The sequence below is a fragment of the Arachis hypogaea genome, chromosome 12 (genome assembly GCF_003086295.3).
Source record: "Arachis hypogaea cultivar Tifrunner chromosome 12, arahy.Tifrunner.gnm2.J5K5, whole genome shotgun sequence".
Taxonomy (NCBI): Eukaryota; Viridiplantae; Streptophyta; class Magnoliopsida; order Fabales; family Fabaceae; genus Arachis; species Arachis hypogaea.
In genome coordinates, this window is record NC_092047.1 from 7,108,211 (window position 1) to 7,179,863 (window position 71,653).

Sequence of the window (71,653 nt, forward strand, 5' to 3'; positions counted from 1 at the left end):
TCCGGGACGAGGAACTCCTGACAACATCATTATTGCTCAAGAAGTCCTCCACTTTATGAAGAAGACTAAATCAAAGAAAGGCACACTGGCCTTTAAGATTGATCTGGAGAAAGCTTATGATAGAGTTGACTGGAGGTTTTTAGCTCATACCCTTAAGAGCTTTGGTTTTCCTATTCCTACACTTAATTTGATTATGAATTGTGTCACTGCTTCTTCCTTATCTATTCTTTGGAATGGGAGTCGTCTGAATGGCTTTACTCCTAGCCGAGGTCTTAGACAAGGAGACCCTATGTCACCCTATCTTTTTGTGTTGTGTATGGAGCGACTGGCATGCTTTATTAGTCATCAGGTTGATTTGGGCTTGTGGGAGCCGGTTGCTATTTCTAGAGGGGGACCAAGAATATCCCATTTAATGTTTGCGGATGACTTGCTTCTATTCTGTAAAGCTACAAAGAGACAAGTGCAAAATGTGATGTTGGTTTTAGAGAGTTTTTGCAAAGCATCTGGGATGAAGATTAATGTGGAGAAGTCTAAAGCGCTTTGCTCCAAGAATGTCTCTGCAAGAAGGAAAGAGGTTTTCACTGGGGTATCCTCTATCAGATTTGTCCAGGATTTGGGCAAGTATCTTGGAGTTACCCTTAGCCATTCTAGGGTGACTCGTTCAGCTTTCAATGGTGTCCTGGATAAGATTCGGAGTAGGCTAGCAAGCTGGAAAGGGAGTTTACTCAATCGGGCTGGTAGACTCTGCTTGGTTAATTCTGTTGCCGCTGCTATTCCCACGTACCAGATGCAGGTCTCTATTTTTCCCAAAGGAATCATTAGTAAATTGGAGTCTATGATGAGGAATTTTCTTTGGAAAGGACAAGTTGATGGAAGAGGATTGAATCTTGTTAGTTGGAAGGTACTGGTTACTCCAAAAAAATATGGAGGTTTGGGGATTAGAGATCCTTATTGTGTAAATATTGCTCTTCTTGGGAAGCTAGTTTGGACTTTTTTCCAGCAGCCAAACAAGCTATGGGTCCAATTATTGGATGCCAAATACCGATCATCTCTATATGACTGTTTTAGTTATCCTAAGAACAAGGACTCTCCCATTTGGAGGTGTCTTTGCAAGGCTTGGAAAGTGTTGAAGGATGGGTTTGCTTGGTGTATTGGAGATTTGAACCAGAATTTTTGGTTTTCTAGCTGGAGGAGAAAAGGACGGTTATCTAATGAGATGGATTATGTCCACATTTCTGATTCGAATCTCCGGATACAGGATATTTGGTCGGTTGGTAGGTGGCATTTGGATACTCTTTATTCTCCTTTATCTCAAAATCTGAAAGATAATATTCTCTCTTACAATCCAGATGAACAAGCAGGTCCGGAAGTGGGTTGGTATTGGAGTGGGTCTGCTGCCAAAGTCTATGACTCACGCAATGGTTACTTGTGGTTGTGTAAGCAGCTGTTTGGTTGGGAGGAGAGGGAGAATTGGCTTTGGCTTTGGCGTCAGCTTGTTCCGGAAAAGCATAAATTTTTGGCTTGGTTGTGTCTTAAGGAGGCTCTTCCTACTGCAAGTTTTCGCTTTAGAAGAGGGATGTCGTCATCGGATATGTGTCCAAGATGTCTTTCTAGCCAGGAATCGGTTATACATTGTATTCGGGATTGTCCAAAAGCTCAGCTTGTCTGGCAAAGGTTGGATATTCCTTGTCATCCTTTGGATTTGAAGAACTGGTTCTTGTATCATAGCAGAGAGCACCCGTTCAAGTTCTTTTCGGGACTTTGGTGGATATGGCGAGCAAGGAATAACGACATCTTTAATCCCCATGAAACTTGGCCTCCGGAAAAAGTCATTTGTCTGGCATTAACTTCAGAAAAGGAGCTTAGAAATATTTTTGAATTACAACGTATGTCCCTTCCCTCTACTCTAAATGGTTTTTGGAATCCCCCATCCATTGGTACTTTTAAGATTAATTGTGATGCTAGTTATTTTGGTTCGGGTGATAGTGTTGGTTTTGCTTGTGTTATTAGAGATTGTAATGGGAGCTGGCAAAGGGGGTGTTTGGGAATGATTGAGAGTAATAGTATTCTTCAAGGAGAATTGTTTGCTATTTGGAGAGGATATCTCTTAGCTTGGGATGTGGGTCAACGAGATGTTATTTGTGAGACAGATTGTGTGGAAGCATTTAATCTTGTTACTCAAGATGGTTTTGGGTTTATTGATCCACTGGTGCTCAAAATAAGAGATATCATGCATTGGAATTGGCGTGTTGACTTTCGTTTGATTATGAGAGATGCAAACACGGTGGCAGATACTATGGCAAAGATGGCGATGAAGTTACAACTTTCGCATGTGGAGCTTCTTTCACCTTGGGAGGAGTTTAAGAGTAGTCTTAAACGGGACTGTCCCTCTATTTAAGCAGTTCCTTGTTTTATTTTTTTTGTTTTTCTTTGTTTAATTTATTTCAGTCACCAAAAAAAAAAAAAAAACGTCAAGGACTAAATTGAGACTCGAGTGTAACTTCAGGGACCAAACTGAGTATTTTCTCTAAAGTTGCACATGTGAAGGAATGACCCCTTCAATAAAAACTTGTTACAACTTATAAACCAACCAATCTAATATCTAAATTACTTTTGAAGATGTATTCAAATAATATTCATGATTAATACCTAATAGATAAACATAACTCATTAACGTATGTGATGTGAAGTAATGGTGTATGGCATATTTGGCATTGGAAATATAATAAAAATATAAAATAGAAGTCTTGTAATATATGTCATAAAAGTATATTTTAAAAATATTATAAAAAATATTTAACTAAAAATTATTAAAAACTTGTTCTTTCTTTAAATTTATTCTTGACAATAATGTAGTATGAAAAAACGAGTCAAAAAAATATATTTTTCTATTAAACTATAACAATATTTAGATATATCAAACGTGTTAGAAAATGTTTTTTAATTTTTATTAAAACATAATTAAATACAAAAGAAACACACATGGGAGAAACATCAAATAAACATAGTGTATAAAATATGTTCAACACAGATATACAATTGTTGAGTTTGAAAAACTTAAATTAAAAATGATGAATAAACATTATTAAATATGTTTAAGTATTTAAATAATTTTCAATTGTTTGTTTGATACTTTTATTAGTGTGCAGAAAAGAAAAATTAATTTCCTAATGAGCCAGTAAATAGAAGTCTGTTTTTGGTTTCCAAACAAATATAAGCTCATTACATGATTAATTCAAGTGGTTGAAATAAAAACTAAACTGGCCCAAATTCATCCAGGCCCATCATAAATTAAAGAGAGAAGCAATTGACCTAAGTCTTCAAGCATGCTTCGGTTACCTACTCCTATGGACTAATGGATTCCAAATTTCAACTCAATTAAGTTCATGCTTTGATAAATGAAAGAAAAAATTCAAATTGATTTAATTGCATTGAATGTCTTACACGTTACTTTATGCCTTGAGGAATGGAAGTGGGAATTCGATTTGTTTTAATTCCATTTAATGCTTCAACCGAAAGTTTCTTTCTTCTCTTTCCTCTCTCTCTTGTCTCCGTCACTTCAATTCACTTCAATCCATCAAAAAAGATGGAAGAAAAAGTGAAGTTCACAAAGAATAGCCAAAAAATATATTTGCCATTGAAGATATGATTTGAAGAAAGATTTCAAGATTTTCTTTGTCTAGAAAAGAAACAATTTGCCTCGGTAAAGAAGCAAATCTAAGTTGAAAAAAGTTTACTTCTATTTTTGTTCACTAAGAGGAAGAGTGCGTCTGAGCCTCTAGGAGGGTAGAAGCAAATATGGAAACGCTGAAGCTATCTTGGGTCAGAAGCTCATCAAGGGTTCGAATTCAGTCTTGGGGCCAAAGTAAGGATCAAGGGTCCAGACTGAAGAAGCTTGAAGAAAAAGGTTGAGAAAGATGAGGTAAGCTTGCATGCATCAGCTTCGGTTCTCTTATCTCTCTCTATTGAAGCCGCTGCTATTCTGTGGTAGGAGAAGAAGTTGTTGGGTTAGGGTTTTAACCTTAGAAGCTTCCTCTTCTATATTAAGGGTGAACGGCTAAGGGTTGAAATCAAGGAGAGTAAGTGAAAAGCATAGAGTTCTCATAACTTCCCAAGCTATCTGAAATTCTTCTCCTCAATGAATTTCATTTTAGTTTCTTTTTTTTAATATTGTCTGTCTGAATCTCATGGTAAAAGACAAATATAGTGAGGTTTGTAAAAAAAAGCCAGTGAGAGATAAAAAGCAGTGATCAATATTAGAAAAAAAGCCATAGATGTTTCAGAGTTTTTTTGTACATTTGTATATTGTGATTCATGATCCTGTGAAGATTCCCTTGCAAGTTGAGTTAGCACTTTGCGGTTGAAAACTAAGTTTTGAGTCCTAGTTAAATTCAGATTGAGTGTAAAATCTGGATTTGTCCCAGATAGGAATGAGTAGTTCCTAGGAAAAAATTGGTATTTGTAATGTTATGATAATATAGTGAAATTCCATTATTATTGTGATGAAAACTGTATATAAACCACATTACACCTAGTGGCTGAACCAGAATATATCTGGTTTTAATTCTTCTTTTCTACTCCTTTCTCAGTTTCTGTTAATCTGGAGACGAAAACAAAAAATGTCTCTAAATTCGACACGAGACAAAACAAAAGTCTCTCAACTCAACACGACAAAAGCAGAATTATCTCCTGAAGTTTCTTCAAAAGGGCAGAAATTAATATTTAACAAAAAGAAACTAAGATTCAACCCCCTTTTCTTAGCCACTGATTACCATCAACAACTCAATAAAATATCAATGCTTGTAGGTTTTTGTTTTTTTCTTACAAAAAATTGAGACTAATAATTTGAATGGGATGAACTAATGAAAATGATGTTTGGGGTAATAGTAACTTAGAAGGGTAAATTAGAGAAAAGAAAGGCATGCCTAGAGATTCCTTTCTTACAATTCTTACAATGCAAAAATTTTCACCCTATTGCCAGAAAAATTTGGCCAGGACTTACCAAAATTTGATTACAAATTTTTCCTACCTTTCTTTTTTTCTTTTGACTCCACAACAGAGAAATAATTTTTCTTAGGACTATACACTATAATATACTTCCACAACCTAAAAAGTCAAAAAAGAAAAAAGGAAAAGAAAAGTCTAACAAAAGCTTATACTGATATTATAAAGTATGGAGTAACTAGCTATAGTTTTTGTGATCCATAGCATCTCATCTTTGCTGGTGAAAACACAGCAGTGAGCCTAGCATGATCTGAAAGAGAATACTCTTCTGGCCAATGTCCTCTCTCGACTTCTCGAGGGAACAACATCGCTGTCTTCACCTTAAAGCCGATGGTTTCGTGCTCATTCGTCGCATTCACATCCTCCATGCAACCATTGAAGCTTTCCAATACAGGTTCTGGACATGTAGAGTTCCAAATCTTTTGCTGCAAAAGTCAGATATCACAGTTTTATTAACATATGGAATATGTTAGGTTTTGGTATTACTATGTGGATCTTTAAAGTGAAATTAGAGATTGGATGAAGGCATCAACTTCGGCTTAAGGTTGCGGATGAACGAAGACATGCATAACCGAAACAAAGATGAACATAGACACGAGGAAGCGAAACGAGGAGGACCGGATACTATGTAAGAAATAGTGTTCAAGGTGGATATCACAACTATGAAAGTATGTTAACATCCATAGAATCAATCTAACATCAAACTAAATCACATAAATCTCTACAATATTAAACTAAACCAATCAAATATATACTGAACAGGGACGGCAATTTGAGCCGACTGATCTGCACGCCCAGAACGAGGCAGGTTTTTCAACCATTTACTGGATTTTGGAGCATATACCGACAATACCTGACAATAATTGTTTGGATATGGGACAGGTATGGGTAGTGGTCGCCCTGCCCCGTACTCATCCCAAACATATACACAAATGAATGTTTTAGATAGATTATCGGATTTGATAAATTTAAACTTTTTTAACATTGCTTAGAATTTGTAGGGGGATAACTTTAACTATATTTGGAACTTACATGATATTTTTAGTACTGTGTTTCATTTTCATAAATCATAAGTCAGAGATTATATTTCAGACAGGAAAGATCACGTTTGAAGCGAAGCAAAGACAGATATGAGTTTGGATTTGGGGCGATAAAGAAAACACCTGCAGGTAATGGGACATGTAATTAATGTAGATATGTGAAATACCTTGAATTCCTCTAAGTCGATGACCCCATTTCCATCAACATCTGCTTGATTCCATAGATCTTGGAACTGCTGAATGCATAAGCCATTAGGCACATCAACTAATTTTACCTGGAAAACAGTTGCAACATATAAATGATTAAGTTCACTGCCTCATATCTCTGTCATTATCATATATTAGCAGATTGTGAAGTATACCTGCCGCAGTGCCTCATGGAAACTAAGATATGTCACAGCATCGGCACAATTGTCTCCCTTCAGAAATGTAAATGCACTGTCTTCAGACAGCGAAGCTTTTCGTAGCTGGTACTGAAATCAAATCCCCAAAGGAAAAAGGTCATATTCAGAGCCACAAGGATAATGCACATGAGCATATATGGTTTCATTAATTTTTTACAACAATGGGAGTCCTATGAATATGAATCTTTGACAAATCAAAAGGATAATATAATATAAGTCTGTCAGATATGTTGGAGAGGGGTGTTTGTTTCATCTCTAGGAAAAAGTAATTTTTTTATTTCTCACAGTATCCCCGACTCGACAAGCTTAAGGACTAATCTGCCAATGGATTGTTGCATACACAAGGCGGGATTCAAACCCCACACTTGCCTAAGCAGACGAGTGAAGTAGTCACTCAACCAACCCATGTTGGTTCGGAAAAAGTAACTTTTAAACTAAAATCTTCTATATAATTAAAAAGCTGGAAACCAATTTTTCTGAAAAGCTACTACTTTTCAGCTTCTACAAAACAAAAGCTGAGAAATGTTGTTTTGTTCTTTTCAAATCCTAATTGTTCAAAACAATTTATCCAAATATGTGAACATTGATTTTTTGTTTTCAATGAAGTAAGTAATTTCTGACAAGATAAGCCGGAACAAACGCACCGCTTAAGTCTCTAAGTTCATCAGCAAATTTTACAAATCAACCTATAAGCAGCATAGTATTACTCACCTTGAGTATGCTAAAAACAGCTTCAGCCCAACTTGTCTTCAAAGGTTTCCGTGGTTGGTTTGGATTGCAAAGCCAAATGAAGTCGACACCGCAGATATTTCCTCTATGATTTCGGTGACTAACCCACTGCTGGATTAACAAGACAATAAAGAAACATGAAAACGAAAATCTAAAAGAAAGCTTTAGAATTTATGAACTAGTAAGATATTAACCTTGTGGGAATCTGCATAACAGTCATATGATGAAACAAACCCTTGTGACCTAAGAAACTTGTATACATGCCCTTTCTTACTTCCATTCCAGTCACTGCATTAGATTGAACATTGAAGTTCACACTATTAGGAAACCTGATTCTGTTAAGCATACCAACATTGCAGCAAAATCGACAATAAACTCACCCGCAGAGTATAATAGGCATCGGTTTCAGCCTGTTTTCTTTTTGAAACAATTCCACATGCTGCAAAATTTGGTGAACCTACAAAGACAGTGAAAGCTAAGATAATATTGAAAACAAAATTCATATATGAATAAGAAGAAAAACGTGGACATACCTGATGCAATCTCACTATACATAGACTCGAATCGTGAGGAAATAACAGGTGTGTGTTCACAATAAGAAACTCTTGGTAAAGACTTCCCATTTGGTTTTGCGAAACAGGGGCAATAGACTGAACGTGTAACAACTGAGCAACACGATCACCGAAATCATTTAAAAACAACTCCCGATAATTCACAACATGTAAATATTTTGTGTGTATAGCAGTAAGAAGACCTGCATAAAGTATAGTAGATATGAGTTTTCAGCTACAGAGTAACAAATTTACTTGGAGAAACTTATAATTTAGATTATGACAAAAATCGGAAAACCTCGAATGCATAGAACATCGGTACTTAGTACTAACTACTACAATAGCAATCCAAATATCTAAGCAAGATGGAGCATGAATTTCATTTTCACACACACTTACCATCTCCCCGGTTGTTGGTTCGAGCAAGCTTGAAGAGATGGTAACCAGCATCCCCTAGTTTCTCCTCATACATGTGAACAAGTTCTTCATTTCCAACCCAAAATTCCTACAAATGAAACAAGGATCATAAGTCACACACACAACACTCAAGGATATCTAAATTATTGGATTAAGCCTAAAACCACAAAATTGACCAGAAATCACATCTTGACTCAAACATATACTAATACTACTCATACTTAAAATTCCTACACTTTCTACCAAGAAAAGAGAGAAATTGCTACCTGAAGGCACATTATGGAAGATGATTCAGCAAGCAAGGAATTCAGAATACTTTCATTCCTGGACAACCAGGAGTACCTGAACTCACTTTCCCTGAGGCTTTGGTTCTGTTCAAAAACACACGAATTAAGACACAAGTGATTGCATAAATGTTAAAAACTAAGGGAAAATAGCACAAGACCTGACCTTTGGATCAATCCTTTTGTAAATAGGAGCCAAGATATTGAAAGTGGTGAATGAAACACATGAAGGACCCCTTTCCACCTCCACCATTGATGATGAACAACACTCACTGTCACTGTTATTACTAACAATGGAAAGATCTCCATCACTGTTATCACCACCGCTCATAACATTATAAGAAGAACCCTTCCCTTTTCTCAAGTTGAGCTTAGCAACACTAGAACCTGCAGCTACTACCTGAAATTCCAAGCATAAACCAACATCAAAATCCCCTTCTTTTGTTTTCTCCAAATCCATAACAAAACCACCCCAAAATCAAATTTGAGCTGAAAACAAAACTTGTTTAAGTTTTGAACATCAAAACTAAGACCCAAATGAGCAAAAAACCTAACTTTTTTAGGTACAAAAGCGAGAAATCACTTACCATTTTCAAAATCCTAGCCACTGTCCAAAAGGGGTACTAAGAAAAGAAGGTTCTGGAAAAACTAGAAGCAAAGTTTTGTGCTTTCTGTAGGAAGCTGAAATGGGTCACTAATAATAGCAGCGTTTGAATAAATGAAGCTTTGAAAAGCAAATATAATTGAAGCTCCTTTTTAAGGCTTCTTTTGTCGTTAACGTTGTTCCATTCGTTGTATGAGTAGTATATATAGAGAAAGAGAGAGCTTTTGTTCTGGATTCGTTGTTAGATGACTGTTTATGGAAGAGAGAGAGAGAGAGAGAGAGAGAGAGAGAGAGAGAGAGGTGCGATGCTGTTTCTGTGAAATTGGAATCTTATTTTTATTCTTTTTCTTTTATTTTGTTTTCTAATTTTGTTTTCATTTTTTTTTTATTATCATTGAAGGACACTTTATGAAGCAACTAGCATTACTGCATTATCAGCAAGGCAACTGGGCAACACGCCTATGCAAATAGACATTTATTTATTTATTTATTTAATTTTGATCTATGGTATATCTATGACTAATAATTTTGTTATGTCATTCATTATATTGTGCATTATTATATTATGGAGAAATAATTAAATATGTAGTTTTATGAATGGTATTGGTTGACTCAACTAGTGTATCTTTTTTTTTTTTTAATTTACAATAATTCATAGATACCGTAACTCTAAATTAATTAGCCTTCCCACTAAGGTAAGTTTTAGAATAATCATTTAAATTAGTCCCTAAATTTGAATATTTTTAGTTTTTAATAAATTTTTATTTTTTTAGTAGTTTTCAAAAAAAATTATTGGATATATTGGTTTATTTATTATTTTTAATCAATTTTTTAGTATAAATATTAAACAAATAATTTTTAATAAATTTTGTTATAAAATAATTAATTCTAAAAGAATATGCTTTAAGACAAATTAGTCATATTTAAAATTATAAAAATACCAATTAATCCAGCAGGAATAATTTTTTAGAATTTCTAAAGTCTAAAAATTTATTAGGGTCCAAGGTGACAAAAATATTCGATTAAAAATTTTAAAAAATTAATTTGACATTTATTCTAAATTTTAAAAGCTCTTGCTATAACTATTTTCAAAATAATTCATGTAGTGGTAAATTACTAAATTTACCACAGAAATGTATTTAAATTATTGTTTCTATTTTAGAATGGAATAAGCTTTCCCAATTGGTTGAGTTAGGTTAGCAATATTTTAATCTGAATATTTGTTAACATCATCAAATTGTGGGTGAAGTGATGCCCTAGCAGAAAGAAGAATGTGAATGGAATTTATTCCTTTCTTCTTCTCTTTGTTTGCCTTGGAAGTTCAGAGAAATCAATCATCATCTTCGCATGAAAAAGAAAGGAATAAACTAGTAAAATTTTTTAGTCAAAGTAATTTATTGGAATAATCACTATTCTTTGGAAAAGAATTATTGTTATTATTTTTTACTGTTTTATTAATTATTTTGATTAGGATAGAGTATAAAATTGGTCCCTTATGTTTAGGTGTAATTCTGTCTTAATTGTTAAAATTTAAAGTAATTAATAAAATGTCCTAATAGTAGTACAAAAATAAGATCAATAATCTAGAGAATAAGTATAAATTTTCGAGATACAAAATCAACTGTGAATGCATTAATATATTTATTTATAATGTTTTTTAAAATTTAAATAAAGTATTTTTTATAGAACTAAAGAAAATGATAAATAAATATATTGATGTATTCACAGTTAATTTTGTGTCTTTAAAATTCGTATTTGTTCTCTAAATTATCAATCTTATTCTTATACTACTAATATATAAGACATTTCGTTAATTATTTATTTTTAACGTCACAATAAAATTACACTAAAATTAAATAAAATTTTTTTAATATAAAATATTTTAAATTTTAAAAAACAAAATAGAATTACGCCCAAACATAAATAACTAATTTAATACTTTACCATGATAGTTAAAGTTTTCTCCACTGAGTTTATTGGTGTTGCTTATTTTGTACAGCACCCAATTCCCCCAAAATGAAGAATTTTTAGAAAATGAGACTGATGATCCAAGTAACCTTTATAAAAAATAAATTACATATTAAACTTAGTAATCAGTGCCAAACCTAAGGTACGTATATTCAATTTGATACCTTTTTTTGTTTGGTTAATGCCAATAAGGAATCTAAAAATCTTTGCGAAATATTCAAATATCTAATTATTAGTTTAGAATTTTTTATTTTTAATATTAGAATGATAATAGTATTTTTTTAAAATATAGATTATTGGGGTATTATTCTTAAATGTGAAATCGTTTTACTAGAGAAATAAAAATTGGACCGTGATTTATTAGAAGTACAGAAATCGGACCGTCCTCTTATTTCTAGAGGTACACAAATTGGACCATCCGATTTGTGTTAAAATAAATTAAAAATTTTGAAGTACAGAAATCGGACCCTTCGATTTGTATAATTTTCACAATTTTAAAAAACACAAAAAATTACAATGTTAAGGTATATCACCACTTTTACATCCATAACAAAAAAAATTAGCCTTTAGGTTGTTCTTACAAAAATAATAAAATGTTATACACACAAAAAAAATTAACTATTAAATCAATTATTATATTTTCATATAAAATTATATCTATTATATTATATATTTTTAATGTATATATTTATATCATAATATATATTTTATATAAATAATTAATTTAATAACTAATTTTTTGAGTTTACATAACGTAATCTTGAAAAATAATATTTCACTAATCCATGCTTAATAGGATACTGATTTGGACCTATTATAATGTTTGCACTTTTATAATATTATTATTCATCCAAATTTTGGAATAATTTTGAGAAAACAAATTGATCTTTTTTTTTGTACGAAAGGTATTATATTATTATGATTATTATTATTATTAAAATAATACTGTGGTTTTCATAGCAGGCCAGTTACAAAATATAACATTGACATCATATAAAAATCAACCTTCCTAAAAGAGAAAAGTTTCTGCTATTGTTGTGATTGTCTAGTAATACTTTATTCATGATCCAGTTTTCATTTTCTTTTTCTTTAACTTCATTAATATAGTTTTATTCAAGAGAGTCAAATGGTTATTTATACCTCCCTCCTTCCATTCCTTCTTTTCTTTTTTTCCTTTAATTTCTTTTTTTTTTTTTCAAATAATGATTGCTTCATCCCCCTATTTTATTAATATCTAAATGGACACGGAATGCAATTTTTTGTGGTTAACCAAAGTTTAGGAAAGAAATGCAAATTATACATGTCGGTGTCCCTTTTCCTTATGATTTTAAAATCACCTCCATATAAGATAGATAATCAATTTAGTTAGTCGAGTGATCAATTTACTCATCCGTTTAAATAAGTATTAAGAGTTTGAATTTTATTTTGTATATACAATAATTTATTGGCTAGCAGTAAATTTTTAAATGGAGTTTAAATCTGTAACAGATTAATCCTTAGTCTATCAAACTAAAAAATACAATGAATAACCAAAAAATACAAGACAGATACACAATTATACAACATGACAGCATCCACTTGCCTAAAAATAAAACATTAAAACATGACTAATAAATAAGTCATATAGAAAATAAAACAAAAAATGGAATGAGATATATTATATGTGATGGAAGATTAACATTATATATGCATATTAATATCAAGTATAATACACATATAGATTCACTTTTTTTTCATAATAAAAAATTTTATTGAAAGTAAGTCGGCACCTCACTTAATGATACAAAATAGAATAAATATATGAATTAATTTTTAATTAATTAATATTAACCTTTTTTATTATAAAATTGATTTTCTAGTTCTTATTTTTTAGAAGATTTGGGATTAGAAGTTAGGATTTTAAAAATTTATGATTTAAAAATTAAGATAGAAATTATTTTTTAAAAAATTAACTGATATTAACAAGAAAAATTAACTCTCTAATTAAATCTTTAATAATAAATAAGTGATTAATATTATACTTAACGTATATGCTAACATAAGTCTTTTTGGTGGAACAAATTAAATCTAGCTTTTGGTGTTTAAGGAAAGATGACTTTCACTTGGTTTTTGTTTCTGGTCTTTATCTTTTGCTCATTGAGACAGTAATTTCTCACTTCTTTGAATTATGAATTGTGACCATGTTTTATTAAAATTATATTATAAAAGAAGGGAAAAAAAAAAAAAAGATAAGGAACACAAGGTAGACAATGGACCACATTAAAGTGATAAATGATGATAAATTTGGCAGCGTGGGGTATGGTATATGTTAAGGATAAGTATCCAATTCACCTTTTGATTAATGGAAAGGCCAATATCAAAGAAAAGAGGAAACAATTTCATCTGCAACATTTATTTTTCTTCCCAACTGTTCAAAATGACCAAAAGACAATAACGCCTCAACAATCTAAAGTTATTGTCTTAGAATTAGAATTATTTTTTTAATAAATAATTGTTTTCATGCTTCCACTCTTTCATAGTTTCATTCACGATCTCAAAAATAGATAGCATTATAAAAAGAAGAATAAAACCAGATGATAAACTTATTCATAGAAAAACATAATATTAAAAATTAAGAACCAAACAAACCCTAGATATTTTTGAATATATTGGTGAAGCACAATTTGATTGATATTAGAGCGGTTGAACCGTGTGGACCTAACTAAAGACAGATCACAGAAGTTGTATCAAGAGTTTGACAAGATCACAGCTTGTTTCATCCATCATATGGCTAATCTCTTTCCATGGATAAGACCTAATATTAATAACAATTACAATAATATATATAAAAAAGATTATTAAAGTTTGGAACACCTCCCAGAATCATCTTAGAAATTCAAACACTATAAAATAGTAACACTACTACTACTTCTTCTACTACTACTAATAATAATAAATATAATAAATTCAATTCCATAATATTTGAATAACAATTCTTGCTTGTCATTTCTAGGATTGGTATGTTACATTCATATCCCTGATGAAGCCATAAAGTACAGATGGTACAGCTCATTTGGAATCAATTCTCTGACTTAATTTGCCTAAGCTTTTATAAAATTGTAGCACATGAATAAAAGCAATGGTGCTCAAGAAAATCAATATGGTAGAAGCAAACAATTTCCAAGTTAAGAAACTATATTTAAATTGTGAGAACTAACAATGGACATAAGGTCAAAATTGAGCACTGGTATACAGAGATTTGAGGAATTTAGACCCCAAAAGCAAGGGGGGAAATACATGAAAAACCATGCTGACAGATTGCCACAACTTCAAGATAAGCAACAACCATCTTTGTCAGATAAAACCTACTCCAAAAGAAATAACTTCCAAAATGCAACTCTCCATGAACTATAGGAAAAACCTCCTCCGACTTGTATCCATTTCCGGCTAAAAGTGAGGTAAAAGAAGAACAAGGACAGATAGAAAACAGAAACAGAAACAAAAAAACAGCAGTGTTAAGAAGACGGTAGAAATGATTAGCAAAGTCATATAAGGAATTGAAACAGCAATAAGGCTTGGTTAACAAGTAAATTACCTTATGAACCCACTCATATTCTCCTCCCTTGGAGTCAAATGTTCCATGCTGCAGGCTGATCAATTTCAATGTGAAACGAGGGCCACATTCCTGCATTTTCAAAGAATTCATTAGAGACAGGTTTGGAGGCCTCAAACAGTAACAACGCTTGAATGAATAATTAGCTAAAATGCTGAACACTAAGAAGTATAAGAAACATTTGGACCAAAATGAAGGTAAATGCAAAACATCAGAGCCATGTTTAACATAAATACCAAATAGTCAACAAGCAGAGTTTTAGTGGTAAATGAAAAGCAAATAGCAAAGAGCTGACACGAACCTGAAGACGAGCTATTGTTTTGTGATCAGGAACTTTCTCATTTGTCCCCTTTTCGTCCTTTTTACCTTTAGTATCAGTCTTTTTAATTTCTTTGGTTTCAAAGATATACCTTAACAACAGGAAATGAAATCATTAATAGTGTAAAAAGTAGACAATATTAGTAGCTTGTAAGTCAAAGGGATATATACCGATGATGTCGGAAGAATATGAAGTCTCTCTGATTGTGGAACGTAACCACTCGTCGGCCTTTAAATTCTGGTTCTTGTGGGAAAAGTGACTGTATCAATCTATTTAAAAGGAGGAAAAATCATTAAATAAGGAGATTTAAAAAATGGGTAACACAAAGTATTGCTACACAGACAGACAAGGATCTAGAGAAAATATTGATAATTTGGAGAATAGGAAAGGTAGCCTTGTGATTGTTTGCACCCTTTTCAAAATAATTCTTAAAAAAATAACACTCACAAGTACAACATCATTTCAATTATACATACATCTGAATATAACAGAATTTAGAATGAAGCACATCCAGTAACATATAAATGTTAAACAACAAATGAAACATATAAGAAACTAAGCATAAGAGTAAAGACTGACCTTGCAACTCGATGCCCCAAACGCGTTGTGAAGTTATTGAACACAAGCTCAGGCTTGTGACTGGTTGGATTTCCATGATTCTGAAAGGGAAAATATAATAGAATCAACAACAGAAGTTGGATACTTCATTGCCTACTTACCTTTAACATAACATGCCACACTTAATATCAATAGAAATGGATTCATCTACCAATATTTCCTATTAACAAAGGCCGATATATGTATACACTTATGGAACTTAAAAGTAATTGTTTCTTGTATATGAATACAAATACAAAAAGGAACCCAACCAAAATAAGTTAGAATGGCTAACACCTCTTGACTTGAGGCACCGCATCATAAAACATTTTCTTTTTCCACCCACGATTTTGCGGATGAATTTTGTAGTCATACTGAAAAATATGCAGACCAATTCCATAGACCCATACAAATTATCATGTTTATAAAGAACAAACATCATACCTTTATATCCTTGCGCAAAACAAGCTTTGAAAGCTTGAAGTGAGCAGTAGGTCCATCAGGCAATCCAATGATTAAGAGAGCATCTGCAAATCAATGTAGTGAGGAATTAAAATGTTGTATAGACGTCACACTGAAATCTAAAGGAAAAGGCATAAGAGTATCCTACAAATAACATTGTAAAAACATTAAACTTATCTAGGACCTGAACCTACCTGGCTCCCGGCGATTGGTGTGAACAACTATCATAGAAGTGAAGTCCTTTTTCTTTGCATATTCTACAATCTGACATTCACATCAAAATTAGAAAGAAGATTCAAATGGACTCTCCATATTAAACACCTACATAGAGAACAGACGCCCATTACCTTTTTTAAATCATAGGTTCCTCTCTTGAAGTAATGTGCATTTGGTATAACAGAAAGCAATTCTGATATAAAAGCAGGTCCCCTCTGCAGATTAAGTTATTTTCAACCAAAAGATGCAAACATGTAAGAAACAAGGCAAAGGAAGAAAAAAGGCATAATGAACAAAAGCAATACCATGTAGCAGACTTACCGAAGAATTGAAACGGCAAGTGGTGATTAATATCTTTGGAGTTTGTTGCTGGCTCAAAATTTTACTGAACTCATCAGCATCATTTCCTGCAAATAACTGCAAAAAAATACCAAAAAAGAAAATCAAATAAACCATTTTTTAAACAAACAGTTAAAATCATCTCAGTTGCAATTCAACATGCAAAATAAAAAAAGGGAAATTAAAACTAAACATGATTAAAAATTTTGAATCTCATCTGATTAGTAAATCACAATGATGCATATTCCTCTGTAGAAAAAAAGGTGAAATTACCACCAGAAGTAATTCTACCATCAACTTAACTAAAGATATAATACCAATTACCCATATTTATACACATGTTTGAACTTTGAATCAAATCTTACTCTAGAGTCTAAGTACAACAAAAACTAAAACCTTAATTCTAACAAGAACTAACTCAAAATGTACAACTAAGCATGTCAACTAAACAACGACATTGCGTGAGCGGTGTCATAAACCATATCTGTAAAGAAAATATAGGCCAACTTCTTTCTTAACAGCTTTCTATATGCTTTTTCTTATTTTCCCTCCTAGGAGCTAGCAGACTACTCAAAAGCAAAACATGGAAAAGAAAGGTTCAAATTAATTAACTTTGAAGTGAAACAAACGGGATCAAGGGAGACAGTGTAAAAAGAAAAACCTCTTCATCGTCGGGCATGCAAACAGTCTCGTCGAATTCCCTGGTGTTCTCGATGGTGCGTGGAACCTTCTTCTCTGGAGGCTGCACCCGCTCAAAACAAACAATGAAGCAATTCAATTCCGGTGAATTAAGATAAACATTCTAAACATATCACAATCACAAGCTTAGACAAACATTTTAATTTAAAAAAAAAAGGCTAAAATTAGTGATCTTTATTTGTAACTGCAACGAAATCAGGATATTTTAACATAAAAATCACATTTTTTATCCTAATCACCAATCCAAGCATACAACAAATTCCAATAACAAATGCAATTATTCTCTTGAAAAAAAAAACATTAATACAATTGAATCAAAGTAGAACCTCTTCGCCGAGCTCAAGAGCTCTTTTCTCAGCGGCTTGGCGTTCCTTGAGCTTGTTGCGCTTCTCAAGCTTCTTCTGGCGCTTGATCTTGGCATGGATCTCAGATCTCTTCTCCTTGTTCTTTATCATCGAAGGAAGTATCTCCTTCTTCGATTTCTGCTTAATCGAATTGGAATCGGAGGAAGCAGAAGCTCCTTGCTTCTTTGGTGGCGGTGAATCTCTCTCATCATCTTCGTCACTATCGGAACCCTTGCTCCTCTTCTTCCTTTTCGCACCCATTGTAGTTGGTAGCTGAAACTGAAACTGAAACTGAAGCTGGAGCTGAAGTGGAAGAAAATTGAAGGGGGTTTTGGTGGTTAGGGTTTTTGAAAAATGAAAATAGGGCAACCAAGATCAGAATTAGCATAAATTACTGGAACGACGTCGTTAGTATCCTTCACTAATTAATTTTTTTTCGTAATAATTTTTGGGCTCGACTAAATCCGATTTCGTTACAGTGGCCCAAATCGGCCCATTTAAATTTGATGCCCTTTTTCCATATATAAAAAAGCTACGTAACCAAGTTGGGTTGGTCTAGTGGTTAGCTCACTAGTCCGCTTAAGCAAGTGTCAGGGGTTCGAATCCCGCCTTGTGCATGCAGCAACTCATTGACCACCGGCAAACCCTTAAATGGAGCTCAGTACCGCGACGGATTAGTTCTTGACCTGTCGGGTTAAGAGATACCGCGGGAAACCAAAAAAAAAAAAAAAAGCTACGTTTTCTTAATTAGGTTCAATTACTCTGTAGGTCCTTATAGTTTCACCGAATTTTTAATTAGGTTCCTATACTTTTTTTTTCTTTTCAATTGGGTCCCTGCACCTTAATTTTTTTTTCAATTAAATCCCTGCCGTGTGTATAACGTTAAAGATAACAGAATATTCTTAGTAAAAAACGAATATTCTTGTCATTTGGATGGAGTGGCTAGCTGAACAAACATGTATTATTCCAAAATACCCAAAGCACCCCTTGCATTTTATCCCAAGGAAAAAAAGAAACCCTAAGGTTCTTTGTGGAGAACGCGTCAGTCGTCTCCTGCTTCCCTTGTTTCAGGTCGTCATCATCATCCATCGCTGGGGTCATCTCCAAGGAACGCTTGGTGGTCTGCCGTCCGTCACCTCCTTCTCTGTGCGCCGGTCTGGTCTGCTCTGATACATTCGGAGGTGGTCAGCGCGTTTCCCCGTCGTCGTCCATCGCGGTGAAGCCCATCGCCGTCGCTGCGCCGTACCGAGCGGAGCCTCGTAGCGCCTGGCGTACTGTCCCCGCATTGTTTGTCTGCTCCATCTCCCTGCACTCAAACTGTCTCTCTAAACACAGGTTAGGAAAAAAAGCTTCTTTTTTCAGTTTTAAAAATTGATGTGTATGCTAATTTTTTTTTTAATATGACATTAGTTGAATATCTATTCCTTGAATTGATTTCTGGATTGTTTTGATAAAGGTTGATTTAGGATTTACAATATGGATGTTTCTGTACATGAATTTTGTTAATTGGTGAATTGAAATATAAATTAATTTTGTTAATGATAAATTTTGTTTATTCTTGATTGTTGCTGTGATGATGCTACTTTAAATGGATTTTGTTTCTGTGGTTTTTTTTAATGTAGTGATGGGGGATTTGGAATTTACCATAGACATACATCACGGTGGCAAGTTTCATGATATAGGAAATGGGCTAGAATATTTGGGAGGAAGGGTGTTAGAAGATATGCATTTTGAGCTCGATGAATGGAGTTTGCAAGAAATAGTTAGTGAGCTGCAGACAGAAGTTAGGGTACAAAGGGTATGCTAAAATATGGTACTGTGAACCAGGCTGTCAATTGAGCTCGGGTCTTAGAGAGTTGATGAGTGATGGAGATGCAATGAGAATGGGTAGGTTGTTAGTGTCACGGACTGTTAAGCATTGCTCGGTGTATGTTGTTGATGGCTACAGGGAAGGTAATGGTGTTGAGATATGTTCGAATGATAAGGATTATGTTCCAGACGAAGCTGAGTACAGTGGCAGTGGTTTCGTAGAAGTAGAAGTTGAAGGTGAATCAGAAGCATCTAGTGAGGAGGATAGATTTGATGACAGTACTGATGATGGAGACCATGAGGATCATTTTGAGTTTGATGTTGAATATGGAAATGATGGTGGAGTTGGAAATGCTTTTAGGGGGTTTGATGGCCCGTTAAATGAACATGACAATGCTCAAACTGCTGGTGTTGATGCTGCTGTGAATGATGCCACTGTTAGGGATGATATTGAAGTTGGAGAGATTTCTGAGAGTTATGAAACTGAAGATATTGATAGTTATAAGGGAGATTCTGATGATATTATTAAGAAGAGAAGATATCCTAAATACAATGAGGCTGAGATGAGTAGAAAATATGTGTTTAAGGTGGGGCTGGAGTTCAAGTCACTTGGTCAGTTTAAAGATACTATTAGAGAGCATGCTTTGTTGAATGGAAGGGACATTAGGTATATCAAGAATGATAAGGTTAGATGTAGAGTGGGCTATAGAGGAAAGAAAGGAAAGTGTAGGTGGATGGCGTTTGCATCCAAAGGAACAATAGATCTAGTGTGAATATCCGTAGATCTGAGAGAATAAGGCAAACAGGAGTAGGCAAAGGCAGAGGAAGGGGCAGAAGAAGGGGTAGAGGAAGGGGTAGAGCTGCATGTTCACAGCCACTCCCCACCATACCTGCATCTTCACAACAGCTACCCACCACACCTGCTGTTGCTGCCTCTACTCAACCACCTCCCATACTTGCAACTTCAGCTTCTTAGGCTCCAACCACAGCTGCCGATGCAGTGAATTATGAGTCTCCTATTGTAGCACCTTCTGGATCTTCACAACAAGCCTTACCTCTTGAAGAGCCAGCCTCCCAGCCTCTCCTAGATGTGGCAAGTGTAGATTCTCAGCAACCACCTAGAGCATCTTCTCAACCTTTACCAATGACAAAAGTATTTGGTGTGAGGAGAAGTGGGCGGCTAAAGTTAGGAGTGAGGAAGCAAAAAGGGGCACCTAATCTATATATAGACCTAAGTGATGACTGAAGTCTGATTAAATTTATAGTTAGGATTGTTGGGGTTGCTATTAAATAGTATATTTTGTCATGTTTTGTGTCTCTGTGGTCACTGTTTATTATGTGGATATGACCACTATTTTGATGTTTTGGAATTAGGTTGGACCACTTTTAATTGTTACACTTCTTGAATTTTTATTTTGGATTAGGTATGTGGCATATTATATGACCACTTATTTTGTGATATTTTGTATACGTATGGTTTACAGGAACACTTATTTAATGAAAATCCTATATATGTGGCAGATTATATGGCCACTTTTTTCTGCAAGTTATTGTCAATTGTAGAACTTCAAATATTCACATTGATAAAGTTTTTTTCCAACTATCATTTTATTGTTATACACACACAAAATACATCAAAATGCAAAATTTATTCAAACTAAACATAATTAGCTTTAATTAGTTTGAAGCCATAGAATCTCTTACATTACAATTTCAGATAACTCTAAACTCTTGCAAACCACATTCTAATTATTAAGACTAGCAAAAACATAAATAGCATATATTGCATTTTACATTGAATTTTCATATTGTCATCCAATCTACCCACACAAGCATCTATTTCTCTGGCTTCAACAATTAATCTCTTCATCTCCACGTTTAGTCTCTCTATCTTTCTTTCTTGTGCATCCAATTTCCATATTTCACCCTCCAACTTAGCAGAATTTTGTGTTCCAACAACTCCAACAGCAGCAGCAGACACATTACTTCTTGCACCAACTTCATCAACCCACTCAAAAAATTTGCATCTTTTGTTAGGGCAAGAAATAAATCTTCTATTAAGATTCTTTGTTGTTTCTGAAATTTGAAGACTCAGAGTGTCACCACAAAAACAGTGAATCTGCCTTTCCTTTTCCTTTGGCCACCTATTCTTTGCACTGCCATCAACCTCAATCCACCCAAAATCATCAATCCACTAAAAAAAGTTGCATTTTGGTATCTTCCCATAAGTAACATACCTCCTACCATGGTCAGAAACGGCTGAGGAATGGCGGACGGTTACTGCCTCTCCATAGAAACACAGATGTCTTCTTTCCTTCGGGTTGGAGCTCCTGGAAACACATCTTCCCGAAGAGAGAATGAATGAGGTTCCTTGACTTTGAGGCGTAAATTTGGGGAAGATGAAAATTGAAAATGGAAAACGGAGAAGAAGAGAAACCTCAGATAACTCAGACACATAGAGTGTTTATAGAGAGAAGGGGTAAATAAGTCATTTCACAACTCACTAACGTTTTTTTGAACAGTAAACGTTAACAGGGACTTAATTGAAAAAAATATTAAGGTGCAGGGACCCAATTGAAAAAAAATATAGGGACCTAATTGAAAATTCGGTGAAACTATAAAAACCTGCAGAATAATTAAACCTTTTAATTAAAAAACAAAGAAACGTTTGCTTCTATAATAGTACAATGACACAATCTACATACTTTATATTTTACAAATGTTTCTAGTTTGTTAAACCAGTGATTTCAGAGAATGGAAAAATGATTTCATTTTCATCAAGTAATGAATGAGAGAGGTTAGGTTTTATATACAAGTGATTGAGGAGTAAAAAACTAGCATTTGTAACTAACTACTGTAACTAATCTAATTTTACATAATTAATTTGTAAATACAAGTGGGTCTAATATCCCCCTCAAGTTGGAGCATACAAATTGTATGTTCCTAACTTGGACATGAGGAAAAGGAATTGAGGTTTTGAAATGGCTTTGGTGAGGATATCGGCTAATTGATGTTTGGTTGGAATGTGCACTAACTTGATGAACCCGGTTTCAACCTTCTCGCGAATGAAATGACAATCTATCTCAACATGTTTGGATCTTTCATGGAAGGTTGGATTAGAGGCTAATTGAATAGCTGAAAGGTTATCACAAAAAAGCATGACAGATTCAACGGTGATATCCATGAACCTCAGTAAATTGGTCAGCCAAACAACTTCACAAGCAGCATTGGCCATAGCCCTGTACTCAGCCTCGGTTGAGCTTCTTGATACAATAGGTTGCTTCTTGCTTTTTCACGAAATTAAGGAATCCCCCAAGAAAGTGCAGTAGCCGATAGTAGACCTCCTAGTATCGAGGCAGCTCTCCCAATCTGCATCAGTGTAGATTGACAAGTTGAACTTCGAGTTTGAGGAGAAAAGAATACCTTGACCCGGTGCTGCTTTGAGATATCTTAAGATTTGGTGAACTGTATTGAGGTGTGAAACTCTTGAGTCAGACATAAACTGGGCTAGTTTTGTCACTGCAAATGTTATGTTTGGTCTAGAGATTGTGAGATACATGAGTCGTCCAATCAATTTTCGATAGGCTGATGCATCTTCAACCTTGTCACCTTCTTTGGCCCTCAATTTAATGTTTGCTTCCATTGGAATTAAAGCTGGCTTGCAGTGTAGAAAATTAGTGTCTTCGAGTAGAGACAAAGTATACTTCCTCTGTGTAAGTAAAATTCCTTTTCTGAATTTTGCAATCTCTAACCCTAGTAAAAATTTGAGATCTCCCAAGATTTTTAACTTGAAGACTGATTGAAGCCTTTGCTGTATTTGTTGTACTATATCATTGTTTACTCCGGCAATGATTATGTCATCAACATAGACAAGTAAAAAGGTGATTGAGGAGCCTTCTCCTATAGAGAATAAAGAATAATCACTCTTGCATTGACGAAAACCATGTTGTTTGAGAGTATAATAGAATTTATTAAACCACTGCTGGGAAACTTGTCTTAGGCCGTATAGAGATCGAGTAAGTCGGCATACAAGTTCTTGGTTTCGTTTTGGATGCCCCAAAGGAATCTCCATGTAGACCTCTTCATCCAAACTCCCATTTAAAAATGCATTATTTATGTCCAATTGCACGAAATTCCAGTTTTTCACTGCTGCAATGGAGAGTAAAACTCTAACTATCGAGACCTTGGCTACTGGATTGAATGTGTCTTTAAAGTCAATGCCAGCTTGTTGCGTGTAACCTTTGGTAACGAGCCTGGCTTTGTATCTTTCCAAACTACCATCAGTCTTAAGCTTTGCTTTGTAAATTCATCTACAACCGACTGCCTTTTTGTTAGGAGGTAGAGGAACCAACTCCCAAGTGTGATTGGATTCCAGAGCGTCCAGCTCTTCCTTCATTGCCTGCCGCCACTCATAGTGATGTACTGCTTGGTGATAAAATTGAGGTTCAGGTATAGTACTGACTTGATAGATTACTGCATGGTAGATGTGGTTGAGTCTATGGTTGCTTATGTAGTTGGTAATAGGGTAGGGTGTATTAAGGTTGCATACATAGTCATTTAGGTATCTTGGTAATTGAATGGTCCTGGTGGTTCTTCGGGGTGGGTTAGAATTGGTGGAGGGAGCTGTTTGATGTGAGGCATTTTGGTGGGAGCTAGAGGAGTTTGTTGAAAGGCATTGTGTGTTCTCTGTGGTAGGAATATTAGGGAGTGTTAAGTCATCAGTGACTTTTGGGAGTGGAATGTGATCAAACGGGTCAGGGAGTATAAAGGTGTGAGGGCTTTTAGTGAAGGGTAGTGTCTCTTCATGAAAGATGATATCTCTAGAGATGAAGAATTATTTTGTTTTGAGATTGTAAAGCATGTAGCCTTTGTATCCCAAGAAGACCGTTTGGTCTGCTCTAGGATTAAACTTAGGTCTGGAGTCTAATTTTGTAGCAGCATATGCAAGGCAACCAAAAACCCTTAGAGCTTGATAATTTGGTTGTTTTTTAAAGAGTTTCTCAAATGGAGTCTTCATGTTGAGAAGTGGGGTTGGGGTTCTGTTTACTAGAAAAACAGCAGTACAAACACATTCTCCCCAAAAAACAATGGGGACTTGGGATTGGAAATAGAGGGCTCTGGCCACGTTCAACAAGTGTTGATGTTTTCTTTCCACTACTGCATTCTGTTGAGGTTTGTATGGATAAGAAAATTGATGGAGGACTCCCCGTTCCTATAAAAAATCAGTGATTGCTAACTTTTTGGCATTATCAGACTTGAAGCACTTGATCTTGCTGTTAAATTGAGTTTCTATCAATGAGTAAAATTGTTTCATACATGCTGCAGCTTCAGATTTGTTAGTTAGCAAATAAATCCATGTAAAACGAGTAGCATCATCAACCAATGTAAGAAAATATCTCCTGTCATTATAGGTTGGAACATGGTAAGGTCCCCATACATCACAATGTACAAGATCAAAAGGATATAAAGACAAATTATTGTTGGATTCAAAAGGAAGTTGCTTGAATTTTGCTAATGGACAGACATGACAATTAGACTTTTTCGTAAGCAAACTATCTTTATTTGAAAATTCTAAGACCGAAGTAAGAGAGTTCAAAACTTTATTTGAAGCATGACCTAAACGAGAATGCCATAACTGTGAATTATTGCACAAATTTATGCTATGATTATCTTTTTGTATTATCAATTGGTTGGAGGGAATTGAAGCTTTTAGGATATATAAGTCTCCATCAAGCTCACCATTCCCAATCTTCTTCTGTGACTTGTTGTCCTGAATAGTGAAATTACAAGAGTTAATTATTATTATGAGTATAGTGGCTTTAAGGAAGGAAGACACTGAGAGCAAATTGACACTAAAATCTGGCACATATAAAATATTTTTTAAGATGATGGTTGAACTGATAATGACAGTGCCGATGAACTTGGCTTTGAATTTGGCATTATTGGGGAGTGAAACAGAATAATTCTGAGATAGGTGAACTGAATGAAAAAGGGATAGATCACAAGCAATATGGATAGTGGCTCCACTATCAAGAATCCAATCATGTTTTGATAGTTTTGATCTTGAGATTGAGGTGTTGAGGACAATACCTGCTGGAGTAGACACTTCAGTTGCTGCATTTACTGGTATTTCTTGAATCTTGTAACTATTCAACAAGTTCATTAACTGCTGGATCTGAGTTGCACTCAGAGTTAGGCTTGAATTGGATTCTGGACACTGTGCCTCAGTGACGTTATCAGTAATATTGTGCGCAGATTGTCTAGTTCCTCTGCCTTTGCCATAGCTTGGTGGATAACCATGTATTTTGTAACGTTTGTCCACTGTGTATCCAAGCAATCCACAGTGTGAGCACAAAGGTCTATCCTTCTTCGTGAATCCCCTTCCTTTTCCTGAGGGATTTGATATGTTCTGGTTTCTTGCTAAGAAGGTAAGTTGATTCGGGACTGATGGGCTCCCCAAAGAGCGGTGTTTCTCTTCTTGAACCACTAAGGACAGAAGTACAGAACTTTGTTTATTGCAGGTAAGGGCTCCATAAGCAAGATCTGGCCTCTGTTTTGCGTGAAAGAATCGTCCAAACCCATGAAAAAATAGTGCACATACTCAGCTTGCAAGAATTCTTGAAGCGGTTTAGGCGTTTAGCATCTCCACAATTGCATTGGACTGGGCGATAAGAGTTCAATTCCTCCCAAAGGACCTTGATCTTCGTAAAGTATTGCAAGACTATTAGGGCACCTTGATGTAAATTCATCAATTCCCTTTTGATTTCGAAAATTCGAGGGCTATTTCCATGTTGAAATCTTTCTTTAAGATCATTCCAAAGCTCTTCAGCAGAATCAGCATACACTAGCGAGGTAGCAATCTCTTTGGACACAGAATTCAAAATCTAGGTACTTACTACATCATTGATACATTGCCAAGTCTCAAATTGCTCTGGATCGAGCGCATGATCAGGCCGGGGAATGGTTCCAGTAACGAAACCGAGTTTGCGTTTCGCATTTAGGGCTTTCTTCATGGCACGGCTCCAAAAATGATAGTTCTCTTCCGTAAGTTACTGTGTTACTAACACCAAGTTCGGTTGATCAGCCGGAGCGAGAAAGAAGGGGTCCGCCATTGATGTAGAAATTGGTAGCAAGAAAGGAAAAAGAAAGGTTCTGGAAGAAGCTTGAAGAGGATAGAAGAAGTGGTGTTGAGAGCGGAAGAGAGAGGTAAAGTTAGAAAATTTCTTCTGATACCATGTTAAACCAGTGATTTCAGAAAATGGAAAAATGATTTCATTTTCATCAAGTAATGAATGAGAGAGATTAGATTTTATATACAAGTGATTGAAGAGTAAAAAACTAACGTTTATAACTAACTACTGCAACTAATCTAATTTTACATAATTAATTTGTAAATACAAGTGGGTCTAATATAGTTAGATTTGTCTTTATAAAATTATTTTTATTATAGTTATTTCGGTTCAATTAAGAAATAACAAAAATCAGCTAATAATTAACCAAAAAATAATTACCGATTATACATTCAAAATTTTATGCTAGCCAGTTACCAGAGAATTTTTGTTATTTTCTCATATATATCATATTTAATTACCCTAGATACTTATAATTTTAAACATTTTTTAATTATGTTGCTGTAAATTTAAAAGTTTGTAAAAAAACTTTACACTACAAAAAAATTTTAATCAAGTATTTATAGTTCAAATATTTTCAATCAACCTCAAACTTTTTAGAGATTCTGTGATCAAGTCTTCTAATGTGAAAAAATCTTGAAACTTGATGAAAATGTGAATTAATTCAACCATGAATTAGATTCATAAGAACCGACTAATTATCTTTTTATTTATATCTTTTTTTAAATAAAAGGGATAAATTTACCCATTTTGGTTTTTTATTTCTAGCTCAGTTCATTTTGAATTTGGTAGTTTGACCGTGAAATTTCGTTCTTTCTTTATTTCTGAAATATGAGTGTGTGACTTGTTCTAATTGATCTTATTGTAAATACAGAACAAAAATAAAGGATCTGTCATCTTAATAGAGATGGTTTTATCCCGTCAGATATTATTTTCTAGTATCTGGAGCACGGAATATATAAAATAGATTTTATAAAGTATTAGAACTATGATTCATACTTAATATTTCGACCTCACAACCGGACTTTAATAAATTTTTATTAGAAGATAGTAAGTTAGAATAAATAAAAAAATTTTGATTCTTTCAAATAAAATTGACATTGTTTGTTTTTTTTTTTTATCAAAACAAAAAAATGTCTTTTAATTTTTTTTTTCATTCTATCACATCTATTTCTTAAATAAATGATAATCCAGCAGTTATTTTTCAGAAAATTTTTGGACATTAAATTTTTTTTTAAATCATTGTGATTGTTCTAATATTAATCTAAGATTTTATTTAATTGTTCACAGAGTCTTAACAAGAGAATTCTTATCAATTATATATATATACTTGATGAAAGTGGATGTGAAGTGAGTTAAGTCAACTTGGTCTTATTCTTTCTTTTTTTCATTTTAATTTAATTTAAGAGACCTATATCGTCCCACAAATTGATTATTGATCTTTGATCCATTATTTTGCGGTGCCACAGAATTTTGTCTCAGATTCTCAAATGTGAACCACTAGATTCTGATTTTTTTTCCCATGTAAATCTATCCAATTGGATTCTACATGCCACGTGGCAACACACCATCTAATTTATAGTTCCCATACCTATCCATTGAGATAAGAAAATCTTGCATATAGTAACCAAAAATAATTATAATAATAATTGCATTTTCCTTTTCTTTTCCTCAGTCATCAACTAAGCTGGGTTCCTCAGCCATGGCTTCTGCTTGTGCTTCCTCTGCCATTGCAGCTGTTGCCATCTCTTCCCCAAGGCAAGTTCCACCACAATCTTTTCTTCATCATGTTCTTATATTTTATTTTATTTTATTTTTTTCTTCCAAGAATAACTATCACATTGCTTAATAAAATTTGTTACATGAAAAGTTTAATGTATTAGATACTATGACTTTTTCATACACCAATCTTATCAATTTCACATGTATTTTTGAACGGAAAGAGCATCTATATGAGTCAAATTAGTTGGAACATAATCATATTTTGTGTATTATTGGTTAATAGTATGTGAAAAGATTTGTCATGCATTGATCCAAATGAAAGGCATAAATTAGGTTAAATTCTATCTTTATTCAAAAGAACAAGTATTAAGAATTAAATTCTAAACTTTTTTGTTGCAGAAATTCTGACACAAAAATAATTATATGTGAAAACTCAGGTGCAGATAACTTTCACGTGAAGTTAGAAGTTGATAGTTGAGAGTGGTTAAATAATTAATTTGACTAAATTATTATCTATCGACTCTCAGCTATCATCTTCGCATGATGTTAACTGCACCTTAGTTTCCACCATAATTGTATATCTAGCTATGATTTGACACTCGTATAAAGTATATGTTAGAATACGAAATTACATATATAGAATATACATAGCTGATTTGGTGATTGATTTTTTTTTTGTGTATGCAGTTCTCAGAAGAATGGATCACAGTTGGGAACCACAAAAGCTTCATTTCTTAGTGGAAGGAAGCTTAAGTTGAACAACTTCACAGCACCAACTACTGGAGCTAGATCCAGCACCACAGTGTGTGTAGCAGCTGATCCTGATAGGCCTCTTTGGTTCCCCGGCAGCACTCCTCCGCCTTGGCTCGATGGCAGTCTCCCCGGAGACTTTGGATTTGATCCTCTAGGACTTGGTAACTGTGAATCAATTTGCAGATTTTAATTCGGATGCGTTCGATTTAACTTTATTTACATTCTTGTGTAACTTCTGTTTCAAAATAATTGTCGATTTAGATAAAGTAGAATACTAAAAAAACGATGTATTTTGACAATCTATTGTCGAGATACATTGTTTTTCAGTATTGTTTGGATGTATTGATAGTTTGTTGTTCTAGTTTGTCAACTTGATATATATTTTGAATCAGAATTTGTAGTTTTCACACTGAAAATCTACTCTTTGTTTTCACTTTTACTCATGGTTTGATACTAAATTGATATTAAGGTATGAAGTTTGATGTGTGATTTTTGTTAAGAATGTTGAGATTAATAGAAATTTAATTAGCATCCTTAGAAGTACCCATTAGAATATTTAGACCAAGTTTGAAGTTTCTTATGTTCATCAAATTCTCAAATCAAATGATTTCATCTGAACATTTTTCTTAAGATGAATGTACACTTCTAAATTATTCATTTTAAGGAAGATCCTTGAAATGAACTCGATACAAGTATTTTTATCAAATTCGAGAGTTCACCTAAACTCGTGGAGCTAAGGTTAACTCGAAATGTAGAACTCGACTCGTAAACTCATAAGAGCTAGTTGTGATTCAACAGGATCTGACCCAGAGAGCCTAAGATGGAATGTTCAAGCAGAGCTTGTGCACTGCAGATGGGCTATGTTAGGCGCCGCCGGCATCTTCATCCCGGAATTCCTAACCAAGATTGGGATCCTAAACACACCTTCATGGTATACTGCTGGGGAGCAAGAGTACTTCACAGACACCACCACACTCTTCATAGTTGAGCTCATCTTCATCGGCTGGGCCGAGGGACGAAGATGGGCTGATATCATCAAGCCAGGCTGTGTTAACACTGACCCTATCTTCCCTAACAACAAGCTCACCGGAACTGATGTAGGGTATCCCGGCGGCCTATGGTTTGACCCTCTCGGATGGGGAAGCGGTTCACCTGAGAAGATCAAGGAGTTGAGAACAAAGGAGATCAAGAATGGAAGGTTGGCCATGTTGGCTGTCATGGGAGCATGGTTCCAGCACATTTACACCGGCACCGGCCCTATCAACAACCTCTTTGCACACCTTGCTGATCCTGGCCATGCTACTGTTTTCGCTGTAAGTTGAACCAATCAAGAAATTCTTGTATAGATACAAGTCTAGCTCTTCATATTCAGACATGTTCATCGTAAACATGTCTAGATATGACGTGTTAGATTTGTATCTATATAAGATTTTTTTATTTAGATTGAATAATTTGACTTTCAATTTCCAATTATGTTTTTGTTTTTTGATGATCTTATTTATGTTTTACTATTTTTCAGGCTTTCACCCCCAAGTGAGAATGTTAAGGACAATTGTGAGTGAGATTGTGCAAGCCTGTAATGAGAAACATTGATGAAACATGGTTTTGTAACTAATGTGGCTACTTCTATATCAATGTCATGCACAGATTGATAATTGAATGTACAAATTCTTATTTTAGATTCAAGAAGTAACCACAATTTTTGCATAGATTATAGGACAGCAATTATATCTTAAGTTATTATTCACCACTAAAGAATTTAGCATATGCTCACACATGAAAATGCTTTTGCTCTATTAATTGCAAATCATATTGTGGTCCCAAAAAAATATAAAACAAAAATTAAAATTAACATTTTTTCATTTACTATAGCTTAAGACAAAAAAAAATTAACTGCTAGATAGCATCAAAATTGATGAATCATCCCCATCTTAACAAGTACAACAATATAATTTATAGCAACTTATAACAAACTCCAAGGTAAATCATCTTCATGTCATGTATGTGGATACTATCACTTGTCTGCATCACTTTTTAGATTCTCAAAGTTCCCCACTATTTTGTTTGTCTCACCTATGGTTTTCCTGCAATGAAATCCAAAAAAGAACAACATAGAGCACATTAATTTTTTTAGTAATAAGAACATGATGAACCTCTAGGCACTGATTTTTCACATGACAAGAACATAACACAAAAACCATAGGTAGTTCATAATTATGCAATAAACATTGTTCTAAAATCACATAATAATTTAGCATTGTTTATCTAATTTCCTTCAGAGGACTTTAGTTTACAACACAATAATTTTCCATATCCCACTTTCCCCCTTCTCTTAAAGTAACAACATGATGATTTTTCATTTGCAATATGCTAAGAAAATTTGGTAACATAATTTAGTAACAAGAAAGCCAAAAGATTACTGCAAGTATTCCAGGATATCTTACTTCCAAAGCTCTTGCTCCAAAGGACTTGTCCATCAATTTGAGTAAAATTTTGATCGTCCAGGCGTTTCCAGGTATTTATTGACTTGACATCTCCCCAAGCTCCTTCCGGCGTCTTCTCCAAGCGAGCTACCACCACTCTTGATCTCCTAGACCATCCAGCCTTTCCATATGCATGGTATCCGAATCCTCCGGCATAACATAGGTTTATGCCGGTTAACTTACCACAGAAGTCATTGAGGTGATCATGGCCGGTGAAAACTGCCTTCACATCTCCAGCTTGGACTAATGTCGCAAAGAAGCCGGAGTTCACTTTAGCAGAACTAATGCCATTGCCATCGGGTTCAAGTTTGACACCTGTGAAGTTTGATTTGTCAAAACTAGCATACTCAGGCAATGGTATATGAAAGTATGCAAGACCAGGAGCAGAGTTTTTCTGAGGCATTGGTCCACTTTTGTATGCTTTCTGCACAAGTAACAAATAATCTGTGTTTAGTCTTTTTCTGTTCTCAGTATTCAATCTTTTTCTGTTTTCAAAACCAAACAATAGAACAGTACCTGGAGCTTTTCGGATGTTTGTTGGAACCAGAGTTGCTGTGATGGCTTGATCCAATCATAAAAAGAAATTGAAGGATCCTTATAATAATCTCCACTATCAATGAAGTAAAGATTGAGCACTGATTTGTTTTCAAAATCAGTGCCTTCAACTCCTCCAACTTCTAAGTTATAGTTTCCAAAACCATCAATGGTGTGAACATCTGAAGGGTTGAATTGAGACAATGTGTTCTTCATACCAACAATGTATTTCATCACTCCTTCCCTATGCAGGGATCCTTCTTGGTCATGATTTCCCAAAACAGCTACCCAAGGAATGTTTGATGCAATTGCAGGAGCAAATGCAGCATCCATTGATTTCGCCGAATCCGAGGAATCAGCACCAAAGATATTATCACCTGCCACATCACAATAAAAATTTGCACCTTAAGTTATCTTATACTATCTTTGTTCTGTTGTATCCAAGGCAGAGAAAATCGAAATTTCACGTAAAACCTCATTTAAAATTGTAATATCGGAAGATGTTTAAGAAGAAAATCTAGATTTTAGTTACTATGATTGTATCTGTCACTTATTTTTTTATCCATTGTCATCATACCAATGTATTTAAATACAAATTATAACTTGTTTACCCATACAAACAAAGATTAGAATTAGAAGAAAAAGTAAATTACAAACTAAAAACTAATATGTATATACACACTCCATGATCTTTGTCTTTGATAGTTTGATTAGTAAATGTTGGGGTGTGAACTATTTTTTTACCAAAACTAGAAACCTTAAATCCATATATTCTTTAAAAGTCTTTTAACAAATTCATTCAAATTTTAGCCGATTTGGGTTAAAATGAAAATTTACTTAAAAAACACCCTGTTATCCTAAACCCGGAACCCGAAACAAAGAAAAAAGGAAAGTTAAACAACAGTAAGATATCTATAATAATTAGAAAGAAATGACATGAAAATCTAAAGATATAACAAGAACTGAATAGTGAATACTATATATATACTATACAATACCAGTGAAGACAATGAGATTAGGCTTCTCAGCAAGGATCATTCTTTGAACAAAAGAAGTGGTGTTGAGATCAGAACAAGAACCATTCTGTGAAGGTAACACATTCAAGCAGAGTGTGGACTTTCCATTAGCATAGTGCATGTCTGCAACCTGAAGAATCTTGAATTCTCCATTTTTGTCAAACCTCAGCTTCTTCTGGTTCTGAGGGTTTCCATGTTTTTCCCCAAACACACAAATAGGACTAAAACTGAACAATAAAGCCACCAAAACCAAAACCATGAAGCCAAACCCCATCTCAATCTTGGTGCCAAAAACACTTCTTTTACTCAAAACCATCACTATTTTGGTGATTTGAGTCCCCAACACAATTCAAAATCTGAACTTTTCACCTGCTACTATGGATGATTGGATGCTGAATTATAAACAGATACACACATATAGAGAGAACAAAAGAGTATTCAGAAAACTCTTCAGCTACTATCCTTTTTTTTTTTTTTGGGTTAATAAATGATGATGATTGACTCAAATTTCATTGCTTTGTTCTCTAGGAATAAGGATGAGGACAAAGCATGGTGCTAAAAACTTTGGGGTGTCTTTATCTTGGGATGATATTTATAGATAAGTAGTTGAAAGTTGACAGGTATGTGTAATAAATTGAATGAATGATTGTTTTTCTAAAAAGCCATTAAATTCTCTGCCACAAACCAAAGGACATGATAACATTTATAGATGAACATACATAGTTACATACACATCTTTGGAATTTTCAGTTGGAATTTCAAGTTTCCTTAGAAATGGATCCGAATATCTCAATTCCAAGAGAGGAAAAAAAATGAAAATCACACTATGAATGGAAACTTTGAAAGTATGATGTTATGTATGGACACTTGGCAATGATGTCTTTAAAGTATCTCACACGCTCTCATTTTATAGCATAATAATAATAATAATAATAATAATAATAATAATAATATTCAACTACCTCCACAAGTATATCGAATTATGGATCCTCTGAGTCTTCTCAACCACTGACTTGTGCTATGTTTATTAGAAGAACTTGATGTAATTTAATACATCTAATGATATTCACCTACCTCCTCCATATCTACATACTTCTAAACATATATTAAATAAAAAGAAGGACACCCTAGTTTGTAAGCTAAAGCATATTTAATATTATTAAAAAATATAGAGTGAATAACCACTCGACCCTGACAATTATTTCGAAAGGACAACGAGACCTCCAAGAAAAAAACATCCAATCCGGTCTGTGATATTTTTTTTGGGACTGATTAGCCTCTGTGTAAAAAAAAACAACATTAACTCTTTTTTTTTGACACAGGAACCTCGTTGTCCTTTCGAAGTAATTGTCAGTGGTCGGATTGGATTTTTTTTTGTTAAGAGCCTTGTTGTCTTTCGAGATAATTATAGGGACTATTTTAGGTTTTTCTCAAAAATATATTTAAAAAAATTATTAGAAATATTCTTAAAACATGTATTCAATATATTTTAAGAATATTAAAATATATTGAATACACTTAATAGTTAGTACTATCTTCTATAGGTCAGACATAATTCATTCATTGTTTGGCTCCCAACTTGGAATCAAGCAGTTCACTTAAATTATATACATTATATTACCCTATATTAGAATATACAAGAAGGACATGTATACAAACATGATATATAAATATGTTTAAAATTATTTATAACTGATATGCATCTATTTTAATTAATTATTATTTAAGATTTAACTTTGTAAATAATTAATTTAATTTTTTAGTGATCCTTTTCATATATCAAATTAGAAAAAAAAATGTAGGAATATATTACATATATTTTTACGAAGAAAGCTATTACTAGTAAACTTTTGAATAGTGAATCTCTAAAATATAAAAATATCAATCATCAACATTCAATTAAATAAATGAGTAAAACAATGTTAGTATTATTTTATCAATAAACTGAAATTAACATAGCCAAGTTTAATAAAAAAAATTGCTCTTCTTTTTTCTTTTTTTCCATCACTTCCAATTCGTTTATGATTAATTTCATATAATTCTTTTTTATTTTTTAAAATAATGATCTAAATTGTTAGAGTATAATTAGAATTAATTAAGATCAGTTAGCATAACTCTGCCTATGTTATACTTATGGTACATAGCCGGTCCCAAGTCAGGATAAAGGACGAGGATTGTGTTAGGTCTTCGACAACCAACATAAAAACATAGTCGAATCCCTGTGATATGAATCAAAGACATTATTGCGCTAAAACTAGGTCGTTATCCGGAAGCAACGCGTTGTATGGCTCGAGTACGGTGTCAAATGAGCAAGAGTCGCTTCATCGGTGCTCGGATGTAGTGTTAAATGAGCAAGGGATCCCGCGTTTTCGTGAACGGACGAGGGTAAATAAACTAGTTTACAAAGTAAAAGGTAAAGGTCGGAGCGACAGAAGGTTGAGATTTGGGACATGAAACATCGGTACTCTAACAGGAAAATCCATGGAGGTGGTGGACACCATGACAATGAGGAAGATTAACATTATGTGCCTACAAGAAACAAAATAGGTTGGTGCGAAGGCTAGGGAGTTGGATGCTTCCAGTTTCAAACTTTGGTATACAGGAAAGGTGAAGAATAGGAATAAGGTTGGTATTATTGTGGATAAGCAGTGGAAGAAGGACGTAGTAGATGTCAAGAGGGTGGGAGATCGGATCATGTCTATCAAACCTATAGTGGAGGGAGGTGCTTTTCATGTGATTAGCGCCTATGCATCGCAAGTGGGTTCGGACGAACAACACAAGATAAGGTTTTGGGAGGATCTTGAGAGTTTGGTCCAAGACATACCTTTGGGAGATAAGATTTTCTTAGGAAGAGATTTAAATGGCCATGTTGGAAGAAGAAGTGACTGGATATGGAAGTATTCACGGAGGCCATGATTTTGGGGTGATCAATGCCGAGGGTAAAACTATTTTGTACTTTTCTTCAACCTTTGATCTTCTCATCGCAAATACATATTTTAAAAAGAGAGACGAACATCTTATAACCTATAAGAGTGGCATGACAAGCTCTCAAATCGACTTCTTCTTGTTGAGAAGAGTCGACCAAAAATTTTACATTAATTGTAAAATTATCCCGGGAGAGAGTTTGACAACAAACATAGGATGCTCGTCATGAATTTTCACATTGAGCAAAAGTTGAAGAAAAGACATCATACAAAGAACCCAAGGACGAGGTAGTGGCGGATGAAAGGTGAGGAACAAAGAAGCTTCCTAAGACGGGTAGGAAAAGAGGCAAAGTGGGATGGGAATGGAAGCGCGGAAGAGATGTAGAGGGAGATGGCAGAAGTTATTAGAAGAGTAGCAAAAGAAAGTTTTGGTGAATCTAAAGGAATAGGACCAAGAGACAAGGAGTCCTGGTGGTGGAATACAAGTGTACAAGAAAAGATAAAGATAAAAAGGGAGTGCTTTAAAGAGTGGTCTTTATGTCGCAATGCAGATAATTGGAAAAAATATAAGACAGCTAAGAAAGAGACAAAAATGGTTGTAAGTGAAGCAAGAACAAGAGCATATGAGAGTCTCTACCAGTTTTTGGGCACGAAAGAAGGAGAAAAAGGTATATATAGAATCGCAAAGAGCCGTGAAAGAAGAACGAGAGATTTGGATCGGGTTAAGTGCATAAAGGATAAGGATGGAGAGGTGCTGGCTCAAGAGGAGAAGATAAATGAAAGGTGGAAGAGCTACTTCTACAAGTTATTTAATGAAGGACATAAGATTCTTCTGAGCCTTGGTCGGTTATGCACAAGAGAAGAAGATCAAAACTCTGACTACTATCGAAGGATTCGAGACTTCGAGGTAAAAGAGGCTCTAAAGCAGATGAAAAATGGCAGGGCAGTAAGACCTGATAATATCCCAATTGAGGTTTGGAAGGGCCTTGGAGGAAAATGCATCAACTAATTAACCAAGATTTTTAATGAGATTTTAAAATCAAAGAAGATGCCTGATGAGTGGAGAAAGAGCATCTTGGTACCTATCTACAAAAATAAGGAGGATATTCAAAGTTGCAGAAATTATAGAGGGATCATGCTCATGAGCCATACCATGAAGTTATGGAAAGATGTGATAGAACGGAGGTTGAGAAAAGAGACACAAGTAACAGAGAACCAATTTGGATTTATGCCAGGCAGATCAACCACCGAAGCGATATACATGCTAAGAAGGATGATGGAGAGGTATCGTAGTAATAAAAGGGATCTACATATGGTGTTTATTGATTTGGAAAAAGCGTACGATAAGGTGCCAAGGCAGGTCTTATGGAAGGTTTTAGAAAAGAGGAGAGTAACGATCGCATATATTCGTGCAATTAAAGACATGTACGATGGGTCACAACTAGTGTGAAGACTCAAGGTGGTGTGACAAAGAAATTTTCTATTGGTATAGGATTACACCAGGGGATTATCCTTAAGTCCATACCTTTTCATATTAGTCTTACAAGTACTCACAGAGCACATCCAAGAGCCTGTGCCATGGTGCATGCTTTTTACTGATGATATCGTCCTTATGAGAGAGTCAAGGGAAGACCTAAATAAGAAGTTAGACTTATGGAGAGAAGCTATAGAAGTGTATGGTCTGTGCATAAGTTGTAGCAAGACGGAATATATGGAATGTAAGTTTGGTCTGAGAAGGAAAAACGCTAATATAGAGGTGAAGATTAGAGAAAACATCCTATGAAAAGTTAAAAGTTTTAAGTATCTTGGGTGCATCATACAGGATAATGGAGAAATTGAACAGGATGTAAATCATAGGATCCAAGCAGGTTGGTCAAAATGGCAGAGTGCATCTGGTTTTATATGCGACAAAAAAGTGCCTTTAAAACTTAAAGGTAAATTCTATCGCACTGCTATAAGATCAGCTATGCTTTATGGTATGGAGTGTTGGGCGGCCAAAGGGGAGCACGAACATAAGCTGAGTGTGGCAGAGATGAAGATGTTGAGATGGATGAGTGGTCATACACGATTAGATAAAAATAAGGAATGAAGATATAAGGGAGAGAGTTGGAGTAGCATCCATTGTGGAAAAGATGGTAAAATCGTGTCTCAGGTAGTTTGGACATGTGAGAAGAAGACCAACAGAACACCCATTCAGGAGGGTGGATGAGATGGAAGATGGACAAGGGGTGAAAGGCAGATGAAGACCTAAGAAGACAATCTATGAGGTGGTCAAACGAGATCTACATGTAAACGGTCTCTCTGTAGACATGATACATGACATAGCTCAATGGCATCGTTTAATTCATGTAGCCGACCCCACCTAATGGGACAAGGCTTTGTTGTTGTAAGATCAGTTAGCATCAATTATATTTATTTAATATAACTGTATATTTATTGTAGAATATTACGCTTTTATTGTTTTGATTCTTCTAACATCTATATATATATCCTTGTATATTGTATTATTAGAAATTTAGAATACACTCAATAATAGATAACTTTTTTTTCAAATTACTCTCTTCCTCCTAACATGGTATCAAGAATATAGATTTTTTTTCTCCATGAAAAATAGTTCATAGCCTATTTGTTCTCTCTTTTTGTAATTTTTTGTTTCTATTTTTTACTCACCTTTTTGACGTTGTGCTTCATCATTGACCATACTATTGTCTTCGTCTCATCATTACGAGTCCAACGAATCCAAACCCGTCACCGGAAACTCCTTGACACGCCGCGCAACGAATTTTCTTCTCCTTTCCAGACTCATCCAATGTCGTCAGATTGAGCCCCAGATCAATGGCTCAGAAGCTATCCACGTGTCACGACCCGCGATCCCACCAGTCCCCACCTAACCCGCAACTGTACCCATCTGACCCATTCGGTGACCCGAGTTCCGTTGTGTCAGACTGTCAGGCCCACATTTGGACCCGATACGGCCTATTAGTTGACCCGTGTGCTAGCTCGGCTGAGTCAGCGTTGACGTGTTTTTTTCCTCCGTTCAGACGCTGCGATGTATCTTTCATTGAATGATGTGGCACATAGTGGGATCCCTCCTAAAAATTTTTAGTGAACTTTTTTCGATTTTGTCTTCTGTTTTCTCGTTCTTTGCTTCAATCTTGCAGTTTTTTCTCTCTTTTCATTTTTGTATTTGCTATTATGAAAAAATCGGATGTTTTTCAGTCTATTCCTATTATCCTTAATAGCTCTAACTATGCTCATTAGGTTGAAGCCATGAGAGGATTTCTTAAAGGGCGCAAATTGTGGTGCTGCGTGAATGGTGATATTATTTGTCCTGTTAAGCCAACTGTGACTAAAAAATCAAAAGAAGGGACCTCCAAATTCAAAAAGGATGTTGAGAAAGGTTTTACAGAGAAATTGAAAGATTGAGATAGGAAAAATCACCAGATTATCACTTGGTTTCGCAACACCTCTACCCAAGCATTTATTTACGGTTTGGACATTTTGAAATTGCTAAAGAGGTATAGGATCATTTAGCAAAACGTTATACTATTTCTAACATCTCTCATTAGTATCAACTGCTAAAGGAGTTTCATAGTCTTAAGCAAAAACATGGACAAGCAGTTTTTTATTTTCTTGCTCAGATGAATATTCTTTGGGATTAATTGACCTCTTGCGAGCCTATTCTTAAAGATTCAACTAATGCTAAGGCATATGAGGGTTATTGCAACCGAACACGTCTCATATACATTTCCTTATGGCACTTACTGATGACTATGAGCTAGTTAGAGCTTCTCTTCTTTATCAGAATTCTTTTTTTATTCTTGAAGATGCTTTTCCTCGTCTTAAGTCTAAAGAAATACGCCTAGGATTGACTCGCTCTAAGAGTGAAACTGTTTTTGCTGGCACAGACAGAAAGGGTAAATTTTGTCGCAACTATAACCGTTCTAGGCATCGCTTCTCATACTGTCTTTCTATTGAATGTCAAAAACAAAAATGTCACATTGGCTCCAATTATCCAAAACTGTTCTGCCATTATTGCAAGCTCTTAGAACACTTGATTACTACCTGTCCTACTTGCTCACACATTCAGATAAAAACAAGTATCAATCTCGTCCCAACTACTATAAGAATGTGCCTGCTTCTACTGCTGCTGCTGCTACTGAATCCACCAACTCTTCTTCTCTCAACCCACTTTTTGTCTCTCCATCCTACATTGAGTCTCTCCTTAAAAAATTTCTCTCCTTTTCTGATAATACCCCTGCTTCTCTTTCCACTCCTCCAAGTAATTGTAAATGGTATTTTGATTCTAGTTGCTTTAATCATATGTCTCATTTTCGTCATCTTTTCTCATCTTTGTCTACTACTATAAATGCACCTTCTGTCAACACTGCTGATGGTTTCCTCTTGCATGCAACACATAAGGATTTTATTTCACAGTCAAATCTTAATCTTCCTGATACTTATTTTATTCTCAAATTAAACTTTAATCTTATCTTTGTTGGTCAACTTGTTGATCTCGATTTTGATGTCAATTTCTCTATTTCTAGTTGTCGTGTGTAGGATCGTCGGATGGGACAGATCATCAGGAACGAATGTAAGGTCGGAAGATTGTTTGACCTCGAGAATCTTCATGTTCCTTCTGCATCAAATCTCTGTGCTATTTCTTCTCCATCTACACTTTACTTGTGGGATCACCGTCTTGCCCACATTTCTTTAGAAAAATTGTGTCCTCTTATGTTTACGGGTATTTTAGGTCAAGTTAATAATGAGTTCTTTGATTGAATTTTTTGTCAAACTGCAAAACAACTAACTTTATCTTTTCATAATAATTCATCTCTTGCTTGTTCTCCTTTTGATTTTATTCACTCTGATGTTTGGGGTCCCGTTCCTACCGCTTCTATGGGAGGTGCTCGATACTTTGTAGTATTTATTGATGATTATTCATATTTTACTTGAGTTTATTTGATGACTAATCATCATGAGCTGACTCAGCTTTATATTAACTTTGCCACTATGATTAAAATTCAATTTTTCAAGGTCATTAAAATCCTCTGACACGATAATGCTATGCAATATCAAGACACCATACTTTTAAGTTTTCTTGTTGTACGGGGTACTTTATCTGAGTTTTCTTGTAGTGATACCTCTCAACAAAATGGAAGAGTTGAATACAAACACCGTTACATTCTTGACTCTGTTCGTGCGATGCTTATTTCTTCTTCGTGTCCTGAGCGTACTTGGAGTAAAGCTGTTCTCACGACTCACTGTTGTTCATGTTATCAATAGACTTTCCTCTTCTGTACTTGATAACACTACTCCCTTTAAGCATCTTTATCATACTTCTCCATATTACAACTCTCTTTATGTTTTTGGTTGTGTCTGTGTTGTCCTTCTTCAGTCTCATGAACATAATAAACTTGAACCTCGAATTCGCATGTGTTGTTTTTTTGGTTTTGGCATTGAACACAAGGATTATCGTTATTGGGATTCTATCTTTCGGCGTATTCGTATATCTCATTATATTTTATTCTAGGAGCATCACATGTTGTCTAATTTCTCCTTTTTTGAGTCAATTCTCTCTATTCAGTCACCGTTTTTTACTAATTCCAATATTAATCTTTTTTCTAATAATGATACTACATGTTCTATCTTAAGTAAAAAAAGATTAAGAATAAAAGGGTGGTCATGTTGGCTGTTATGGGAGCATGGTTCCAACACATTTACACCAGCACCGGTCCTATCAACAACCTCTTTGCACACCTTGCTAATCATGGCCATACTATTATTTTCGCCGTAAGTTGAACCAATTAAAAAATTCTTGTATAGATATAAGTATAGCTCTTCATATTCAGACATGTTCATCGTAAACATGTCTAGATATGACGTCTTAGATTTGTATTTATATAAGATTTTTTATTTAGATGGAGTAATTTGACTTTCAATTTACAATTATATTTTTGTTTTTGCTGATCTTATTTATGTTTTACTATTTCTCAGGCTTTTACCCTTGTTAAGGAGAATTGTGAATGAAATTATGCAAGTCTGTAATGAGAAATATTGATGAAACATGGTTTTGTAACTAATGTGGCTACTTCTATATCAATGCCATGCACAGATAGATGATTGAATGTACAAATTCTTAATTTGGATTCAAAAAGTAACCACAATTTTTGCATAGATTATAGGACTGCAATTATATCTAAAGTTATTATTCAGCACCACTAAAAAATATAGCATATGCTCACACATGAAAAATGCTTTTAGTCTGTTGTTTGCAAATCATATTGTGATTCCAAAAAAATATTAAAAAAAATTAAAATGAACAATTTTTCATTTACTATATAGCTCAAGACAAAGAATTAACTGCTAAATAGTATCACAATTGATGAATCATGACCATCTTAACAACAATATAATTTATAACAACCTATAACAAACTCCAAAATAAATCATCTTCATGTCATGTATGTGGATACTATCACTAGTCTGCATCACTTTCTAAATTCTCAAAGTTCTCCACCATTTTGTTTGTTTCACTTATGATTTTCCTGCAATGAAAGCCACAAAAGAACAACATAGAGCACATTAATTTTTTTAGTAATAAGAACATGAACCTCTAGGCACTTATTTTTCACATGACAAGAACATAATACAAAAACCATAGGTAGTTCATAATTATGCAATAAACATAATTATGCAAAAACCATAATCTACCTATGGGTGTGTTTGCATTAGCGTTTGAAGTATCAAAAGCTCGTTTAGTTTTCTTGAAAGTTTCACTTTTTTGTTTGGCTGTTTTTTATTTCTCTAAAAGTAAATTTGATTCTGCGCTTGAACCCACGTTTACCAAAAGTTACAATTCTCGCTTTTGCGTTCAACTTTTCACGTTGGACTGAAATTTATTTCTATGTACTAATTGTATGCTTTGTTATTTATACGATGAATTTTGTTGTTTTTTTATAATATTATTTTTCTAATACTCTTTCATGCATATTTTTATTTTTTTATAAAACTCTTATTATTTTTTATTTATATAAATTTTTTTATCGTTATTTTTATTTTTTGTATGAAATATTTTTTTGTTTTGAATTATAATTTTAATTAATCATATTAGAATACTAAAGAGTATTGAGAATACTAAAAAAATATTAAAATTTATTTAAATATCTAAAATAAAATGATAAAATAATTATTTTTACATGTCTTTTTTGTAATTTTTCATTTGAAAGTGATTTTAAATAATGTAATTCAAACAATATTTAATTTATCATAATGCATTTTAAATAAAAAATTACCAAACATAAATCCGTTATTACTAACTCACTTTTAATCAAAATTAATTTTGCAAACTCAATTTTATACAAACTTCCATTTACAAACGAAAATCCAAACACACACATAATAATTTAGCACCGTTTTACCTAATTTCCTTCAAAGGACTTTAGTTTACAACACAATAATTTTTCATATCCTACTTTCTCCCTTCTCTTAAAGTAACAACATGATGATTTTTCATTTGCAATATCCTAAGAAAATTTAGTAACATAATTTAGTAACAAGAAAACCAAAAAAGATTACTGCAAGTATTCCAGGATATTTTACTTCAAAAGCTATTGCTCCAAAGAACTTGTCCATCAATTTGAGTAAAATTTTGATCGTCGAGGCGTTTCCAGGTATTTATTGACTTGACATCTCCCCAAGCTCCTTCCGGCGTCTTCTCCAAGCGAGCTACCACCACTCTTGATCTCCTAGACCATCCAGCCTTTCCATATGCATGGTATCCGAATCCTCCGGCATAACATAGGTTTATGCCGGTTAACTTACCACAGAAGTCATTGAGGTGATCATGGCCGGTGAAAACTGCCTTCACATCTCCGGCTTGGACTAATGTCGCGAAGAAGCCGGAGTTCACCTTAGCAGAACTAATGCCATTGCCATCTGGTTCAAGTTTGACACCTGTGAAGTTTGATTTGTCAAAACTAGCATACTCAGGCAATGGTATATGAAAGTATGCAAGACCAGGAGCAGAGTTTTTCTGAGGCATTGGTCCACTTTTGTATGCTTTCTGCACAAGTAACAAATAAACTGTGTTTAAAATTTAAATCATCTTATTTCGGTTCCAAATAGCTTAAATTTGAAGTGAAATGAGAAACCAAACAGGCATTGTAATGGATAGGTTGCGTTTGTTTAAAAGTACAATATTAAGATAAGAATATAGAGATTCAAAATTATGTTTAACAGATGAGATATAGATACAGTTTTAAAATACTGAATTAATATATTTTATATTATTTTTTATAGAAAGGTAAAAACACTAGCCTAACCTACAGCTTATTATAAAAAAAATTTTTTAATACTAAACCTGACATGTAGCTTGGTAAAAAGTCTAATATATATAATTTTTTTATCAAAATAAAAAATAAAAAATATTTTAAAAAGTTACGTTTTTTTTTAATTATTTACATGCAATATATTACCTTCAATCTTTATGACAATACCTAAACTTTTAAAGTATTAAAAATATAAAAAAAAGTATAATAAAACATGATAAATTTAATAACATTTTAATTATAAAAAATTATTTACAGGCTAACTAGTTTATTAGACTATTTTATGAGTCTAAACTTGACTTATTAACGAAAGGGTAAAGTATTAAATTGGTCTTCTATATTTGGGCGTAATTCTGTTTTAGTCCTAAAGGTTTAAAATATCCTATTTGAATCTAAAAAAGTTTCATTTAGTTTTAATTTAGTCCCACAATGAGATCAAAGTTAAATAATTAACGGAATGTCCTACATGACAGCAGTACAAGAACAACATTGATAATCTGGAGAACAAGTATAAGTTCCAAAGGCACAAAATCAACCGTAGATGCATCAATACATTTATTTATTATTCTCCTTAGTTCTATAGAAAATATTTCATTTAAATTGTAAGAAGAATGATAAATAAATGTATTGATGTATCCACGGTTGATTTTGTATCTCTGAAGCTTGTATTTGTTCTACAGATTATCGATCTTGTTATTATACTGCTGTCATGTAAGACATTCCGTTAATTATTTAACTTTGACTCATGGTAGGACTACATTAAAACTAAATAAAACTTTTTTAGATTCAAATAGGACACTTTAAATCTTAAAAACTAAAATAGAATTACGTCTAAACGTAGAATACCAATTTAATACTTTATACATAACAAAATTATGACCGGCCAGGCTAGGTGTCCTATTTCCACCCCTAAAAGGATACAGAAATACTATTAATTATTAAATACACAATTTATTTTTTTTATATTATTTTTATTAATTTTTTATGGTTATATTTTGTGTCTTATCTTTTTTTTTTTAAAATTTTGTCTGTAGAAAAAATAGAGTAATTTGTACTTTCATAATTTATTATTTTTTATATTTAATTAATACCAAACAAAATATAAAAATATTAATTTTTGTATCTTATTTTTAGTATTCAATTTTTTCTTGTTTTCAAAACCAAACCTAGCCTATATATAAAACGGTACCTGGAGCTTTTCGGATGTTCGTTGGAACCAGAGTTGCTGTGATGGCTTGATCCAATCATAACCAGAAATTGAAGGAACCTTAGAATAATCTCCACTATCAATGAAGTAAAGATTGAGCACTGATTTATTTTCAAAATCAGTGCCTTCAACTCCTCCAACTTCTAAGTTATAGTTTCCAAAACCATCAATGGTGTGAACTTCTGAAGGGTTGAATTGAGACAATGTGTTCTTCATACCAACAATGTATTTCATCACTCCTTCCCTAGACAAGGATCCTTCTTGGTCATGATTTCCCAAAACAGCTACCCAAGGAATGTTTGACGCAATTGCAGGAGCAAATGCAGCATCCATTGATTTCGCCGAATCCGAGGAATCACGACCATAGATATTATCACCTGCCACATCACAATAAAAATTTGCACCTTAAGTTATCTTATACCATCTTTGTTCTGTTGTATCATGGTAGAGAAAATCAAGATTTTACGTAAAATCGAAAGAGTAAATTAAATACATAAAATGTGAAATCGTAATCAAATTTAATCATAAAATTTGTCGGACTTATTAGAAATTTTGTAAAATCGGCAGATTCATTTAAAATTATAATATCAAAATATTTTTAGGAGTTAAATTGAAATTTTAGGTACGTTATATCTATCACCGTCATTCATTCGTATCAATGTATCTAGATACAAATTATAACTTGTTTAGCCATGCAAACTAAAAACCAATATGTATATACACACTCCATACTCTTTGTTTTTTATTAGTAAATGTTGGGGTGTGAACTATTTTTTTTACCAAAACTAGAAACCTTAAATCAATATGTTCTTTAAAAGTATTTTAACAAATTCATTCAAATTTTGAGCGATTTGGGTTAAAATGAAAATTTACTCAAAAATAAAAGTTAAACAGTAAGATATCTATAATAATTAGAAAGAAATGACATGAAAATCTAAAGACATAACAAGAACTGAATAGTGAACACTATATATATACTATACAATACCAGTGAAGACAATGAGATTAGGCTTCTCAGCAAGGATCATTCTTTGAACAAAAGAAGTGGTGTTGAGATCAGAACAAGAACCATTCTGTGAAGGTAACACATTCAAGCAGAGTGTGGACTTTCCATTAGCATAGTGCATGTCTGCAACCTGAAGAATCTTGAATTCTCCATTTTTGTCAAACCTCAGCTTCTGGTTCTGAGGGTTTTCATGTTTTTCCCCAAACACACAAATAGGACTAAAACTGAACAATAACGCCACCAAAACCAGAACCATGAAGCCAAACCCCATCTCAATATTGGTGCCAAAAACACTTCTTTTACTCAAAACCATTACTATTTTGGTGATTTGAGTCCCCAACACAATTCAAAATCTGAACTTTTCACCTTCTACTATGGATGATTGGATGCTGAATTATATAAACACATACACACATATAGAGAGAACAAAAGAGAGTTCAGAAAACTCTTTAGCTAATATCCTTTTTTTGGGTTAATAAATGATGATCATTGACTCAAATTTCATTGCTTTGTTCTCTAGGAATAAGGATGAGGAAAAATAAATAATTGAAAATCACACTATATGAATGGAAACTTTGAAAGTATGATGTTATGTATGGACACTTGGCAATGATGTCTTTGAAGTATCTCACACGCTCTCATTTTATAGCATAATAATAATAATAATAATCAACTACCTCCACAAGTATATGGAATTATGGATCCTCTGAGTCTTCTCAACCATTGACTTGTGCTGTTTCTTAGAAGAACTTGATGTAATTTAATACATCTAATGTAAATTTTGGTTTGCAGGTAAATTTATTTCCGTATACTTTTAAGGAAAAGTCTAGAAGGCCAACAACTTTGTTAAATTTTGGCCAGCATGTAACCAGCAAAGAAAAGTGGGCCATTGGATGAAACCTCACACCAATCTTACACTATTAAAACCATTCTTGATGGCTATTTGATGGCTACAAATCACAAAAATTGCTGCCCCCTAACATTCCTCTACTTTTAAAGCTAATGAATAACTGTTGTAGCAAATTAAATTCTAAATCCACGGCAAAATTTGTAGCTAATCTTTGCACCAAATTTCTTAAGTCACACAATTATAAGTAACTTTTATAGAAAATTTCGCAAATTAATCCGTAGCAAATTTTGCACATAGTAATGAAATTGGCAAATAAAATTAGAGAAAATGATAAATAAGTCATTGACCTTTTGATCCGCAGACATTTAAGTTCTCGAGGATTTAAAAATACATTTACGTCCCTGACCTTTTCAAAACCTAGACATATTGATCTTTCATGTTCACTTGGGTCTGTCAGACCCAAATAAAAAATCAAACGTGTCTTCCGCTGTACTGACTTAGTTGATATGGATGCACACGTGAGAGAGTTTTTAAAATTGAACAAATTAAATTTAGAGATCGATGCGTCCAAATTTTAAAAAAAAAATCAGGGACTTAAATATATTTTTAAATCTTTAAAGACTTAAATATTCGCAGACCAAAAAGTTAGGAATTAATTTATCATTTTCTCATAAAATTATTCACAGATTAATTTTGTAGGTAATTTGTTTTCTTTTTTTATTTATTATAGTTAATTTGATAAATCTATATAGATTTCTACTTTCTTATAATTTGGATACGTTATTTAAGAATTAATCTATTAGGTACATGATTACATAATTATAATTCATTTATATCTAATTGAATATAATTAAAGAAAAAATCTCTAGCAAATACAAAGTACATACCATGATTCTTTTGTCTATCAATAACTATTTGCATTACACAATAAATATGAAAAAATAGTCCATTATCCCAGTAATAACAAACTAAATTAGTATTTACAGTGAATCTCTAAAATATAAAAATATCAATAATCAACATTTAATTAAATAAATGAATAAAACAATGTTAGAATTATTTTGTCAATAAACTGAAATTAACACAGCCAAGTATAATAAGAAATTGCTTTTCTTTTTTCCTTTTCCATCACTTCCAAAGTTCCAATTTGTTTATCACTAAAAAAAATGCTAAGTATAGTCGAATTTAGCGTCGTAGAATATCCCCAATTTTACTGATGGATTTACGATTCCAACGGTAAAATCACTAGTAATAATTAAAGAAAAAACAAAAAACATTAGCGCATCCTTTAGGATCGGATTTATTGGCGGAAAAAATCCGACGATAAACTCACTTAGTGAAACACATCGTTTTAGCAACTCGCAATAGTTACTGTCAGATTTTTCTTATAGTAAAACCGATGGTAACTGTGTTGTAAATTTGAAGCGCGAACCCTCTTTTCCTCATTCGAATTTGTCTCTCTTCTCTCTCTAACTCTCTCACCTTCTATTCTCTCTCTACCCCTCTCATCTCCCCGGCAGCTCCCTCCTCTCTGGGAGCCACTCCTCGTCGTTTTTGTCGTCACCGTTGTAATTGTCGGATTCTGAACGAGGTTCTACCGCTGCTGTCGCCACCGCCAACGCCGTTGCCGTCTATGCCGCTTCTTCTTCTCAGTTCTGATGTTCTTCTTCAGATAATGCTTCTGAACTTATGGTTTTCTAAAATTCTGATATGTTGAAATAATTTATAAGGTTTATTTGCTATTTTAAGACTTCTTATTATTGTTGATTATTTAATTCTGAACTTAAGGTACTGAACTTGTTTAGTTTTAATTTTAATTAAAACATGTTTTGATTTGTGTTCTTTATTTAGTTATGAACTTAGGGTATTAAACTTGTTTTAAACTTAGGATTTTCTAAAATTCTGAACTTAAGGTACTAAACTTGTTTAGTTTCAATTTTAATTAGAACATGTTCTGATTTGTGTTCCTTATTTAGTTCTGATTTGTTCCGATTCTAATTATTAAAACATGTTTTGATTATTGTTGATTTGTTCTGAACTGGTTATTATAATTTTTATAAGATTGTTTTGTTGTTCTGAATTTCTGATTATTGTTGATTTGTTCTCTTTGTTTAGTTTTGATTAAAGACTTCGATAATAAGTCATATTAATTTTCAATATGTTTTAAGAGTAAAAATGACAGTAAATTCATAGAAAATCAAATATGAGATCATTTTAAATGACTTATAGATGACTTTTTATTTGCATACGGACAAAATTATACATGTAGTAATATATATTACTAAATGTTTGTGAAGTTGAAATGTGTACTTACCTCTTTTGTTTTATTTGATTTCAACGAGTAATGTATTTCTTTAACTAAATTTAACGTAGTTTATTTTGATTACACATTTTGAATTATGTAAATATGTTTAGCACATTTTTAATTGGTATGCTCTTTGCAGATATGACGACAGATAGAGGTGTTGTGGATCAGCCTAGTGGTCGTGGTAGAGGAAGGGTTTCTGCCGGTACCCCTGAAAATTCTAGATCCTCTCCCTCCACTCCGACTACCCTGGTGACGTCACAGATTGCGGGTGCATCAAACCAGCCGTTCATCATGGTCCCTAACCCTAACTACGTCCCTGCGTCTACGGTAATGACGCCACCTCCATCCACTCAGCAGCCCACTGTCTCGGTGACGCCGCTTCTAGCGATGGACATTGCAACGCCGGAATCCTCTCACGAAAGCCAACCAACTGATGCCCCTCCACCACCTCCCATTGTATGGATGATGATTGAGCCTGATGACGGGACGATGTAAGTACTACTTTAAGTCTTTTATATGCTGAAAGTGTTTGATAACTCGTGATTAGTGATTCTTGATTATTGATTCTAGTTTTAGTGAATTTAGGGTTGTAGGTTTGAATTGCTGAAATTATTTGATATATCGTTATTACTGGTTCTTGATAGTTGATTCTAGTTTTAGTGGATTTAGAATTATAGGATTGAATTGCTAAAAGTGTTTGATATATCCTGATTATTGATTCTAGTTTAGTGAATTTATGGATGTTACTTCTTGATTATTGACTGTTGTTCATTGATTGTTGACAATTGGTGCTGTTTAATTGTTGATGGATAGAATTTGTAGCGCATTCCAGTTATAAATAAAACTTTGTCAAAATTTCTAAAAAAAACCTCTATATATTATGGTTATTTGCTTCTGAAGTTTTAATTTATATTGCCATATTAGTTTATTTGTGGATTGTTGATAGGTTTGCGCCAAACAACAACGCATATACTCAGGAGATGACCAACGTTATCAAGCTGATGTACAATCATCCACGATTGAACTACAAGAAAATTCCTTTTGAGACCAAAGAGCGATGGTTTTAGAAGTGGATGGTAAAAGCTTAATATAGTTAAACCTTCTTAGCTAGTTTATATCTTCTATTTTGTTTAATACAATATATTTTGATTTAAAGTTTTTTTTGTGCAGCTTAACTTTATATGGGACAAGAAGCACGATGCCCTCATCAAAAGATATACGACATCAAATGAGTAGGCAGCTGCAACAGATACTAGTGACAATAGTATTGTTGGTGGGACACAGACATCACTACCTTCTCCATCGTCTCAGCAAGATCACGGAAATGATGACGACGACGACGACTACCAAAATCTTTAGTGATTAGGGTTTTGGTTTACTGTTTTCATTGTATTTATTTAATTTATTTAACTTTTAATTTATTTAAACATTTAATATTATATAATTAATTTTTATTATTTATAATTTAATTATTAATAGTGTGAAAAATAAATTGAAATAAAAATAAAAATTAAAAAAATTACGTCACAATACTAAAACCCTTAGGTAGCGTTGGTGGAGAGACAGAGACGAAAAGACTGAAACTGAGAGACAGAGACTAAGAGACAGAAATTGAAATAAATCTCAGTATTCTGTTTGGTGCAAAATGGAAGACAGAAATTGAAACAAGAATAAAACTCTAATTTAATTTGCACAAAGGGTAAAATTGGAATTAATTAGTTGAAATGATGGTATTTTAGGTATAAAATGTTATTAAACTTTCAGTCTCTATCTCTAAAAATTTTAGTCCCCTGTGTCCCTAATTTTTGAAGGTACTAAAATACTGAAATTGTAGAGACAGAGACAGAAATTTTAATACCAGTCTCTGAACCAATAAACATAATATTGAATCTCAATTTGTCAGTCTCTATCTCAGTACCTCAAAACAAACGCTACCTTAATGTGCCAGAAAATTCTCCAAGTCTTTCTGATTAATAACATAGGTCTTACCGAGTTTGATCGGTTTTGACCGGTTCACTCTGGGTTTGACCGATTCGCATCAGTTCATTACCTTATCCGGTCAGATCATCAGATCGAACCGATTTAAGGTCCGGTTTACCAGTTTTCTAGTTGAACCGACTGATCCGGTCCGATTTTACTAACAGTGTAAAAAAGTAAACAATAAATACCAAAAAGAAAATAATAGAAAACTAAACAATTGAAGAAAGTTATATGCAAGTGTGTTGTGAATAGGAATACGTGTAGATGGTGGACCAATATTTCCCAGCTGAGAAAATTGTTCGCAATTTCCAAAATCTAGAAGGGGACCAATTATTCCATGGAAAAAGAATTGGAAAATGGAAAAGTATAGGAGAACAATAATCTTAGTAAACAATATAAACAATGGAGTTACAAATATAAATTATTCATAAATTTAATTAATGATGTAATTAATTTAATTATACTAATAACCATTTTTCAAAATTTAAAATATCAGATTTTTGAAACCAACCTGAAAACTAGAACACGTATCATATCCTCACCATATCTCCTCTCTCTTGCTTCCCAACAAAGAAGGCTCACTTTTCAGCCCACCCACAACTCACGCTGCCCTCCATGTTCCAACGTCCGGTAGCCTTCCAAGTGGAGAAAAAAATTTTTTTCACTACACTCGTCAACCCGTGCACTGTGCAGCCCGGCGTAGGTCACCGTGATCACGCCCTGTGCAGCCCCTGCAGCCCAAGGCCTCCACCATTGCAGTCCCTGCAGCCCAAGGTCTCCACCTATCACAACCATTTTAATGAAGCACAATTCCGTTGAACCGAGTTGTCTCGTGCCAATTTCTTTTACCGGTGATTTGTTCGACGGAGAAAGTGAACAATTGGACAAGGTAAACAATGTATCTTGTTTCTTTTAGACGTATGTTTATTTTCATATAAATTAGATAGTTATTAAAAGCTCAATATTCTTAATCCATTATGATATTTTGCTACAAACGGAACAATTTGGATGGTGTTCTTGTTCATTCATGTGGTTATTAGTTAAAGTGTAATATATAAGTGGATGATCCGGTGAAAGGATTAGTTTGAATTTTTCTACCTAAAAAGAGAAAACAATTACATTTTTAGAATGGTGGAATGTTATAATACAATGTACTAATTAGTTGTTACTACTTACTAGTTACAGATTGGGTTCTTGTTAAGTTTTTATAACTAGTTTAAATGAACCATGTGAAAAGTTCTAAAGAAGATGAAGTTAGAAATTTATTTACTGGATATGATGAATTGTTACAATACCTCTTTAATAGGTTACCCTGACATGTTTTGAATATATGTATAGTGTTAAATATGAAAATTTTGCAATCAAATGGATCAAAAGTACTTTTACTTATAAATATAGTCTTTGCACGGTTAGATTCAACGCCAAAAGTACTTTTACTTATATCCATTCCAATCAAATGGATCAAAATGCAAGTGGACATGTGAGGATGAAGTAAAATACACTTTTAGCTAATACTAAAAAAAAGTAAATTTATCCCAAATTATACTTACAATTTTTTCGTAAAATAAACCAACAGGATTCCAATTCAAGCCTATCTCTTCTTTATCAAATATTCATAATCAGAGTATTTAACCGTTTCTAAATTTTGACAGCCTCTTAGGTTAGGTTTTGGAATGAAAAAAAAAATTTAAACATCATCAACCAAGTTACAAATACCTGGGAAAAATTTTCAACCATACGTTAATGAATAAATTGACCATCCTATCTAGATTCATTAAACAACTCACAAAGCAACATATTCATAGCACGTGCCTCAGACGAATTGCTGACTTACTAATAACCGGAGGCAAAACAAAGCCAAATACAGTAACTCGTTAAAATACAAGACGCGAAAACCCGGATGCTCATAAACATGTACGTATCATTATTTCTTCCCACTACATTACGTTCACAAACAAAAGGATAAGTCAAACAGATCCAGGAATTTCCGAAAGCAACAAAACCCTTCTAAGAAGCCAGAACATAAAAGTTACTATGAACATCTAAACATTTAATATACGGTTATCGGTTCTCTGACCTTCAATCTGGGAAGAGAAACACACCCCACGCTTCTCTTGTTGCACCCGGTAATGACTCCAACCAAGGCGAACATGCAACGGCTACAACCTAGGGAGACTGCGGTTAAAGGCCAACGCCGGGGGTTTCTGGGTGACTTCCACTCGACGGGGCCAGGGATTCTCCTCTCCTGCTGGTGGTCTTCGCAATGGAGGCGCTGGCGGATGCTCGGTACGGCGATTGGCAGGATGAACTACGGGTAGCAGCAAAAAATGAGCGGCTAATGGGGGAAGCTCCTCCTTCGTCAATGCCGTTCGAAATAGCGGGGAGGGAAGGCTAACGTTTCCTTTCCTGAAGGGTGTTCGAAAGTTAGGGAAGGGGAAAGGTTTTGACTGTTGGGTCAAAGAAAGGAGGAGTGGATGGGATGATTACAATGGTATTAATTAAGATAATTAAAATTAGGATTTAAGAAATGGAGTGTTTATGAGTATACCTATGTTATTAATCTAATTGGGCTAATTATTAAGGGAGATGCTAGGGGGACAGTGACTTTGGTGAACAATATGAACAACGGGACTTTGGTGAACAATATGAACAACGGGCCTTAATAATTAGCCCAATTAGATTAATAACATAGGTATACTCATAAACACTCCATTTCTTAAATCCTAATTTTAATTATCTTAATTAATACCATTGTAATCATCCCATCCACTCCCCCTTTCTTTGACCCAACAGTCAAAACCTTTCCCCTTCCCTAACTTTCGAACACCCTTCAGGAAAGGAAACGTTAGCCTTCCCTCCCCGCTATTTCGAATGGCATTGACGAAGGAGGAGCTTCCCCCATTAGCCGCTCATTTTTTGCTGCTACCCGTAGTTCATCGTGCCAATCGCCGTACCGAGCATCCGCCAGCGCCTCCATTGCAAAGACCACCAGCAGCAGAGGAGAATCCCTGGCCCCGTCGAGTGGAAGTCACCCAGAAACCCCCAGCGTTGGCTTTTAACCGCAGTCTCCCTAGGTTGTAGCCGTTGCATGTTCGCCTTGGTTGGAGTCATTACCGGGTGCAACAAGAGAAGCCGTGAGGTGTGTTTCTCTTCCCAGATTGAAGGTCAGAGAACCGATAACCGTATATTGAATGTTTAGATGTTCATAGTAACTTTTATGTTCTGGCTGCTTAGAAGGGTTTTGTTGCTTTCGAAAATTCCTAGGTCTGTTTGACTTATCCTTTTGTTTGTGAACGTAATGTAGTGAGAAGAAATAATGATACGTACATGTTTATGAGCATCCGGGTTTTCGCGTCTTGTATTTTAACGAGTTACTGTATTTGGCTTTGTTTTACCTCCGGTTATTAGTAAGTCAGCAATTCATCTGAGGCACGTGCTATGAATATGTTGCTTTGTGAGTTGTTTAATGAATCTAGATAGGATGGTCAATTTATTCATTAACGTATGGTTGAAAATTTTTCCCAGGTGTTTGTAACTTGGTTGATGATGTTAAAATTTTTTTTTTCATTCCAAAACCTAACCTAAAAGGCTGTCAAAATTTAGAAACGGTTAAATACTCTAATTATGAATATTTGATAAAGAAGAGATAGGCCTGAATTGGAATCCTGTTGGTTTATTTTACGAAAAAATTGTAAGTATAATTTGGGATAAATTTACTTTTTTCTAGTATTAGCTAAAAGTGTATTTTACTTCATCCTCACATGTCCACTTGCATTTTGATCCATTTGATTGGAATGAATATAAGTAAAAGTACTTTTGGCGTTGAATCTAATCGTGCAAAGACTATATTTATAAGTAAAAATACTTTTGATCCATTTGATTGCAAAATTTTCATATTTAACACTATACATATATTTAAAACATGTTAGGGTGACCTATTAAAGAGGTATTGTAACAATTCATCATATCCAGTAAATAAATTTCTAATTTCATTTCTTTAGAACTTTTCACATGGTTCATTGAAACTAGTTATAAAAACTTAACAAGAACCCAATCTGTAACTAGTAAGTAGTAACAACTAACTAGTACATTGTATTATAACATTCCACCATTCTAAAAATGTAATTGTTTTCTCTTTTTAGGTAGAAAAAATTCAAACTAATCCTTTCACCGGATCATCCACTTATATATTACACTTTAACTAATAACCACATGAATGAACAAGAACACCATCCAAATTGTTCCGCTTGTAACAAAATATCATAATGGATTAAGAATATTGAGCTTTTAATAACTATCTAATTTATATGAAAATAAACATACGTCTAAAAGAAACAAGATACATTGTTTATCTTGTCCAAGTGTTCACTTTTTTCGTCGAACGAATCACCGGTAAAAGAAACTGGCAGGAGACAACTCGGTTCAACGGAATTGTGCTCCATTAAAATGGTTGTGATAGGTGGAGACCTTGAGCTGCAGGGACTGCAATGGTGGAGCCCTTGGGCTGCAGGGGCTGCACAGGGCGTGATCACGGTGACCTACGCCGGGCTGCACGGTGCACGGGTTGACGGGTGTAGTGAAAAAAAAATTTTCTCCACTTGGGGGCTGCCGGACGTTGGAATAGGAAGGGCAGCGTGGGTTGTGGGTGGGCTGGAAAGTGAGCCTTCTTTGTTGGGAAGCAAGAGAGAGGAGATATGGTGAGGATATGAAACGTGTGCTAGTTCCCAGGTTGATTTCAAAAATCTGATATTTTAAATTTTGAAAAATGATTATTAATACAATTAAATTAATTACATCATTAATTAAATTTATAAATAATTTACATTTGTAACCCCATTGTTCACTAGGATTATTGTTCTCCTATACTTTTCCTAAAAAATAACAGATTAACTACATATTTTACTGCAAATTTTGGTTTGCAGGTAATTTTATTTTCTGTTACTTCTAAAGCTAATGAATAACTGTTGTAGCAAATTAAATTTCAATTCCATAGCAAAATTTGGTGCACCAAATTTCACATACAAAACTCACAACAAAAATTATAAGTAACTTTTATAGAAAATTTTGCAAATTAATCCGTAGCGAAATTTGCAGATAATATTAGTAATGAAATTCGCAAATAAAACTATCCATAGATTAATCTGTACGTAATTTGTTTTCTTTTTTATTTATTAGGGTTAATTTGATAAATCTATATACATATTAAAAACGGTTTTTTTAGGATTTTTTTTTTATAATTTAGATATGTTATTCAAGAATAATTCTATTAGGTATAAAATTACACAATTATAATTCATTATTTACATCTAATTGAATTTAATTAAGAAAATATGGAGCCAATTATGGAGTGAGTTTCAACATCTAATAGATTTAGATATGACTCTAGTCAATTAATTTAGTTTTATCTCTTTTTTTTTTCTTTTTTTTCTATTTAGTCACAAAAAAAAATAATTAAAAAAAAATCTCTAACAAATATAAAGTACATACCATTATTTTTCTGTCTATCGATAACTATGTCCATTGCACAATAAATATAAAAAAGTAATCCATTTTCCCAACAGTAACAAGCTAAATTAGTATTTACAATGAATTTTTAAAATATAAAAAATATCAATAATCAACATTCAATTAAATAAATCAGTAAAATAGTGTTAGAATTATTTTGTCAATAAACTGAAATTAACATTGCCAAGTCTAATGAAAAATTACTTTTTTTTTTCTTTTCCATCACTTCCAATTCGTTTATGATTAATTTCATATAATCCATTTTTTTTTTTAAATAACGATCTAAATATCATTTAGAATCTAAAATACATTATTGATAAATGAGTAAATAGAGCAATACATATGATCTTAAAATGTTAGAATATATTAGCAAGATAATTAGTAAATAGATGCATATAATTATTTTTTGTTTTAGTTGCTAATTCGGTCGTTAAGTTATAAGATAGTGACACTGATTCACTACAAGAAAAGAGAGCTATTTTAACATGATTTTTTTAACAGCTATAGTTAAGTGTAAAAATTAATATATATTTTTGACAAATATCACAAATATCAAATTTTCTATGTTTTTTTGATGAATAATTTGATTGTAGAAAATTATTCCTCAATTTTGACACTCATTTGTTTTCAACTTACTCCATTATTTCTTTTTTTCGTTGAGCTCCGTCAATTTTGGCATCACACTACTTTCAGTTTGGGATCATACTACTACTCATTATTCATTTTCAAAATCTCAATTTATTCTTCAGTTTCAAGATTTCATCTCATTCTTTGTTAAAAATTTTTGTTGAAAATTTTTTATGGTCAATAAGTGTTAAAATAAATAGTATTTTTGACGGTTAATAAGTATCACAAAAAATATATTCTCAAATTTTTTTAACAAATTATTTTTGACGGTCAATATTTATCAAAATAAGATTTAAACTTTTTTTTACAATTACTTATATCAAAACTTTTATTAACATATTTTCATAGTTAAAATAATGTCAAAATTTATTTTTTTGACGAATTTTAATTTTTTTGACACATAATAATCCTAAAAAATTGTCTATATTATTGTAGTGATTTTAACGACTAACTTTATTTTAATCCTAAATAAATTTATTAATCGATAACAGTCGCTAAAATCGGTTACTGAATAAAATCTAGTGAACAATTAGCGATCACTTTTAATTTGGTCCTACAAAAATTATATTATTATTATTATTATTATCAACTACCTCCACAAGTATATGGATCCTCTGAGTTACCATTTGGCTTGTGTTTCTTAGAAGTTGATATAATTTAATACATCTAATGATATATATTCATCTACCTCTACCATATCTACATACTTCCAAAAATATATTTAATAAAAAAAAGACACCCTGGTTTGTAACCTAAAACATATTTAATATTATTAAAAAAATATTTTTTAAAAATTATTAGAAATATTCTTAAAACACGTATTTAATATATTTTTAAGAATATGTAATCTTTTCCATACACAATATCACAATGAATGTACTTAGTACTATCTTCTATGACAGAAATTCATTCACTGTTTGGTTTTCAAATTGTAATCAAGCCGTTTACAAACTTTATTTAAGAATTTATTATTAACTATTAAATTATTATATACATCAAATAATATTTAAACTCTGTATTAATCATTCCGTTAACACAAGTTGGTTTTAAGTCAACATGATTCATGAGTCTTCTGAGAAATTGAGTATAGACTCCATTGAGTGAGTTGAAGCATTTGGGCCACACTTGACATGTTAATGTTACTGGAAGAGTTTTAAGTGTACCGAAAATTTTATTTTAACCGTTGATCTGAATTATAAAAAATATATATAATATATATTAATTAAAATCAATAGTTAAAACAATTGAAATAGCGGTGTTTTCGGTACATTTAAAATTTTTCTAATGTTATTTATAATTTTATACTGAATTTATTGTCTATCTTTGGTTTGAATTGAATTAGTCTTTGTGGAATATCCTGTCCTCACTATTTGCTTTTTGTGAGTATAACCTACGCGGCTACGCAACCGTTAATTATATTGTTGACCAATGACCATGAATATAGTTTGAATCAGTTGCCTATTAATTAATAACTAAATTAAGATCATAACTAAATTAATAACTTCTATGATATAGTTATTAATTTAGTTATGATCTTAATTATCATGTCTTACATTCTATATTCATAGAATTATTATATACCTCTTAAACACTTATTGAATAGTGTAATAATTATATACAGTTGATATACAATTAATTTTTTATGGAATCCAATTTTAAGATTTGAACTCATCATTACCGTAATTTAAATATATAAATGAAATTATTAAGCAATAAGAATATAATACATAATGAAATAAAAATACAATTGACATGGTTGTTATATGTCATTATTGTATAGAACATATATTGAGGTTTGAATATAACTAATAAATCAGTAAATATTAGTTGCACAAAATATAAATGTAAAGTATGTTGAATAAAAAAATATAATTTTACGTGTAAATAGAGAACTTTAAAAAAGTAAGCAAAATTGATAAGTGAGTTTATGCTCGAATTGATTGAAAATCGAGATTGTTCTCGAATTGATTGAAAGCCGAGTTTGTTTTTGGATTGGTTGATTGCTCGATTATAAGATGTGAAATATTATGATAGATAAAAGTGAAGCAATTTGAAGGTATAAAATACAAACCTTATAAAAAGTTACGATAGATTAAAATTTGATAAGAGGTATTAAATAAAATCTTACACAAAATTGTTGAGATTGGTTCAAAAATTTGAATGTAAATCAAGTTTTATGAACCTAAAGGGAGTAGGAATTATTTTACTCGTCCCCACAGACGGCGCCAATTGTTTTTGCTGAGATTGGCCGGTGTATAACTCGTCTGCCGGAGAATGCTTGTAAGCTCTCTGTCCAGATGAAGTATACGTCAGCAATGAAAGAACAAGGGGGTGGGTACCTGCAAAAGACACTCCGACGCTCAAGTCAGTAAGTGTTTAAGAGGTATATAATAATTCTATGAATATAGAATGTAAGACATGAATTGAAAGTTATCATGTGTTATGTTGTGTTTATAATAATTCTATGAATATAGAATGTATTATTGAGATTAAATATAGAAGGTTCTTTTTATAGGCATAAGATTGATGAATAGAATTGATGTTATGACCGTTTGGTCATTAAGATAGAAATGATAGTCATTAAGTCGGTAATGAATGTGTCAGTTACAAGCAAAAGAATGAATGATAGTTAACGCCGAGTTATAACTCATAATGCATAATAAAGACTGAATTATAAGGTGACAGATCAAAAAATAAAAACTATGATCATCAATTAAATTTTTAAAATAGTTGTGCAAAAAAAAATTAGCAAATAGAAAGAGTGAAGAAGAAGAAAGAGAAAGAGGTATGAGATTATATGTGAATGGAAATAAAGAAAATGTATGAAATGAATGTTAATTTTTATAGTATATATAAGGAGTGAATATGAAATGAGAGAATGGATTATATTTTAATTCAAATTATAACTATTAAAAAAATTAACAATAACATTGAAAGCATACAATAACCTGTATAAAAGTAAAGAGTAAAAATATGAAAAGTTAAGATTAAATACTAATTTTACCATAAAAATAATAAAAAATAAGAAGTAATAGACTTTATACGATAGAATGAAACAAATTTTATAACTCAATTATAACTATTAAAAAAATATAATATTAAAAAAGAATTCTATAATATGATATAAAGATAGAAGGTTATGAGGAAATAAAAATACAATAAGAATCATATAACATAATGTAAAAATAAAAGGTTATGTCACTGTTAAAAGGTGAGCGAAGCAGAGAGAGAACACACGAATATAAGGAATTGAGAGAAGAAATAGAATTGACATAAACTCATTCTAGAGTGAAAGAACTCAACTAACTATCGCTATAGCAACGAGCTTATATAGTGCTAATTCAATTCTAACTAACTACTTCCAGATGGCAATAATAATAACAAATTTAGTAACTAATCTACTTAAGTTATATTCTGCTGTGTTGCTGCATTATATGTATACGAGTCTGCACAAGGTTCTCTATCAAGTAACACCCTCCCTCAAGTTGGGAGTGTAGATGTCCAACAGTCCTAACTTACAGTGAAGTGTTGAGAAAACAGCAGGGGACAACGGGCTTTGTCAACAAGTCAGCTACTTGTTCTTTGGTCGGGATAGGCATCAAATGAATAAATCCTTCCATGAACTTGTCGCGTACCACATAGCAATCCACCTCAATATGCTTGGTTCTTTCGTGAAAAACTGGGTTGGATGCAATGTGAATGGCTGATTGGCTATCACAAAAGATGCTGATAGGTTTAGTTAGAGGCATTCCAAGGTCCTTCATCAAGTATCCTAGCCAGATAGCCTCTTTGGTGGCTGTAGCTAAGGCTCTATATTCAACCTCAGAGGAGCTGCATGAAACAGTATTCTGCTTCTTGCTTTTCCAAGAGATTAAAGCTGGCCCAAGATAAAAACAATAGGCAGAAGTTGAATGTCGTGTGTCTGGACAAGCTGCCCAGTCAGAATCAGAGAAGCCTGTGATGCATAAATCAGTAGAAGTGGGAAAGAACAATCCTTGAGCAGGTGCAGATTTCAGGTATCGCAAGATTCGATGAGCAGCGTGTAGATGCAAGTTTGTTGGTTTGTATAAGTACTGGCTAAGCCGACCAATGGCATAGCTAATGTCTGGTCGTGTGTTGGTCAAATATAACAATTTACCAACTATCTTCCGATATTCAGTTGAATCGGGCAGAGGAGTTTCACTATCCTTGCTCAACTTCATACTATAATATATAGGTGTAGAGATTGGTTTACAATCGGCAAAGCCATAGTCAGTAAGCATGTCCACAACATACTTCCTCTGGTACAACGCGATTCCTTTATCTGAACGCGCTACTTCCAATTCAAGGAAAAATTTCAAGTTCCCAATATCATTGATTTTGAACCGATCATCAAAGACACTTTTGATTTTGTTGATCTGAAGAATGTCATCTCCGGCCAGTACTAAATCGTCCACATAAACTAAGACTGCAGTAAAACCAGTTTCACATTGTTTGGTGAAGAGGCTATAATCAGAATGGCACTGCTTGTAGCCAAGCTCTAATAAAATAGATTTGAGCTTGTTATTCCATGGTCTATTGGCCTACTTGAGTCCATAGAGCGACTTCTCTAGCTTGCACACTTGTCCCTTGCCAATATTCAGCCCTAGTGGAGCAACCATATACACCTCTGCATCAAGATCTCCATGAAGGAACGCAGTATTCACATCTATTTGCTTCAACTACCAGTTTTTTGCTGCTGCCAATCCATGTACCATTCGAAGGCTTGTGAGTTTTAAGACTGGACTAAAGGTGTCTTTGTAATCAATGCCAGGGACTTGTATGTAGCCCTTGGCAACAAGACGTGCCTTATGACGTTTTACAGATCCATCAGGGTTGTATTTCACCTTGAAAATCCATTTGCATCCTATAGCTTTCTTCCCAGGTGGCAAAGAGGTGATCTTCCAAGTCTTGCTTTCATCAAGTGAATCAAGTTCATATTTAATATCCTTTTTCCAACAAGGTTGAGACATAGCCTCCTCATAGTGCTTGCGCTCAGTATTTGTGGATAATGTAATCGAAAATGCTCTATGATTTTTAGAAAGTTCCTCATATGACAAAAAATTAGATAGAGGATACTTACAGTGGGTATTGACGGAAGGGATGGGCTTAGTGGTGAGATTTAAGCACTGATAGTGTTGAAGATAAGAAGGAGGTCTTATTCTCGAGGTCCTTCTTTGCACATTCTTCTCAGCAATAAGTATTGTAGCAATTGTTTTATTATTAGCATTAGTGTTAGAGATAGTAAGTGGTGGTGAATTGTGAGAAAGCTCAATTGGTGCTGAGTCTGCATTATGAAAAACATTATTACGTAAAGAATGACCAGCAAGTTCATACTCCTTTGGGTGTGACTCAAGATTAGCTAAATTTTGGTGTGTTGTGTGTATATTAGAGAGTGCATGAGGTTGAAAAATGTCATATGAAAAGGGGTCAATACTCATGAATTGTTGCTAATTAGATGCAGTTGTAGTTAAGGAGTCAGTTTCATGAGAAAAGGGAAAGTGATCTTCATAAAAATGTACATGTCTTGAAAGAAAAATTTGTCTAGTTTTTAAGTTCATGAGTACATAGCCTTTAACACCCTCCTTGAATCCCAAAAATACTGATTTTCGAGCTCTCGAATCAAATTTTGATATATTTGAGGTGATTGGTGCTAGCATAAGCTAAGCAACCGAATACTCTAAGGGTCAAGAAATCAGAGGTGGTGTTATGCAAGATTTGAAATGGTGATTTATTGTTTAAAAAAGTGCTTGGAACTCGATTTATGACATAAACTGCATGAAGAATAGCGAAATTCCAAAAACATTTTGGGATTCCAAATTGAAAGAACAAACTTCTTGTGATAGCTAAAATATGTTGATGCTTCCGCTCAATAATTTCATTTTGTTGAGGGGTCTCAATACAAAAAGTTTGGTGTATTATTCCAATTTTAGCATAGTAAGTTTTCATTGAAAATTCTGGCCCATTATCTGTTCTAATGTACTTTACTTGGCTGCTGAACTGAGTTTTTGCAAATTGAACAAAATTTTTACTATTGTGCTAGCTTTAGCTTTGGTTTTCATTAGACGAGTCCAAGTGAATCTGGATTTGTCATCCACTATTGTTAGAAAGTATTTGTAGCCAGCAATTGAGGAAATTGCAAGAGGTCCCCAGATATCAATATGAAGAAGTTCAAATATGCTTGCTGAAATAATATTGTTATTTGAAAAACTCAATTTCTTTTGCTTTGAAAAATGGCATGTATCACATAGATCAATTTTTGTGTTACAATTTATAAAAGAAAAAATAGATTTCATTACATGGAGTCTTTCAAAAGGTAAATGTCTTAATCGAAAATGCCAAAGATTTATTCCTTTTATTTCTGACTTTGGCAAGGTAAGAATGCTTGTTGTTTGTGCAAAGTTAGGCCTCACTGCTTCATTGTTCAGTGTGTAAAGTTCCCCACAAGCTCTAGCTACTCCAATCACTTTCTCTGAATTGGTATCCTGTATCTTACATTTTTTGTCATCAAAATTCATATGAAAATACAGATGTGATGTGGCCTTGAAAACAGAAATTAGTTTGAAATTAAAGAAAGGGATGTATAATGTATCAACAAGGTAAAGTTCATTTGTGAATATGATAGTTCTAGCAATTTTGTTGATGGCTAATGCACCATTAGGCAATTTTACAAGGATTGGAGCTATCTCATGATATGTATGAAAGTCATTAAGTGAGTAAGAGACATGGTCAGTTGCCCCTTGTCCATTATCTATGATGCAAATTTCTTATTTGAAATATTTAATGCGAGAATGTTTGATGTGAAATGCATAATATATACCAATTTACTTGGATGAGGTGTTGGCAAAGGCTCTTTGTGAGGATCAGCATGGTGACTTGGTTTCTGCGCTTCCTTGCTGAGAAGTGCTAATAAGGCTGATTTTTATTCAAGTGTAAAATCAAAACTTGTTACATCACTATCCTGTCCATTGTAAGGGTTTCTGAGATTCTCATTGCTTCCCTCAGATTCAAATTCAGCTGCACTTATGTTGGTGAATGCTGTGTTATATCTTTGCTTAAGATGCGGTGGCAATCCATGCTTTTTGTAGCATGTATCAACATGTCCCATCTTGTCACAATGTGAGCATTGCATCTTGCCTCTACCTCCCTGTCCTCTTCCAAAGCTTGGATTTCTGCCTCCTTTGCCCCTCCCTCTCCCTTTGCTTTGAGAGGCCTTTGCAGTGTTCAAGAGGGTGGCAGGTTGAGTGATTGTCTGAGCTATCATTTTTAGTTCTAAGACAAAATTTAGGCTTTGAAACTGTCTCTCTTGTTGCGTAAGAAGAGAGAAAACAGTATTGACGTTTGGGAGTGGATCCATGAGCATGACTTGTGACCTAACCCTAGCATATTGTTCATTCAATCCTCTAAGAAATTGAGTAACCTGATCTTCAGCTCTAAAGTTACTTATGACTCCTAGTCCACAATTGCAATTTCTTCCACACTCGCATGATGGAATTGCTCTAAAGTTGTCCAGATCTTCCCATATCATCTTCAATTTCGTGAAGTACATAGTCACACTCATTTCTCCCTACTTAGTTGCATACAACTCTTCTTGTAGCTCAGCGATTCGAAAGCGGTCACCTTGGTAATACCTATGTTTTAGGTCTTCCCAAAGATCCAGTGCTATAGTATTTCAGCTCATACTTTTGGCAATGTCAGGTTCTAGTGAACGATTGATCCACGCAACTACATATGTGTTACATCGTTCCCATACCTCAAATAAGGGATCATGCTTTTCTAGCTTATCTAAGCTACCATCAATAAACCTAAGTTTGTTCTTTGATTTCAGAGCAAGATTCATAGCTCTACTCCAATCTCCATAGTTCCTTTCATTTAGAATTTCATGAGTTTTGGATATACCTGGATTTTCGAAGGGATGTAAGTAAAAGGGACTCCTAGGATCTTGGCTTGGTCCTCCATTGCTTTTGTTTATGTGCGCTTGAATTGCAGAAAGTTGATTCAAAAATACTGAAATTCCTTGAGAATCGAGGTTCTCCAATGGTAATCCTGCTTCTGGTTGTGCGATTTCACAAACTGGTTCCATCACTGCATGCTAACTAGTGATTCAGAACTTGCGTTTTTAATTATCAAGTCTGAATGATTAATCCCCTTCTTCAATTTCAATCCCTTAGAGCACTCTTCGATCTCCACGCTCACCGCAGCACCATGTTAAAAGGTGAGCGAAGCAGAGAGAGAACACACGAACAGAAAGAATTAAGAGAAGAAATGGAATTGACATAAATTCAATCTACAGTGAAAGAACTCAACTAATTATCGCTATAGCAACAAGTTTATATAGTGCTAATTCAATTCTAATTAACTACTTCCATATGGCAATAATAATAACAAATTCAGTAACTAATCTATTTAAGTTATATTCAGATGTGTGTTGCTGCATTATATGTATATGAGTCTGCACAAGAAAAAAAATTATGTGATAAAATAGAGTGAAGCTAAATGTTTAAAAATAATCGCAAAACTATTTTAGTTTCTCTTTTAATATATTATAAATAGATAAATAAATATGTTGACAGCGCTAAGCACATTTAGTTATATAGGATATATAAGAGTAGTTTTAAAAAGCATTTAGAATGAATATAACCAAAAACAAAGTCAAAAGAATGATAGAAAGAGTAAATATATGAAATATTTAAAATGAAAATATAAGAAATTTAAAGAAAAAATTAAAGTAAAGAAAAGATCACATGCAAAACAGTGTATTATGTCCATATTGAAAACAAAATAGAATAAAGAAACTTACAAGTATAATTTATGACAAAATTTTAAAGTTTGATAATTATATTATCTTAAAAAAAAACACGGTAGCAAAATTTAGATTCGTACATATTTTATTTAATTAATTGAACTTGTTAGTTTTGTTGGCATATGTACAGGAAATAGATATTAATTTAAATAAAATAATTTTAATTTGGCCACATGAAAAATTGAATAGATAGAAAATTGAAAAGTTTTGATAAAAATTACTTGCATTTGCTTTGTCATTTGGGTAAATAGTAAATATGTTAAAAAAATTAATTATTTTGCAATATAAATAAATGATATTTAACATATTGACTTGTTAGCTTGATACTTGATACCATACTCAGTTGACGGAAATGGATCCTCTCCAGTTTTTTCAACACTTGACAAAATACAGTGCAATCTCTCACCATTGATTTTAATAGTGGGACCAGAAATAAATAAGAGAAAGAATGTGGTGAATGGTTAGATTAAACACTGCACACCATCCAGTTTTTTATTTACTGGAGAGGATCCACTCTCCTCAGTTGACACAGAAAATGGATATATGTGGAATAACATGTTAAAAGAGATTTAAGCCAGCACAAAATAACGAAAATATTAGAATACTTTTATGATGAAGAAGTTTAGTATAAAGAGAATGAAGAGAAATGTATAAATTTATTTTAAAAAATAAAAAATAAATTAACATATTCTCTTAAATAGAAATCAAATTAAATAAGAGTGAATTTTTATCTACTATTTTTTTTCTTTACCATAGCATGCACCAAATGTTAATTTACAACAAACTTATCTACAATTATAAAAAGGTGAAAACTCAGGTGAAGTTGACTTCACTTGAAGTTGATATCTGAGAGCCGTTAGATGAAAATTTAGTCAAACCAGTCAAATTATCTAACAGTTCTCAGATATCAACTTCACGTGAAGTCGACTGCACCTGAATTTCCACCTTATAAAAAAGCAGTCTAGTGTACAAACCTTGTGTTAATGCAAGGTCCAAAAAAAGGCCGCATTCAAAATGTGTAATGTACACAGTCTAACCTGACAATTATTTCAGTGGCTGTTTTCACGACTTAAACCTGTGACCTTGAAACCACGCGAGACAATTTCGATCTACAATTATAAACTAAAGTTTTGTACTAGTGAAACCTTTGAAACTTTAATAAAGCATAAATAGTAGCTTAGATACATACAAGTCTATAACCCAAGTTGAAATATATATGGTTACATTGAATTCATGCAAACACAACTCATGATTCTATTGAACAAACAACAACAGAGAACAAATCCAGATACCAATCACTATACTAAGGAAAAGAATCAAGCACTCTTCTTATATTTTGCTGTAGAAGGATAGGACTTTAGCCAAGGAACCCACACTGAAGTTGTCTTCTGATACACCCTAAAAGATTCTGCTCTCCATTCTTTCCTCAACAAGCCTAGTCACATATGCTAAACACATGGTATTAACCAATGCACCAAGAAAGCTCCATCGATATCCGAGGCTCCATGAGAATAGAGCCAATCCCCACCACCACAGCTGCTCGCCGAAGTAATTCGGATGGCGACAGTAATGCCACAAGCCGCTGTCAAGGACAGGCACCATTGGCTTACCAAGACCTTTTAGTTTGTTGTTTCTAATCACAAAGTCATAAAGCTGTGTATCGGCAAAGTATGCTATGACGATGCCACTTAAACAGACGACGATTGCGACCAAGTCCCAGATGCTCAAAGGCTTATTGACAGAGTGCACAATGTTTAAGGGTAGAGATAATCCAATCAGAAACACCTGCAAATGTGACAAGTGAAAATTAGAAAACAAAGAGCATTCATTTCATTGCACATCAATAAAACCAAGCAGAAAATTAGCCAAACTGGTTCAGGGATTTCATTTAAACAAGTGAAATTTCACTTTAGTCCATGAATTCGTAAGCATTAATCCTAAAGGTTTGTAAAAAGGGTGGTCTAGTACACAAGGCGAGATCTGAAGCCGGTCGATGATGCACACACCCTTACCCTTACCCTTTCAAGCAGAGAGGCACCAAATCATCACAAGACAACAATGCTATCATTACACCAACACTTACACTCTGGTTTCTAACTTCCAACCATTTCTTGATTAACATATCATCCATGGTTAGTTCAAAGAGATTCTCTTTCTTTCTTTTTTATTTGTGAAATGCAATATATGATTATAGTTACTTTACAATTACAGCTGCAAATTTTTCATAATAGCGCAAGTACCAAATAAAACATGGATCCAAAAACCAGAATAAACCTCCCCAACAACAAGATTATACTCGCATGCAAAAGTCATTCCCAACCAGGCACAAAGTATGATTGTATTGGATTCAGAACCCATACAATCACTAACCAAAACAAAACTCATGACTAAATCCTTCAAGAATCAAGTAATTCGAAAATGACATTATTCAACTTGCATCCTCCCATACCCTAGAATGATCATCAATTACCATGACCAGCAATTACAATTTCAGCTTTCACGTCTTCATTCTTTATGAAGTTCAAGCATCAATATATTCATAACTCAAAGCAACAAATGTTACCAATACACACAAATTATGAATGCATCGAATTTCTAAAGTGACATATATTGTTGAACCACAAGAGTAAAACAAAAAACATATAAATAAATTATGACCTGCTGAGAGACATAGACAGCAAAGAATGAAATCCACCACCATTGCTTCCCATACTGCTGGCTCATCTCAGTGAAACGCCAATCCTCCCTCGCACCCCATTGCCATCTCTCTCTCCTGAAGTAGTTATGAGTGAGCCTCAAACTCCATATCCAAGTCAATGTCACCACAATCCAAGACCTCCACCAATTAAACTGTGCCAAAGGGTGACTTGCATAATAGTGAACAAGCATAACAGGTATAACTGTCCAATACGGATCAATCAACTGTAACAACAAAACCATAACCAAATCAACTTCATTAGCTCAAACTCTCAACTTTAGAGGAACCCAGAAAGGGAAATATTGTAGCTAGTGCTGTGAAGCATTAGAGAAACTAGAATAGTACTGAATAAGAGAAAATTTTATTAGAATGAGTGAGTTTATACAGTCATGGCATAGCTTTATATAGCTAAGCATGTAACAGAATGATAACAGCTAACAACCAATCACAAGCTTATCATCATAACAACAGCTTAACTAACAGCCTTTATCTACACCCTTAATAGGAAACAAATTACAAATGTGATTTTTGAGTCACTGTTCAATTAACAAGCTAAAAAATAAAAATGTCAATTTTGCTGAAGCCCAGAGAATAAAAACGTGAATTTGAGTGAGAATTTCATCAGTCCAATTAACAAGCTAAAAATGTCAACTTTGGAGATGCCCAGAAAATAAAAAAGTGAATTTCAGTGAGAATTTCATCACAGTCCAATTAACAAGCTAAATCACAGTCCAATTAAAAAGCTAAAAAATGTCAACTTTAGAGATACCCAGAAGGGAAAAATCTGAATGTTGAGTCAGAACTTCATAAGTAGAAGCCAAAAATGCCAACTTCAAAGATGCCCAGAAAGGAAAAATGAGAACTTGAGTAAGAAATTCATTAATATGTACCCAGTGACTACGCTGGAATTGGCCTATGATCCAGAAGAGAACATTAACGTTGAAGAAGAAGAGTGCATTGGCCAATAAAAGTGGGTGGTGGTAGCACCAAGAATAGAATGTTGACCAAAAAGGTTCAAGTTTTGTTGAGAAATTTGACTGATCATCATAATGTTTGAGGAATGAGAGGTAGATGATGATGGAAGGAAGAGGAACCAGGAATGCTATGACAGCGTTATTCAGGTTTCCACTGAGTACCATGTTGTAGCGTGTATTTTGGGTTCTTAGTTGCATCACACATTCAAAGTTCAAACCTATATATAGATCTTTTAAGAGGGGAAACAAATAAAATGAGGAAAAATCCCCAAACTATAAGTAGTTAATAATAATCTAGTTCTATAGACATATATAATTGTTTATACAAAAATAATATGTATATATAAAACAATCATTATATATTGGTTATACAAAAATACTATACATAAAAAAAACAGTTATTATGTATATAAATATATGTGTTCTTTCACATATTTTTAATGTGTATTTTATATTTTAATTTTTAACATATATTCTATATAAGTAGAAGTAATTAATTTGGTAACTGATTTTTATGTATATTTAATATGATTGTTGTATATTTAACCAACTTAAATTAGTTAAGTGGTTAGTTTACTTGTTTGATTAAGTAAGTGTCGGATTTAAATAAAGTTCTGATTTGCGACAAATTAATCCTTATCTTGGTAAAGATACTGCGGCAAGTAAAAAAATAATTGTTGAGTATATTTACATATATTATTTTATATATTTTAATATATATATTTTACATTCTAACATTTATTTTATACAAATAACTAATTAGTAATAATTTTTATGTGCATGCAACACGATTGTAGTTTTAAATATAAATATTGAATTTACATTCTGGTAATAATCCCTAATTTATGTGTCACTGCTATTGCACAAAGATATAAGTCAGAACAAATCACTTGCTGCTTGTGGTTTCCTACAAGCAGCTCCATACACACACAATGATGAATTAAAAACTGATACAAATATAATTTCTCTTGTACAGAAATCTACCTAGTTTTCTACTTTTCTCACAATAACTGCTTTAAGTCAAAAAATCAAGGAAGTTGGAGAAACATAGTATATCTTAATATAGATGTTAGAGTTTATGACAATAAGTCAATAAGTGAACCCAAACATATCATAAATTAAGTGACATTACGTTATACAACAATGCTTAGCAGTCTTGTAATGATGTTTACATTCCTATAGTGGTGCCCTTAATCATAGATTAGTATCTAGTCACATGACAACTTCATCATGAAAACCTGGTCCCCTACTTCCCTTTCTGCTTCTTCTATTGCCTTTGAAGGTTATCATGCCCAACACTTTCATTCTACGCAGAAAGGAGTGGAAAAGAATCTCATTGTGCCAAACTTGAGCTGGAAGGCCAATAGAATATTTAAATACAAACCAATTTGGGTTGGTCGAGTAGTC

At 33.4% G+C, this 71,653-nt stretch overlaps 6 protein-coding genes and 1 pseudogene across 8 annotated transcripts; 1 reads left to right on the forward strand and 6 right to left on the reverse strand.

Annotated features, from left to right (window-relative positions):
- Positions 1-4,874: 4,874 nt before the first annotated feature.
- LOC112726626 (uncharacterized calcium-binding protein At1g02270) lies at positions 4,875-9,568 on the reverse strand. 2 transcript variants are annotated; one of them, XM_025776100.2, is made up of 11 exons: positions 9,017-9,568; positions 8,596-8,829; positions 8,412-8,516; positions 8,128-8,233; positions 7,711-7,931; positions 7,558-7,634; positions 7,372-7,465; positions 7,160-7,285; positions 6,407-6,517; positions 6,212-6,319; positions 4,875-5,429 (listed from the first exon to the last, which is right to left on the reverse strand). In XM_025776100.2, exons 1-11 carry the CDS (start codon positions 9,017-9,019, stop codon positions 5,187-5,189), a joined length of 1,428 nt encoding a protein of 475 aa, XP_025631885.1. In that variant the 5' UTR covers positions 9,020-9,568; the 3' UTR covers positions 4,875-5,186. The 2 variants fall into 2 exon arrangements, with proteins under 2 accessions (XP_025631885.1, XP_025631884.1); XM_025776099.2 differs by having other exon boundaries at positions 7,160-7,288; positions 9,017-9,466.
- Positions 9,569-13,961: 4,393 nt separating this feature from the next.
- LOC112726627 (uncharacterized) lies at positions 13,962-18,064 on the reverse strand. The gene is made up of 11 exons (XM_025776102.3): positions 17,552-18,064; positions 17,188-17,268; positions 16,509-16,604; positions 16,319-16,402; positions 16,166-16,235; positions 15,954-16,036; positions 15,492-15,571; positions 15,083-15,181; positions 14,895-15,003; positions 14,576-14,665; positions 13,962-14,427 (listed from the first exon to the last, which is right to left on the reverse strand). The coding sequence occupies exons 1-11, from the start codon at positions 17,828-17,830 to the stop codon at positions 14,389-14,391; spliced, it is 1,110 nt and encodes a 369-aa protein (XP_025631887.1). The 5' UTR covers positions 17,831-18,064; the 3' UTR covers positions 13,962-14,388.
- Positions 18,065-22,670: 4,606 nt separating this feature from the next.
- LOC140176596 (uncharacterized) lies at positions 22,671-27,257 on the reverse strand (annotated as a pseudogene).
- A 537-nt stretch (positions 27,258-27,794) lies between these two features.
- Positions 27,795-30,692, forward strand: LOC112726629 (chlorophyll a-b binding protein 7, chloroplastic). The gene is made up of 4 exons (XM_025776105.2): positions 27,795-28,266; positions 28,918-29,144; positions 29,782-30,296; positions 30,503-30,692. The coding sequence occupies exons 1-4, from the start codon at positions 28,211-28,213 to the stop codon at positions 30,518-30,520; spliced, it is 816 nt and encodes a 271-aa protein (XP_025631890.1). The 5' UTR covers positions 27,795-28,210; the 3' UTR covers positions 30,521-30,692.
- A 49-nt stretch (positions 30,693-30,741) lies between these two features.
- On the reverse strand, positions 30,742-34,164 carry LOC112726628 (probable inactive purple acid phosphatase 29). Of its 2 annotated transcripts, XM_025776104.3 has the most exons (4): positions 32,999-34,164; positions 31,983-32,377; positions 31,428-31,890; positions 30,742-31,067 (listed from the first exon to the last, which is right to left on the reverse strand). In XM_025776104.3, exons 1-4 carry the CDS (start codon positions 33,330-33,332, stop codon positions 31,057-31,059), a joined length of 1,203 nt encoding a protein of 400 aa, XP_025631889.1. In that variant the 5' UTR covers positions 33,333-34,164; the 3' UTR covers positions 30,742-31,056. The 2 variants fall into 2 exon arrangements, with proteins under 2 accessions (XP_025631889.1, XP_025631888.1); XM_025776103.3 differs by lacking the exon at positions 30,742-31,067 and having other exon boundaries at positions 31,212-31,890.
- Positions 34,165-43,249: 9,085 nt separating this feature from the next.
- On the reverse strand, positions 43,250-47,217 carry LOC112726630 (probable inactive purple acid phosphatase 29). The gene is made up of 3 exons (XM_025776106.3): positions 46,466-47,217; positions 45,460-45,854; positions 43,250-44,005 (listed from the first exon to the last, which is right to left on the reverse strand). Exons 1-3 carry the CDS (start codon positions 46,794-46,796, stop codon positions 43,544-43,546), a joined length of 1,188 nt encoding a protein of 395 aa, XP_025631891.1. The 5' UTR covers positions 46,797-47,217; the 3' UTR covers positions 43,250-43,543.
- A 20,485-nt stretch (positions 47,218-67,702) lies between these two features.
- On the reverse strand, positions 67,703-70,467 carry LOC112726631 (uncharacterized protein C594.04c-like). Its single transcript, XM_072208625.1, is given in 4 exon segments — positions 67,703-67,990; positions 67,992-68,359; positions 69,233-69,496; positions 70,163-70,467. Coding segments are annotated over 4 exon segments (1,014 nt in total). The 5' UTR covers positions 70,445-70,467; the 3' UTR covers positions 67,703-67,890.
- Positions 70,468-71,653: the final 1,186 nt, after the last annotated feature.

Bases quoted from the DNA above. Each gene is read 5' to 3' on its own strand.
- LOC112726628 (XM_025776103.3), bottom strand. From the start codon at position 33,332: ATGGTTTTGAGTAAAAGAAGTGTTTTTGGCACCAAGATTGAGATGGGG. The intron at 32,378-32,998 runs GTATTGTATAGT...GTGATGTGGCAG, and splicing joins TAATCTCATTGTCTTCACTG to GTGATAATATCTTTGGTGCT. The intron at 31,891-31,982 runs GTACTGTTCTAT...TTACTTGTGCAG, and splicing joins AAACATCCGAAAAGCTCCAG to AAAGCATACAAAAGTGGACC.
- LOC112726627 (XM_025776102.3), bottom strand. From the start codon at position 17,830: ATGGGTGCGAAAAGGAAGAAGAGGAGCAAGGGTTCCGATAGTGACGAA. The intron at 17,269-17,551 runs GTTCTACTTTGA...GAGCGGGTGCAG, and splicing joins CTCTTGAGCTCGGCGAAGAG to CCTCCAGAGAAGAAGGTTCC. The intron at 16,037-16,165 runs GTAGGTTCAGGT...ATTGATTTGCAG, and splicing joins CACCAATCGCCGGGAGCCAG to ATGCTCTCTTAATCATTGGA.
- LOC112726630 (XM_025776106.3), bottom strand. From the start codon at position 46,796: ATGGTTTTGAGTAAAAGAAGTGTTTTTGGCACCAATATTGAGATGGGG. The intron at 45,855-46,465 runs GTATTGTATAGT...GTGATGTGGCAG, and splicing joins TAATCTCATTGTCTTCACTG to GTGATAATATCTATGGTCGT. The intron at 44,006-45,459 runs GTACCGTTTTAT...TTACTTGTGCAG, and splicing joins GAACATCCGAAAAGCTCCAG to AAAGCATACAAAAGTGGACC.
- LOC112726629 (XM_025776105.2), top strand. From the start codon at position 28,211: ATGGCTTCTGCTTGTGCTTCCTCTGCCATTGCAGCTGTTGCCATCTCT. The intron at 28,267-28,917 runs GCAAGTTCCACC...TTGTGTATGCAG, and splicing joins GTTGCCATCTCTTCCCCAAG to TTCTCAGAAGAATGGATCAC. The intron at 29,145-29,781 runs GTAACTGTGAAT...GTGATTCAACAG, and splicing joins ATTTGATCCTCTAGGACTTG to GATCTGACCCAGAGAGCCTA.
- LOC112726626 (XM_025776099.2), bottom strand. The intron at 7,635-7,710 runs GTATGTCCACGT...CTGTCTTTGTAG, and splicing joins GTATAGTGAGATTGCATCAG to GTTCACCAAATTTTGCAGCA. The intron at 7,289-7,371 runs GTTAATATCTTA...TTGTTAATCCAG, and splicing joins GTTATGCAGATTCCCACAAG to CAGTGGGTTAGTCACCGAAA.